Source organism: Phoenix dactylifera, unplaced genomic scaffold (assembly GCF_009389715.1).
Source record: "Phoenix dactylifera cultivar Barhee BC4 unplaced genomic scaffold, palm_55x_up_171113_PBpolish2nd_filt_p 000577F, whole genome shotgun sequence".
Classification (NCBI taxonomy): Eukaryota; Viridiplantae; Streptophyta; class Magnoliopsida; order Arecales; family Arecaceae; genus Phoenix; species Phoenix dactylifera.
The window spans coordinates 114,368-185,258 of NW_024067979.1; the positions used below are offsets into that span (position 1 = coordinate 114,368).

At 42.3% G+C, this 70,891-nt stretch overlaps 6 protein-coding genes and 1 long non-coding RNA gene across 8 annotated transcripts; 5 read left to right on the forward strand and 2 right to left on the reverse strand.

The window, feature by feature from the left end:
* The first annotated feature begins 20,846 nt into the window (after positions 1-20,846).
* On the forward strand, positions 20,847-23,890 carry LOC103698191 (flavonol 3-sulfotransferase-like). Of its 2 annotated transcripts, none has more exons than XM_039119573.1 (2): positions 20,847-21,348; positions 22,573-23,890. In XM_039119573.1, exon 2 carries the CDS (start codon positions 22,658-22,660, stop codon positions 23,708-23,710), a length of 1,053 nt encoding a protein of 350 aa, XP_038975501.1. In that variant the 5' UTR covers positions 20,847-21,348; positions 22,573-22,657; the 3' UTR covers positions 23,711-23,890. The 2 variants fall into 2 exon arrangements, with proteins under 2 accessions (XP_038975501.1, XP_038975500.1); XM_039119572.1 differs by lacking the exon at positions 20,847-21,348 and adding an exon at positions 22,318-22,498.
* A 6,782-nt stretch (positions 23,891-30,672) lies between these two features.
* Positions 30,673-32,048, reverse strand: LOC103698192 (flavonol sulfotransferase-like). The gene has a single exon (XM_008780178.4). It carries the CDS (start codon positions 31,961-31,963, stop codon positions 30,896-30,898), a length of 1,068 nt encoding a protein of 355 aa, XP_008778400.2. The 5' UTR covers positions 31,964-32,048; the 3' UTR covers positions 30,673-30,895.
* Positions 32,049-36,469: 4,421 nt separating this feature from the next.
* Positions 36,470-37,813, reverse strand: LOC120106600 (cytosolic sulfotransferase 12-like). Its single transcript, XM_039119574.1, has one exon. It carries the CDS (start codon positions 37,767-37,769, stop codon positions 36,654-36,656), a length of 1,116 nt encoding a protein of 371 aa, XP_038975502.1. The 5' UTR covers positions 37,770-37,813; the 3' UTR covers positions 36,470-36,653.
* Positions 37,814-44,901: 7,088 nt separating this feature from the next.
* On the forward strand, positions 44,902-46,047 carry LOC120106591 (stress response protein NST1-like). The gene is made up of 4 exons (XM_039119560.1): positions 44,902-44,922; positions 45,152-45,256; positions 45,350-45,771; positions 45,969-46,047. The coding sequence occupies exons 1-4, from the start codon at positions 44,911-44,913 to the stop codon at positions 46,045-46,047; spliced, it is 618 nt and encodes a 205-aa protein (XP_038975488.1). The 5' UTR covers positions 44,902-44,910.
* A 3,185-nt stretch (positions 46,048-49,232) lies between these two features.
* LOC120106592 (flavonol 3-sulfotransferase-like) lies at positions 49,233-50,285 on the forward strand. Its single transcript, XM_039119561.1, has one exon. The coding sequence runs from the start codon at positions 49,233-49,235 to the stop codon at positions 50,283-50,285; it is 1,053 nt and encodes a 350-aa protein (XP_038975489.1).
* A 10,913-nt stretch (positions 50,286-61,198) lies between these two features.
* On the forward strand, positions 61,199-62,421 carry LOC103722313 (flavonol 3-sulfotransferase-like). The gene has a single exon (XM_008812823.4). It carries the CDS (start codon positions 61,210-61,212, stop codon positions 62,233-62,235), a length of 1,026 nt encoding a protein of 341 aa, XP_008811045.2. The 5' UTR covers positions 61,199-61,209; the 3' UTR covers positions 62,236-62,421.
* Positions 62,422-68,064: 5,643 nt separating this feature from the next.
* Positions 68,065-68,438, forward strand: LOC120106601. The gene is made up of 2 exons (XR_005508708.1): positions 68,065-68,160; positions 68,380-68,438. It is a non-coding gene; the product is annotated as an uncharacterized LOC120106601 (long non-coding RNA).
* Positions 68,439-70,891: the final 2,453 nt, after the last annotated feature.

The following is a 70,891-nucleotide window of genomic DNA, read 5'->3' on the forward strand; positions in this document are numbered from 1 at the left end:
CCACTAGCCTCCCCATTGGCACCATCCCTATGATGAGCAATATAGAAAGGTTAAACTATTTACTTTAAACTCTCCCTCTATTTAAGTGTAATTCATTACGGATTTTATCCTTCCAAAAGAATGCTCACACAAGTGCTGAATATATTATGCTTGTTTTGCTTTTTCTTAAGATTGGAGTATTTGCCTTTACTTAGATTTTACTTCTTTTGAATAATATCCATTATCTTTTCTTTATCTCTCTTTCTCTTTGTTATTCTCAAGTAATTTACTTGAAAGAGCAGAATAAAGAAATAATCAAATGTATCATATAGAGGTATATCATGCAAACAACATTTTCATTATGCTCAAGAATTCATAGCTTCTCACAAGTCATTTTAAATCAAAAATTTTAAGCATAAACTTGTGTAGTTCATGGTTATGACATAGGCAAAGATATATTTTAGTTTGGGCAAACCATGAAACAATTTCTAAAAGCATAAGTCAATCAATACATATATATAGACATGATATCAAGGAATTAATAATTAAAGATTTTAACCATGCCATACTAAGATTTAAGTTATTGACTTTGCTCAATTAATTTATGAGAGAGGTATCTAGAATTACCAATCCATTCTGCATTCTTCAGTCAAATACCTACTAGATTTCTTATGTATGAACTTTTGGCTGAAGAAGGTCCTCTCTCTTGTTTGCATGAGAATGTTTATTGTATCTTACGTGGAGATATCCTTCAAGTTGAAATCTCTCATTTTCTTGCTCAAGGATCCTGCATTATTAACAAAATTCTTTTCTTTCTTGAAAGAAAGTCATTAGTTTCTTCAAGATACAAAACATTCATATAGCATATTTCTTAACTAGGTAACTCAACCTAAGATATGATAATCATTGAATGTTGAGTCACTTTACTCAAGAGATTGCCTAAATATAAGCAAACATATGTCACTTGAACTAAAGAGATAGTTTCATTAACCAAGACTGTTCAAGGACAAGCATGTGAAGCAATAGGAAGATTCATCAAGGTCAAATTAATTTCTTATTTTCAACATCAATTTAGCTTAGATTCTATTTGCTTAAGATAATTATCAATAAGGCATGCTAGCTAAGTTTTGATCAAATTGCCTTAAACAATTGTTTCTATCAAAATTCAGATTATGATTCATTTGTTATCAATAAATTATGATTCATTAGAGTTAGATTGAAGTCTTGCACAAGGGCACATAATGATCACATAGTCTGGTCTATTAAATAATTATTCTATCATGCTTTTGATGCTTGTTCCAAATCACAAATTGCTTTATCATATTTGTAATGAGTGTTTTCAAATAAGGTGGTTATTTTACATAGATCCCTTTTTAATGAAATAACCACATAGGAGTGTATTCTACACATTCATTTGACAGAATATAAAGCTCATAAAGCAAGCAGATGATAATGGTGATCTTTACTTCTAATCATGCAAGAATTTCATCAAGATCTATTTCATCTTTTCTTGATTTAGTCTTTTAGTAGTTATCAATTTTTCTTTATTGAGTGCATTTCTGAAAAACTCAATTTGGTTCTAATTATTAACAAGTTTTCAGATTGTTATATGTAAAAGATTAACCATATACATATATAATCTAATTTTAGTATCTTGATAATAAATCATTAGTCTCATAGAGAATAAAATGAATTCATATTTCTACAACTAGAATCTTTTCATGAATGTTCTATATGCATTGCTTGATGAATGATATCCAAGGATAGAAATATCTTTATCAGATTTGGCATTATTTTCAAAAGACCATATCAAGCATAAGCTACTGAAAAATATGAAAGATATGCAATGGTTCATTTTCCATTTTTCAGAAGATCAAAAGGAGTTTTCATCAAAAATAGATCTAATAGAAATCATATGTATGACAAGCAGTGATGATAGCTTTTAAAAATCATTTAAGTAGATGACTATCATACACAATTGTCTTTTTCATTTCTTCAAGAATTCTATTAACCCTATTTTACTTAAGGTGTCCTTGGTGCTGAAATAATTGCATTCAATATTATTTTCTGTGCACAACTTAATACAAAATTGGTTTTCAACACTATGCCATGATTCATAGTTCGCAAACCTTTTTCATTTGATTCCTTTTTGTGAGTTTGTGCCAATGCAGAAAATATTTCAATTTAAGTGCCAAGAACAAAACCAATGTAAGCTTTTGAAAACTTAGTGTTGGAAACAACATTTTTAGATTTAAAAATTGATTTTTGTTTGTTTTCTTAGTTAACATGCATAGTAACCTTTGACCTTTCAGAAGATACTCTAAGTAAGCCAATGGCAAGGTCTTTTGAGATTAAGTACATACTAGCATGAGTTGATTTTATATCCCAAAGATGGTTTCTTTAATCTTGGTATTCATAGTGCATATATTCAAAGGCATACCAAGTGCACATTTTTATATCTATGATCGATAAACAATAATGCCATGGATAAAAACTCTCAATCAAGCATATAGAGAATTCATAGAGTTATTCTTAGAAGAATTGATTTACCAAATTATCCATCTATAAGTAAAGCATAATCTAGAAAGATGGAGTGATTTGAATATATTTTCTTTTCATATCAAAAATATCACTTATATCACAAGAAAAGAATAATTAATACTTGCAAGTTATGTTTTAATCAATTAATAAAACAATTTCAGTATGAGAGGATGCAAGAATTACTAATTTCATTATTTCTTCCATTTTAGTCACTTTTCTTAAGTATATTTTAAGTTTCATTCTTTAATATATGTCTAGAGCACCCAATGTCCAATTTAACATCTTTTGTTGGAGCCTTGAGTGCTAGACACATTTGCTGAGAAATAATCATATTTTCAACTTAGAAACCCAAGCTCTTTTGGGTCCTTGTAGGTTAGCTATAATTGTTCCTCTTCGAACCCATATTTTCTTAATAGCTATTTTGTCCATGAGTTTACAGATTTTAGGATTACAAGGGATGTATTTCTGTATCCTCTTGTTGAATTTAACACACATAGATCTAACATGAGTAGTAGATAAACTTTCAGTTTTCTGTTTTTGCCTTTTAGGTTCATCAAATTTGTAATGTATAGATTTAGGAACAATAGGAGAGATTTTACTTAGCTTTTGTTCCTGTTTATTAGTATTATAAGAATCTGTTTTAGAATAATTAAAAACTGTTTTAACCAACATATTCTTGAAAGATTTTTGGGTGTACCAAGGTTGATATCCTAATTCGACTTTATCAAATTCAGCTCTTTGATTATTTATCATTAGGTTTAATTTTTCAGAGCTGAAGGTAAATCTTTCAACAACAGGTTTTAATTCGTCAACTTTCTTAGTTAATCTTCTGTTATCTTCTGAAAGTAATTCATTGTTTTTCTTAAGTTTATCATGACTTTCAGTGAGAAATTGATTTCTTTGATTTAGTTGTTGATTTTCTTTAATTAAGATTTCAGTTTTACTAGTTAGTTTCAGTTTTTCATCTATTAGAGTTTGATTTTCTTTTGAAATTTTCAGATTTAGTTTCTTAAGATTTTTATTCTTCACAGCTAATTTTCTACATTCACCATACAAATCATGAAAAGCATTTAATAATTCATCATAAGAGAATTCTTCTTGAAAATCATTTGATGTAAGAGTAGATTCAGATTTTACCTTGTCTTCTTGTGCCATAAAGCACAAGTTAGTTACCTCTTGTAGTTCCTTGGAGCTAATATCATCATTGTTGCTCCTAACTTTTAATTTCTTGCTTGACTCTTTCTTGGTCAAGGCTTTCTTTCTTTTTATCTCTTTCTTTCTTTCTTCTACCTTCCTCTTCTTCTTTGTCTTTAGGAAGCTTTTGAATCTTTCTTCCTGATTTAGAGTGTTTCCTGCATGCTCAATGTTAGTCTTGCAATTATCCTCAAGTAAACTAACATGGGGTTCTTCGGAAATATCATAAGTTGCTTCAAGAGTATCCCATATTTGTTTGGCAGATGAACATATACAAATTTGGTTGAAAATATTTTTATTAAATGCACAGTAGAGAAGGTTCATAGCCTTAGCATTTAGTTCAGCCAAATTTTTATCGAACATACTTTCAATTAATTTCGTGGGTGTGTGTAGGCCATTTGTTATGACATTCCATAACTCATAGTTTTGTGATTGAGTAAAGATTTTCATTCTAGCTTTCCATTGAATATAGTTAGATCCATCAAACAGTGGAGGTCTGTTTGTGGAAAGTTCCTCAGCAAGTAATACGTTATGTGGGGTTGTCATGATCTTTGGCTCTTGATCATGAGATCAATAATTAATCTTAGAGCACCCGCTCTGATACCACTTGTTGCCCAGTAGATACAACCCAAGAGGGGGGGTGAATTGGGTCTTTTAAAACTTTTAAGCTACTTCTAACACTTTTCAATTAATTATGCTAAGTTGTATAGTTGCACAGTGGAATTTAAACTTAGCAATAGGTTGATTTATCGAATGAGACTTGATTAAGTAAATTGAATATGCTTGCAACTAAAGGATGCGCGGATAAGAGTTAAGCAAGCAATTTATCTAGGTAAGTAAGTGAGCAAGATAGACAATGACAAAAAGTATCACAAACACAACAAACATATAGTGGTTCGGTGCACCCCAGCACCTACATCCACTCCCCAAGACCTCTTGAGAATTTCACTATAATCCTACAGATTACAGCCGGTTGTTTTACAAGCTCACAACCCAACTTGTTGTTTTGCGAGATCACAACGAACTCGGTCGGTTTTCACAGGCTCACCGACTAGAACCTACCGATTGTTTTCACGGGCTCACAATCCAACCCAGTTGGTTTTCCCAAAGGCTCACCAACCACAACCTTACAACGTTGGTTTTCCCTTTGGCTCACCAACAAACCTTAACACCGTTGGTTTTCCTTTGGCTCACCAACAAACCTTAACCTCTTGATTCAATCCCTTGATTGAATCAAGTTACAAGATATTAGACTAAGAATTTAAAGCAAGTACAAGCTTCTTAACTAAGCAAATATATCCAATATAAACAAATGGAGTAAAGAGAAGCTCTCAAACGAATTTTGAAGATGAAGGAACTCGGCTTCTTCTTTACTTGACCCTCTTCTGATTTGGCACGAAGTAAAGGATCACCGAGGCAGCACACGGATGGAGAGGAAGCTTTGGGATTCACTTGGATGCTCTTCTTCTCTCTGTTTCGCTTTGGATGGCCCTTTTGTGCTTATGGAGGATTTTCCTTGTAATCTCTTTGAGATCTCTTCTCTAAATGTTCTCTCCCACTTTCATAACTTCTTCCCTAGCTCTCCTCTTGTTTTTATAGCTTTAGATGGCGTGAAAACAAGAATCTAGCCGTTAGAGACAAAAATAGAGCCGTTGGACACAGTCTGTACCTCCTGACAATATTTTCGTTGGGATCGGAGTCGACTCGCGCGATCTGGAGTCGACTCGGCTGTAGCAGGAGTCGACTCATGCTTTTCTGGAGTCGGCTCGGCAACTGTTCCAGATTTGAATTAAAATGGTCTTCTCGACTGGGAGTCGACTCGACTTAACCCGGAGTTGACTCGCCAAAATCTGGAGCTGACCTTGCACTTTTGGAGTCGGCTCATCCCAAGGAATCCATAGATGTACTCTTCAACTTGGCTCACTCGAGTCGACTCGTGAATTCTGGGAGTCGACTCGGCGCTCAGAGGCCGAACTCCCGATCTTCTGTCTTTTGACTTGTTCAGTCTTGGAGTCGACTCGAACTGTTCCGGAGTCGACTCGGCTCTCAGTATCCGAAAAACAGTCTTCTGTCTTTTTGGAGTAGCGCTGCCTTGGAGTCGACTCGAACTGTCTTGGAGTCGACTCGAGTCTCAGAGACAAAAACACTGTCTTCTGTCTTTTGGTGTAGCGCTGTCTCGGAGTCGACTCGGGCTTTGCGGGAGTCGACTCGGCACTCAGTGTCTGAAATTGGCTCTCTGACTTTTTGCCTTGTATTTCTCTGGGAGTCGAATCTTGCTTCCTTAGGAGTCGACCTGCCAACCATTGGAGTCGACTCGAGTTCCTCAGGAGTCGACTCGGCTCTCAGGGTCCAAAATAGCTTCTCTGTGTTTCTGCCTTGTTTCTCCCTGGAGTCGACTCGTACTATCCAGAAGTCGACTCGAGGACTATTCTTTTGGATTTTCCTTTGAATTTGCTCTTCCAACTTGAGTCCTTTGAACTTGAAACTTGGGCCAATGAAGTGTAACTTTCTTCCAACTTTTCTTGAGAGCTTTGGAGGCCTTCTTGTGTTCTTCCAGCTTGCTATGTTCCTTGCAAAATAAATATCTTTCTCCTTGCAACACAAACATTAGTATTTATACTTCCAGGTTTTTGTGATCATCAAAATCAATCTTTGGGTCATCAAAAGGCATTTCAAATCGATTATTTTTTTATTTGTTTCTGTTTCAATATGCAATTCTAATAGGATTCCAAAATAATTTTTGTATCTGATTGTTGCTGAAAATTGGACCCGAAGGTGACCACTGGGTGAGAAAGGAGGAGCTCCATCGTCTGGCAGTGGGTGGCGATTCATCAGCAGGCGGGCGTCCTCCAGGAGACCTGCAAAAAAGCCGGTAGCCGGAGTTTCCGGCGCCGGCCTTCTGATGCCTAAGTCAGAGGGGGGAAAGATATATGGAAGAAAATATGTTCAAAGTTTCAGCCTCCAGCCTCCCTCCAGGTAGAAGGATTCTCCTTTTATAGAGGGGCGCTGGGTTACCTGTGATGTGATGGGGCGAGGTTGCCGTACAACCGAGCACTTCGCATGAATTGATACACGATCATGCGAATTAATGTCCTGCCGTAGAGGATGAGGTCGGAATCAGGGAGTTGTCACGGCTGACTGGACGCGGCCGAGCTGATTTGCCGTGGAGGACTGGAGATCCGTAGATAACAGGTGCCACGCGCATTAATTATTTGAGTAAGCCGGAGACACGCATTAATTGTGGAGTAAGCCGGGGATACGCATTAATTGTGGAGTAAGCCGGAGATCTGCAGAGGCCACGCGCATTAAATAGTAGGGGCTGTGGCAGGGTATGGTCTCTGATCGGGCTGCAGGAGAATGTGACCGCGGTAGGTGAGTGGCGAGGTCGGACTCCCGAGGTGGCGAGCTCCGAGGTCGGGGGCGCGGTCGAGCACCAGGTTGGAAGCTCGGAGGTCGGGCGCATCCGAGGTCAAGAGTTCCAAAATCGGGTGCCCCTAATCACATGTCTTGTGATGTGTTCACGTGCTTTGGGGCGGTCTATATTATCCCAACACTATCCCCGACTTCCGAGTTCGGGCCGCTTGCGTGCTCGGACGTGGGAAGTAGTTGTCTTTATTGCTGTGGTGGGTGCCAGGGGGCTTTAAATTATTCCGGCGCTCCGCGCGCTTCGGGGCATTTTTAATGAGAGGAGATGGGGCGACGTCTTTTCGTCCTCCGAGGCTGTTTCGTGAGGCGGGCTCATGATGGGGCCCCGAAATTCAATGGGGCACTGCCTCGATTGTGTATTCGAGGCGCCAATCTAAAATAAATATACCGTTTCAGTTTTCGGGGCCGACACGTGGCGCAATCCAAACGGGAGGCGGGATCCAGCCCTGCCGATCCGGGCCGTCGGAAAGGTCTATATAAACCCCTCGACCTGGCCCTAAAAAGGTCTTGCTTGGCTGCTTCTCTTTCTTCCTCTGTTTCTAACTTCCGTTCGTCTTTCTCAGTCGTAACCGGGCCTTCTGGCGGCGCCTCGAGGCGATTTCCCCCCCTAGGTCACCTCCCTTCTTTAGTTAGGAGTGTTCTTCCTCGTTTTCTTTGTTTCCCTTTGTCCTCCGCTTTTTCTTCACTTTGTCCTGAAGATGGGTTCTGGTCCGAATGAAGTCGGATCTAGTCTATCGGAGGAGGAACTGGAGCTGGTTCATTCCCGGTTCTTTTTCTGGCCCAGGTTTCATCTTGAACCTGCGGGGCCGGAGGATCGGGTAACGCGACCGCCTCCAGGTCGGATCGAGGTGCATGTCGAAACACTCTGGGCTGGCCTGCAGTTCACCCTCCACGAGTTTGTGAATGGCTTGCTGGTGGAGTGTCAACTCGTCCCAGCACAGCTCGCTCCGAACTCGTGGAGGATCATAGTCAGATTTTTGTCCTTTTGCCTTGCGCATGGGATCCCGGCTTCGATAGGTCTTTTCCACCGATGTTTTTTACTGAAAACGAACCCGGCGGATGAAAAGTGGTTATACTTTGCCTTCCGAGGTGCTATATCCCTCTTCCGAGGTGCCCCTTCCTCTCATGAGTGGAAGGGGAGATTTTTCTTTCTTGCGTCCGAGGTGTCGTGGGATTTGACCCGAGGTGGGGACATTCCCGACTGAAGGCCCTCAACAGGCTCTCCGAGCTCATGTCGGATGAGCCGAGGGTTTTCAACGCCTTGCGGGGGCTCGGAAAGGATATCAACTTGGCCAACCTCCTAAGCGAGGAGGCTTTGGTGAACGTCGGCCTGACCTCGGCGCGCCCCGCGGGTAAGAGTGGTCATATTACTTCGTTTTTGTTTTATTTGTTTCTTTCTCCTTTTACTTAGAGTTTTTCTCCTTTTCTTGTTTCAGATATCCCACACATGCCGACCAGCAACGCGTCTCTTTTCTCTCGGTTGAAGAGGAGGTCAGTTGAGGTCGGCGGGGCTCTCCTCGAGCCCCGAAAGAAAGCGAAGACGGCCTCCATTTCCGCCCTTGTCGAGACGAGGGGTTCTGGGGTTGGAACATCGTCGGCCCCCTGGGAGAAGGCCCCAGCGGCCGAGCGCGCGAGCTCGGCTTCTGAAGAGGTGTCCGAGTCGGCACCTCCGGCCTGCCCGGCTCCCGTTGCTCAACGGGCAGGCCGGAATGTTGTCCGTTTACGGCAGTCGGGGACCGAGCCGAGCAGGGGTCCCGGGGTTCCGAGTGCACCTCGGCCTACCACTGTGAGCTCGGCCGGACCGAGCTCGTCGGGGCCCGGGGGACGTCCTGGGAAAGGACCTGTCGACCCAGAATCCCCTGTTCGCGAGGGCAGCTCGGCCCTCGAAGATGCTGATGTTGCGCGCGCGGTTTTCCGCCGCGCGATGCCCCTAGCCGACCGGGCCAAGTTCGAGGCCCTCAGGTTCGAGGAGATCATCGATCAAACATACTGTAATGCCGTTTGGGTAAGTTATTCTTCCATTTTGCTTTCAGCCATCCGCATTTCCTTTATCCTTTCTTACTGTCGCTTTCCTTGCAGCATGTTCAGGAAATCGACACTCTGGTGTTCATCGCCTCGAGATACCAGAATGAATCGCGGCGATTCCAGAAACAGCTGGAATCGGCCGAGAAGAGGCTCGCGGAGTCGGAGGCCGCGTTGGCCGAGGCCCTCGCGCGGAGGGAGGCCACCGAGGCCGGGCAGCTCGCGATCGTTAGCGAGCTCAAGGAAGAGAGGGCCGCCCACTCCTTAACAAGGTCCAAGCTGCGCGCCGCCGAGGCGCGACTAACGGAGTCTTGCTCCGAAGCCACGGGATTCATATATAAAGGCGGGGTTCTCCGCCTGAAGGTCGAGCAGCTCGAGGCTCGAGAGAAGAGGGTGCTCGAGCAGCTCTTCAAAGAGTCGGAGGAGTTCCGCGATATGTTGGGGGAGGAGACCGTGGACGGGTTCCTCTGGGGCTTTGAAAACTTCCGGTGGTAGATGACGCGGTTCTACCCTCAGCTCGACCTTTCAGAAATTCGGCCGAGATCGGGGCTTGGCAATGGAAGGGAGTCCGATCTGCCCTCGTCGCTGGAGGAGGAGGAGGCTGAGATCGAAGCCGCCGACGCAGGGGTCGGGGGAGGAGCCACCGAGGCCGAGCAAGTGGTTCGGGCGACTCTTGCAAAGGGGACTTCCGAGGTCGCCAACGGAGCTGCACATGCTCCTACAGAGGAGGGTCCCGAGCTAATCCCTACCAAGGTCCCCCATGTGATCATCGCGGATGATCCCGATGCTGGCGAGGCCGGAGCTCCCTAGGAGTTGTTTTTCTCTCCTCCTTTTGTAAGTGAGTTCGGCCTTTGAATACGGCCGAACCTTAATTTTGTACTCGGCCTTTAAGCCTCTATTAAAGAAAAAGTTCTTCTCTATATTTATGCTTGTCTCTTTTTGCATAGTAGGTAAATTTTTACCTTGGCTGCTTAAATCAAATTCCTCTTCCGCAAATTTCTCTAAGTGTTCAATCTCGGCTAGGTCCATAGACCTAGATTCTGGTGGCGTTTGCTAGATTGTTGGACCTAGCTCTGATAGGGATCGCGCTAAGGCTCCGTGCTTAGATTTTAAGAAAATCCGCCAAGCCTTCGAGCTCGGGCTCCGAAGATGTCCTGCTGATCCTTTAGGCTTAGACTCTAGAAATTTAGCCAAGTCCTTGGGCTCGGTTTCTAGGGTAAGCTTATTAAAGCTTAAGGTCGGATTCCGAAGGGATCCTGCCAGACCTTCGGATTTGTCTTCTGAAAAATTTTGCCGAATCTTTGGGCTCGGCTTCCAGAGTAGGCTTTAAGGTCGGACTCTGAAGAGGTCCTGGACCGAGGTTAGGCCATTGTCGGGGCCTTCGCGCCCATTAATCTCGAACTCGGTTGGAGTGTCGACAGGTAGAATCCAAACTTACGGTGAGCGCTTTGGCGCCTCCGGGCTTAGCCATGGTATCCTTGGGCGGAGCTCGAAGTAGTCGCCACAAGCCATCTCGGCTTGGATCAGCGTTTGAAGTCGGCCAAGCCCTCACTCGGAGGGGTCCGAAATAAACGAGGATCGAGCTGTAGATCGGTGAATGGGGTCGAGAAGACCTCGGCTCATAGTTGGTTCAGAAGGGCATCCCGATCTTGGTCGGGGGAGGCCCTCGTTTCGGTCGGGATTTTGTCGATCGTTATAGTATATAACGAGTAGATGTAATAGGGCAGGCGCTAGATCGAAAGTACTTTTCGCCCCATTGGAGCCGAGCACGTTACATCGAGGTAGGCAGTTCCGCTCTGCGGTAGGTTCTTCGAGGCATTCTTCGGTTCATAGTTCGCTTCCGTAGGCGATGCCATCTGCCGTGGAAGTCTGCTTTAGGTGCGTCTACATGCTGGGGGGTCCGTGCAGGAGCCACTCCGTCGTTGAAGGCCACGGGGGTCCGCGAGGGTCCTACCCCGCTCTTGTCTTCCCGAGGTCGAGGGAGTTTGGGACTCAACGGTCGACACACGGAGCATCCCGACCTTGGTCGAGGTATTGAGCATGAGATCGAGGGAGCTGGGGCTCACAATCGACCTGGTGACACTTTCTGAGGTCGAGGAAGTTTGGAACTCTACGGTCGACGCACGGGGCATCCCGACCTTGGTCGAAGTATCGAGCCAAGCTTGGGCTCGCTGTCGACCTGGTGACACTTCCCGAGGTCGAGGGAGTTTGGGACTCTACGGTCGACACACGGGGCATCCCGACCTTAGTCTAGGTATCGAGCATAAGGTCGAGGGAGCTTGGGCTCGCTGTCGACCTGGTGACGTTTTTCGCGGTCGAGGGAGTTTGGGACTCTACAGTTGACACACGGGGCATCCCGACCTTAGTCGAGGTATCGAGCATGAGGTCGAGGGAGCTTGGGCTCGTTGTCGACCTGGTGACGCTTTCCGAGGTCGAGGGAGTTTGGAACTCTACGGTCGACACACGGGGCATCCTGACCTTAGTCGAGGAATCGAGCACGAGGTCGAGGGAGCTTGGGCTCGCTGTCGACCTGGAGACGCTTTTCGAGGTCGAGAGAGTTTGGGACTCTACGGTCGACACACGGGGCATCCCGACCTTAGTCGAGGGATCGTGTGCAAAGTCGAGGGATCGTGTGCAAAGTCGAGGGGTCTGGGAACGTACTGTCGACCTGCGACACTTTCCGACGTCGAGAGAGTTTGAGACTCTACGGTCGACACACGGGGCATCCCGACCTTAGTCGAGGGATCGAGCACGAGGTCGAGGGAGCTTAGGCTCGCTGTCGACCTAGTGACGCTTCCCAAGGTCGAGGGAGTTTGGGACTCTACGGTCGATACACGGGACATTCCGACCTTAGTCGAGGGATCATGCGCAAGGTCGAGGGGTCTGGGAACGCACTGTTGACCTGCGACGCTTCTCGAGGTCGAAGGAGTTTGGGACTCTATGGTCGACACATGGGGCATCCCGACCTTAGTCGAGGTATCAAGCACGAGGTCGAGCGAGCTTGGGCTCGCTGTCGACCTGGTGACGCTTTTCGAGATCGAGAAAGTTTGGAACTCTACGGTCGACACACGGGGCATCCCGACCTTAGTCGAGGAATCGTGCGAAAGGTCGAGGGGTCTGGGAACACACTGTCGACCTGCGACGCTTTTCGAGGTCGAGGGAGTTTGGGACTCTACGGTCGACACACGGGGCATCCCGATCTTAGTCGAGATTTTTGAGGGAGATCGAGACTGAACTCGATATCGACGCGGTGGAGCGTTCCAGGCTCTGCTGGGGCACTCGAGCTTGGTCGGGCATCCGAGCTTGGTCGGGTTTCCTGAGATTCATGAACATCCCGTTATCAAAAAGAGTATGAAATAATTAATGGAGAACCGTAAGCGAATTATCACAAGTGGAGGGTGAGAGTTGTGTTTCCATTTGTCGACGACCCTCGAGGGGTTTATTGGTAGTACATCCGAAGATTCTCGGAGTTCCAGCTTCGAGGGATGAAAGTTCCCTCAAGTGGCTCCAATTTGTACGCTCCGGGCCGCTAGACTCGCGCGACCCGGTAAGGTCCTTCCCACTTTAGGGCTAGCTTTCCTTGCTCGGTTGGCTGAGAGGCTTCAGTTCTTCTGAGGACGAGATCTCCCACTTTGAAAAGCTTGGGTTTGACTTTGGAGTTGTAGTACTGGGTCGTTTTCTGCCGGTATCTCGCCATGCGGACTCGGGCGGCTTCCCTTGTCTCTTCGATGAGGTCCAAGTTGTTCCTGAGCCGAGAGAAGTTGGAGTCGGCGTCATAATGCTCCACTCTCGAGGAGGGGAGACCGATTTTCAATGGGATGACAGCCTCCGTACCGTATGCCAGGTTGAAAGGGGTTTCTCCTATGGGTAGTTCTCGACCCACTGTCCTTTGGACCAGTCGAGCCTGGCCTTGAGCCCCTGCAAAATAGTGCGATTTGTTACCTCGGTTTCTCTATTTGTTTGGGGATAGACGACCGAGGTGAAGCGGTGGTCGATGCCGAGTTTGGAGCAAAATTCTCTAAAACGAATGTTGTCGAAATGGCGGCCGTTGTCGGATATGAGGATGCGAGGAAGTCCGAATCTGCAGATGATCGACTTCCACACAAAATTCCGCATTTTCTGCTCGGTGATCCGGGCCACTAGTTCAGCTTCGAACTACTTGGTGAAGTAGTCGATGGAGACAACCAGAAATTTTCTCTATCCGGTTGCCAGGAAAAATGGCCCCAGGATGTCGATTCTCCACTGGGCGAATGGCCAGGGGGCACTGATCGAGGTTAGCGGGGCCGACAGTCGGCGCTGGATATTGGCGTTTCGCTCGCATCGGTCGCATTTTCGGACGAAGTTCGTTGCGTCCTTTTGGAGTGTGGGCCAAAAGTATCCTTGGCGCAAAATTTTATGAGCCAATGCTCGGCCTCCCAAATGGTTCCCACATATTCCTTCATGGACCTCCCGCATAGCATAGTCCGCCTCTGACGGGCGGAGGCATCTAAGAAGAGGAGAGGTGAAGGATTTTCGGTAGAGCTTGCCTTCATAAAATATGAATCGCGAGGCTAGACGCCTGATTTAGTGGGCCTCGAGCTCGTCATCGGGGAGGATTTCACTTTGTAGATAGTTGACGAGCTCGTCCATCCAGCTCGGTTCGACGTCGATGCACATGGTCGGCTCAGGTTATTCTGTGCTGGGTGTTTGGAGATATTCGAGTACCGTTGTCTTCGGGAGCTCGCTCATGCGGAAGGTCGCCAACTTCGACAGTTGATCGGCCCTAAGGTTCTCCGTTCTGGGGATATGGTGAATATTAAAGGAGCCTAGGGCGGATGTGAGGTCTCGCACCTTTTGGAGATATTTCTGCATTGACGGCTTCTTTGCTTCAAAATCTTCTAGAACCTGGCTCACGACCAGTTGGGAGTCACTGAAGACCTTCAGGTGTTCTGCCTTCAGCTCCTTTGCCAACTCGAGCGCGGCAATGAGCGCCTCGTACTCTGCTTCATTGTTCGAGGCTGGAAACTCGAGGCGTAGGGTCTGCTCAGCCACTACCCCATCCGGGCTGGTGAGGATGAGACCTGCTCCACTACCCCCCGAGGTCGAGGAGCCGTCCACATACAGGACCCATGGGGGCCTCGGGGTCCCCTCCATTAGCATGAGTGGGAGCTCGGGATCATCCGGTAAAGTGCACTCCACGATGAAATCGGCGAGCGTTTGGGCTTTGATAGCCGGCCTTGGTCGGTATTCGAGATTGAACTCTCCGAGCTCGACTGCCCATTTGGCAATCCTCCCGGCGCGGTCCGACAACTGCAAGATTTGCTTCATAGGCTGGTCAGTCAGTATGGCCACAGTGTGGGCCCGAAAGTAGGGCCGGAGTCTCCGAGCTGAAGTGATCAGAGCGAAAATTATTTTCTCCAATTTAGAATATCGGGTCTCACATCCCTGAGGACCCGGCTGGTATAGTAGACAGCCCTCTGGAGCTTGTCCTCTTTCCGGACCAGGACTGAGCTTACTGCAATCGGAGAGACGGCCATGTACAAATAAAGGACTTCGCCTTGCTGAGGCTTGGTGAGTAGCGGAGGGGAGGCAAGAAGGCACCTAAGCTCTTCAAAGGCTTGCTGGCACTCCTCCGACCATAGGAAGTTCTTTGATCGTTTAAGGATTTTAAAGAATGGAAGGCAGCGCTCGACCGACCTGGAGACAAACCTCCCTAGGGCCGCGACCCGCCCGGTAAGCCTCTGCACCTCTTTGATCGTCCTTGGAGGTACCATCTCTTGCAGTGCTCGAATCTTCTCGGGGTTAGCTTCGACTCCGTGCTGGATTACTATGAAGCCCAGAAATTTATCCGAGGTGACTCCGAACGCGCATTTTGCAGGATTGAGCTTCATTTGGTACTTTCTAAGCTTGGAGAATGTTTCATTGAGGTCAGCCACATGGTGCTCTGCTGTTTGGCTTTTCACCAGCATGTCATCCACGTAGACCTCTATCTTTCGGTCTATCTGGTCTTTGAAGATTTGGCTGACCACTCTTTGGTATGTAGCTCCTACATTTTTCAATCCGAACGGCATCACCTTGTAACAATAAGTGCCCTTGTCGGTGATGAAAGCCGTCTTCTCCTCATCTTCAGGTGCCATTCGGATTTGATTGTATCCCGAAAAGGCGTCCATAAAGGTCAGCAGCTGATGTCCCGAGGTAGAGTCGACGAGCTGGTCGATACTGGGAGGGAAAAACTATTTTTTGGGCAGGCCTTGTTCAGGTCGGTGTAGTCCATGCACATACGCCATTTCCCATTGGTTTTCTTCATGAGGACCACGTTGGCGAGCCAGTCCGGATAGGAGACCTTCCGGATGAAGCCGGCCTCGAGGAGTCTGTCTAGTTCCTCGGCCGCCGCTCGCTGTCGTTCCAGGGTGGAGCCCCGCTTCTTTTGCCTCACGGGTCTGCAGGTCGGTTTCACCTGGAGTCGGTGAACTATGACCTCGGGGTCGATTTCCGGCATGTCGGCGGGCGACCAGGCGAAGACATCCATGTTGGCCCGGAGGAATTCGATCAGGCGCTCCCTTTCGCCGGAGCTTAAGCCGGAGCCGACCTGCACGGTTAGCTCGGAGCAACTTTCCTGTAAAGAGATTTGGGTAAGAAGCTCACCAGGCTCTACCCGTTTCTTCCAGAGGTCGTTCCGCACATCTAAGGTTTCAATGGGCAGTATGCGATCCATTGCTTAAGTTGGCGCCTCGGTCGGTAGCTCCTGTTGGCTTGATGCTTCAGCCGGTGGTTTTGCTTTGTAGGTCGCCATGTAGCACCGCTTGGCCACCATCTGGTCTCCACGAGCTTCGCCTATCCCATGATCGGTGGGGAATCGCACGAGCAAGTGGTAAATTGAGACCATAGCCTGGAGGGCATTCAGTCCCGGTCTTCCCAAAATGGCATTGTAGGCTGAAGGCAGGCGGACTATAAGGAAGTCCATCCTCACGGTGCTTTCTCGAGGGGCGAGCCTAACTGTGACAAAAAAACCGATCTCGCCCGCAACCGGGACTGAGTCCCCGGTAAATCCGACTAGTGGAGCGTTCATTCTTCGAAGCTAGTTTTCTGTCAACCCTATTTTTTGATAGGCATGGTAGTACAAAATATTTGCCGAGCTTCCATTATCAACCAAGACGCGCTTTACATCAAATTTATTTACAATCATAGAGATGACCACAGCGTCATCGTGAGGGGTTTCAACCCCTTCCAAGTCCTCGTTCGAGAACGAGATGGCTTCAGAAGTGCGCGGATGCTTTGGGGGAACCCCTTCTTCGGCTGGCCCTTCAGCTGAGCTTCCTCCTCCAATGACATTGATGGCGCCAGCGATGGGCCTGTTGTCATTTGGATTTTCGGACGGCATGACGTTTTCCACTGGCCTCCTTTCCTCACGTCGGTTCCTCACAAACCGATTGAGCACCCCGCGGCGGATAAGCGCCTCGATCTTATCTCGGAGCTGGAAACAATCCTTCGTGTCGTGGCCGTGGTTCCGGTGGAAGCGGCAATACTTCCTAGGGTTGCGCGGGATTCCTACATCCCGCATCGGGGGTGGGGGCCGAAAAAAGTCCCGACCCTCGATCTCCATTAGGATCTCGGCCCGGGGCGCGTTGATGGAAGTGTAATTCTCGTACCTCTCCGAGTGCATTCGAGGCCGTGGCGGGGACCTTGGTCGAAGCCGTCCCTGCTGCCGAGGCGGGCTCTTCAGCCGAGGCAGGTTCCTATCCCGGCGGAGAGAACAGCTTCTCGGGCGGCCAAACGCTCCTCGCGGCGCTTCCTTTGCTTCTTTGAGACCGGCTCGGTCGCGCCCCGCCTAGAGGCGATAGCCTCCTCGGCCTTCGCATATTTCCAAACTCGGGCCAGCATTTCGGTGAAGTCGGCGAGGAAGCTTTTCTCAATGGAGAAGAGGAATCTGTAGAAGCGAGCTCCGGTCTTCAGTGCCGACATGGCTATTGACTGGTCGAGCTCACGGATCTCCCAGGTTGCAGCGGTAAAGCGGTCGAGGTATTCTCTAAGGGACTCCCCCTCCTTTTGCTTGACGTCCAAGAGGGAATCTGATGTTCGCCGCTGGTGCCGATTGGCAGCGAAGTTGGTGGCGAACTGCCGGCCCGAGCTGTTCGAATGAAGATATTGAGCTTGGCTTCAGTCCAGAGAACCAAAGCCGAGCAATTCTCCGAAGGGTAGCTGGGAAGGCCTTGCAGAGCACAGCCTCCGAGGACCCTTGCAATGCCATGAGGGCTCGGTAGCTCTACAGGTGGTCGAGGGGGTCGGCAGTCCCGTTGTAGGGCTCCACTTGGGGCATTTTGAACCTCGGTGGGACTGGCTCACCCTCGATTTGGCAGGAAAAAGGGAGACTTGGTGGTAAACTCAAAGTCACCCTCGCGCCTTGCCTTCCTGTTATGAAGCGCTTCAATCTGGCACTCCACGTTTTCGACTTTCCTGTCGAGCTCTCCAACTTGGGGGATTGTCACAGTAGCCTACTCCGGTTCGTGGCGGTCCGGAGCTGACTCAGCCTCCGAAGGCTGCGGCCTTCTGTCCAGGCTTCTCCCCGGCAGTTTTCTCCGGGGAGACGCTCGTTCTTCATTATTAGCCCTGGAGGAGCCATGAAGATTTTGGCCCTGGGGGATCGGTCCATTTGGAGGAAGCACCGGTTGGGCCAGGGCCTGTGGAGGTAGCATAGGTGAGGCTTCCTCATGCCGCAGGCCTTGGACGGCGGCGGCCAAAGCCTGGACCTGCTGCACCAGGATGTTGAACTGTTCCGGCTGGACTTGGGGAACCGGGTTAGCCGGAGACGGCGAGTTCTGGACGGAGTGTCCAGGACTTGGTGGAAGACGCCGGAAAGCATTGGAGGCTCCTTTACTTCTCAACTTCATGGCCACAACTCGGGCCCTTTCTCTAGCGCCAACTGTTGCTGGAAATTGGACCCGGGGGTGACCACTGGGTGAGAAGGGAGGAGCTCCGTCGTCTGGCAGTGGGGTGGCGATCCGTCAGTGGGCGGCGTCCTCTAGGAGACCTGCAAAAAAGTCGGTGGCCGAGGTTTCCGGTGCCGGCCCTCCGATGCCTAAGTCAGAGGGGGGAAAGATATATGGGAGAAAATATGTTCGAATAAAGATACAGCGGTCGGTCGGCTTTCTAAGATTTTCTTTTAATATTTTATTTCACCGTTTCAACGACGCCTAGATTTTCATATTTTCTTCGTACACTAGCTATGCTGCATGTGCCCGTATATTAAAACATTTTATTTCACGAATTAGAAATGTTATATAAGGGGAAACATGAAAACAACTATTCTAGATAATCATCCGCTAGCAATGCCAAAGCCAATTGACTTTGCATTCAAATCCAAATCAAATGCAACTCCAATATTTTTCTGCAAAGAATAATTTGCATGGGATCTAACAAAAAAAAATTTAATAAATAAAAAATTTAATTAAAAAGATAAATTAAAAATTTTTATTGCGGTAGAATTTTTTAAAAATATATTTTTCTGCAATAGGAGGAGGGTCGAAGAATCTAATTAGCTTGAATTTTTTGTGCTAGCGTGCACGAATTCTCTATGATTTTTTAAGCATTTCGATGTTGAAAATCATAGAGCTTTCTTTTTCCTAGTTGGCTAATAGATAAAGAGATTTCTATAATCAAGATTTTTAATACTTTTACAATTTATAATTGTCACGCCCCGAGCCCGGAGCGCGGCAGACGCCGCACACCCGCACGACGGGCCGCACAGGCATGCAAGGTAGCAGATCATATCAGAGCAAATACAGATATTTAAAGATGACATAATTATTTAAGTTGGTTAAAAGCAGTCTTACAAAATTTCAAAATAGCACATGCCAACATAATTCAAATGTCCAAGCTAATCTAACTAAAATGCTGATAACTGAAGAAATCATCAAAAAATTTAACGCACTCTCCGATCCCGTGCGATCAAGCCTCTGGATCTGAAAAATAGAGAAAATAAAATAATGAGCTACACTAGCCCAGTAAGCAACAAAATACCCCAAAGTAGGGTCAGAGCATATTCGATCAAAATAAAGGATAATGTCTGGAATAAATCATAAATAACATCGTTTTACTATTTTCAAAACTTATTTTCATTTTTTCAAAAACTCTGATACCAGAATCTCAACATAATAGGCTACGGCCACGTAACCCAGCGGCATGGGTTGCACAAAGTATCAAATCCACTATTTTTATCCACCGATGGCAGCCGGTGTTGCACAAAGTGCCAAATCCATTATATTTACCCACCGATGGCAGCTGGTGTCCAAATCCACTATTTCAATCACTGGTGGCACGGTGTCGAAACCGGTTTCTCACAGATTATAAGTTGACATGTCCAACGTTTAATCCTCATTGGCGGGGCCAGAACAGAACATAACAGATCATAGCCATGCTGAGAATGCATATATATAAAAATAGATTTCATAAATTGTCCAGTCATATTCACGGATTTCAGATCATATAACATGATTTTTAAATAAAATTTAACATGCGTGACCCATTTTACTGAATACAAAATATATTTCGAAATTTAATTCACTAATAATTATTTTACCAAATAATTTCAAAAATGTACTTTGAAGTATTAAGTTACTTACTTCTTCTCGCTTAACTTCTACTTCAGGTAGGCGGATCAGGTTCACCTGTTTAAATTTAATTAATTTCTTTGTTAATTTTAGAGCTAAGCAAAAATCAAAAATAATACTATTGGGTTTCGGGTTCGGATTTCGGTTTCGTGTTCCAGATTTCGGGTTCCGGGTTCGGATCTGAACTGGGCCCAGGTAGGGCCCACAAGGGTACTGCCCAACTGGGCCCAAGTTGGGCCTGCAGTGGACTGGGCCCAAGTTAGGTTTTAAATACTCATATAAGATCAAAAAAATTTAAATAATACTTTTTAACGAGCCATTTTTTTGATGAATTTTTAGATTGTGACAAATAATATCAGAGCAAACCCAGATCATGGCTCATATGGGTTAGGAGACACTGCAGCATGGGTCTATTTGAGCTGACCATGAGGAGATCATGATGTTTGTGCTTGGATTTGTGGTTTTTGTAAATAAATTTGAAATATTTGTTTAGTGAGGATGCAAGGACTTAAAAATCGAAAAAGTATGTGAGGATCATATGAGTATATATTTAGTCTCATATCGACTATATATTGCATAGATTTTGGATACTTATAAAGAGCCATAGAATCTATATATTATCATCTAGCTAGCCTTTTTGGGTGTGGTCCTAGGTTGTTATATATTCTCTCTTAATTTTGTACCCCTAAGCTAAAAACATTTTCAACAGGTGGTGAAACGATAAAGTATTTAAGCAAGATATATAGGACACATTTGGTTTGCAACCGTAATCAAAATTAAAATCAAAATCTGAATGAATTGGAATGAGAATAAGAATGGTTATATCCCTCGAAACTTTTGGTTCATGATCGGAATCGGAGTCAGAATGAAATTTGAATACTAGAGGAGAGGGTAGGGATTGGATTTTAAGGGATTGAGACATTTTTTATTCTCATCTAAAATCGGAATAGGAATGGGACTCTCCCCAACTAAACAGTTAGAAGCCATGCCTTTCCCTAGGTTCCTTCAAACCCACTTGCGTTACCAAGTTGCCAAATTGTGTGCCTCTGTCGGGATCCAAAGGACATGCTAGCTCCGGGTGGCACTTCAACAACAAGATGATATTGGCGATGGCGAACCCGGTTCCATTTGCAAAGGCCTTTGAGTTGTTCTGCAAAGGTGCTTTTCTGTTTGGAGAGGTATGCGACCACGCTCTCGAGTACTAGGAGGAGAGCTTGAGGAGGCTCGAGAAGGTGTTGTTCTTGAAGTAGGAGGATATGATGGAAAAGCCAGCGGCGAACGTGAAGAGGTTGGCGGAGTTCTTGGGGTGTCCCTTTTCCCCTGAGGAAGAGAATGAAGGGGTGGTGGAGGAAATTATAAGGTTGTGTAGCTTTCAGAAGCTGAGCAAACTGGAGGCGACGAAGGCTAAATTAGGCTAGAATCACCTTACTGTGACCCCTCAAACATTTGCAGCATTCTTCAGGAAAGGAGAGGTGGGGGATTGAAGGAATCATATGATCAGTTTGGAGATGGCTTGAAAGTTGGACCATCTCATAGAGCAAAAGCTAAAGGGATCCGGTTTGACCCATGGACGTGGGACTGATGGCTGCTGCCACCACTGGTCGTATACCTTGCTCATAACATACAATTGCAATCTGTGATGCATCTCAAGCGATTCATCTTTGGGAACTGTTTGTATGCTTAATTAATCTTATATACATTATATTTCATATATTGCAGTTTTATGATTCTTTGTTGCTTGATATTGAGGTTTCCTGCTTTTTCACTGTTGATGTATTTGGATGTACTCTGAAAAATAAAAATCATGGCATTGTATAATATTGTCTTGTATTCTTTGAAATTACAAAGTATTTTGGATTAGTTGGTTTCCGATAGTAATAGAAGATTCTACAAAATCTTTCATATGGTGGAATTAGAAAATCTCACTTAAAGTTAAAATTTATATCTCTTATTTTCTCTTGCAATTTTTTTTTGAGCTTCCTCCTTCTAGCGACAAAAAAGAAAAATCAAGTTTTTTATAATATTCTAAAACTTTTGAATTAAGGAGTAGACAAAATAATAATTTTAGAATTCGTAATGTTTAAAGATTATCTAAAATTTTTGAGTTTTTTTTGGCTGCTCGTCCTTCCGCTCATGACTTGTGGGGTGCAATTACTTGCGTGATACATGGAGATAAGCAAAAGAATGATATACTTTTCCAGTTTATTAGGCTTTTTCCATTAAACATCTTTTTCAGAAGGGTAGAATATTATTGCAGCAAGTAGGCTTCACCTAACTCCTCCCTGCAATGTTTCTCTTCCTCCAATCCAATTTTTTTTAGTCTTTTATCGAAATAACGTGTGATTTAGGAACTTTGTATATGATTCATTTTAGAATGATTGATGGCACTCAAATATATATATATATTATATATATATATAATAAAATAATAATATAATAATAATAATAATAATAATAATAATAATAAGCACTAGTTGATTCGTGCACGAAGTAAGTTCACAAGGACATGCCACCTTTCAAAAAAGAAAACAAAAAATGTTACATATAATGATGATGGATGACAACTGGTAGTTCCATTATATAATGGTTGTCTTCCCCGCCTTCTTGTTTCGTTTTCCACTTTTTTTTAATCCTTAAGTCTAGCATGTTTCTTCTGCTCTCGTCAAGAAGAGGTCGAATCCATCATCTGAATGAATTCAGCATGCATGGACTCGTTCAACTGGTTCCGATATGACCCTCGGAAATAGAAGGCATTTCGTATTGGATATTTTTTTAATTGTTTCTGTTTCAATATGCGATCCTAATAGAATTCCAAAATAACCAGGCATAGGCTCGGCTCTACAAGTCCAGGAGGAGACCCGCTTCCCGCGGTTACCTGCAAAAAGCCTCCATTTCGCGTGATCTCGGTCATGGCCACGCCTTCTTCCGTAATTCCCAATAGCGGACGTGCCTTAGCGCCCGAGGAAGCAAAGCGAGAGGATGCTCCAAAACCTCGGAAAGAGTTCGATGATCTCATCTCAACCCTGCCTCTAAATCAAGACTGGATACCCATCCGCCTCCGAAAATACCAAGACTTCTGGATCCCCGAGCACTCTCTTCCAGAAGTCATGGCCATGCAGCAAAACTTCCAGGCTCGCCTCGACGACCTCTTTGTGCTGAGCTACCCCAAGTCCGGCACCACCTGGCTCAAAGCGCTAGCCTTTGCCATCATGACCCGAACCCGCTACTCCATGGCCGACCACCCTCTCCTCCGCTCCACCCCCCACGACTTCGTGGTCTGCATCGATAGATTCTTCTCCGGCGGCAGGCCGTCCAAATTAGAGGCCATGCCTTCCCCTAGGATGCTCAGCAGCCACTTGCCATACCCTCTGCTACCGGATTCCATGAAAGGAGCCGGCGGCCGATTCTTGTACGTTTGCCGGGAACCCAAGGACGTGTTCGTCTCCCGGTGGCACTTCAACGACAAGATGAGGCCCGACTCCGTGGAGCCGATTCCATTCGGCAAAGCTTTCGACTTGTATTGCGATGGCGTCAGCCCCTACGGATCGATATGGGAGCACGCTCGCGGTTACTGGGGGGAGAGCTTGAGGAGGCCTGAGAAGGTGTTTTTCCTCAAGTACGAGGAGATGCTGGAGGAGCCGGCGGGGAGTGCGAAGAAGCTGGCGGACTTCATGGGGTGCCCGTTCTCGCCGGAGGAAGAGAAGGAAGGGGTGGTCGAGGAGATTACAAGGCTTTGTAGTTTTGATAGTCTGAGCAAACTGGCCGGGAGCATGCCGCGCAAGCTCAACACGAAGCTGCCGCTGCAGACTACTTCATTCTTTAGGAAAGGAGAGGCAGGGGACTGGAGGAACCACATGAGCGAGGAGATGGCTCGGAGGATGGACGCGGTAACCTCGCAGAAGCTGGAGGGATCTGGTCTGACCTTCGGGATTAGCGCGGGCGTGGAAGCTAATGGAATGTGATTTGCATTTTGATGTGTTTTACCTCTTCCAATCTTGGTTGGAATTGTTCCCCCAGTAATCACTTCATCTTGGGGTGCTTGGGTTAAATAATTTCTGGCTTAATCCCTATGTATTGCTGCCTTTTGCAATACTTAAATATAATACTATGATCTGCTATCAAGTGCTTGGTGTGATACTCAAGATGTGGGTTGAAAAGTTAGATATGTCCTCCTCCATTCTCCCAGGGTCTTCTATTTTTTTTCTTAATTTTTTATTTATTTCTATTTTTTGGTTCAAAATAATTTTGTGAGTATTTGTAAGTATGTGTATTTTATTCTACATCGGCTATGCATTGAATAGATTTTAGATACTTATACAATATCAAATAATCCAAATAATATCTTTTCGATGAGTTTTCAAATTATAACAATGATATCAGAGCAAACTCGGACCATGGCTCAAATGGGCTAGGAGACACTGCAGCATAGGGTCTACTAAAGCTGACCATAAGCAGATTGTAGTGTTTGTGCTTAGATTTGTGGTTTTTGTAAATGAATTTAAACCCTTTGCTTAGTAAGGATGTCAAGACATAAACAAAAAAAAGTATGTGAGGATCATGTAAGTGTATATTTAATCTCATATCGGCTATATATTGGGTAGATCTCGGATACTTGTAAAGAGCCAAAGAATCTACATATTACCATCTAGCTAGCCTTTTTGGCAAGGCCCTAGGTAAGCTAAAGACATTTTCAACATGTGGTAAAAAGATAAAGTATTTAAGCAAGATATATAAAGCACATTTAGTTTACAACTGGAATTAGAATTGGAATTAAAATCAGAATAGATTGAAATGGGAATTAGAATGGCCACATCCCTCGAAGCTTTTGATTCGTGACCTGAATCGACCTGAATCGGAATCGAAATGAGATTTAAATAATTGGAAAGGATAGGGATCGGATTTCAAGGGATTGAGATATTTCCATTTTCCTTTGAAACCGAATAGGAATGGGACGCTCCTAACCAAACAGCTGGAATGGGAGTAGCTCTTTTTTATTTCTATCTCATAGTTCAACTTCTTCTAACTAAATATATTCTTAAGTCAATATGCTGCTTTTATTTTTTATTTTTCAGTAATCTGTGCCGTAACACAATGGCCATACTCTTCTACTCATGAACAGGAGGTCATGACATGCATCCTCTAAATTCTCAGAAAAAGATGATTACTCTTGCGTTAGCGTTCTGGTCAATGTAGCCTTGTTAGTAAAACTACATGGGTTGGCACACCTTCGCAAATAGCTTGTACAAGTTTCAGAGTTTAAATTCTGAATATTGTTGAAAAACTACATCGGTTCGGAATTGGGTTTCTGATTGGTGTTCTGGTCTTCTTTCCTTCTTTTAATGAAGCCAACGCCTGTAGTAATCTTGGAAAACTGATTCACTAAATCTTACCTTCACGAAGCATCTAGCGAGTGATATTTAATATGAGAATTTCCAAGACACTAATTAAGGAGGACAACCATGGACCACCTGAGATATTATATTTATTTTCTAAAGCGATTAGTACAGCATCCAAGTATTATATGAGCGAATGGGACGACAGCCAAATCCCTCAAGCAGTCCACAAAAGATTCTATAGGACTTGGTGGTGGACCTCTATGTGGGCGCCGTTGGCTCTGATTGAAACCTACCACAAGGAACTCATAATTGCCTTTCATTCCCTTCCACCTACCCCCAATAATGGAGATCCATTCTTGGGCCTGGATCCCCTCCGATGCCAGATATTTGAGTTATGATGCTAGAGGGAGTCACGAGCGAGTGGAACAACGATAGAATATATCATTCCAATTTTCTAAAAAAAGACTAAATTATATTTTGTTAATTAAATTTAGCAGTTTTGAAAAAAATAATTATTAAAAGCTATTAGTTCCGTAGTTGGCACCAAATGCGACATGGTACGATTGGATACTACGTTGTTGACATTAGAAATAACACCTCTCAAGATGCATGATAATTTCCTCACAAAACACGATACATTCAACATATAAGGGCCCGTTTGGTTTGCATGAAAAGGAGGGAAGAAAGTGTGGTCAACGGGAAAGTAATGAAATGCCTCTTGTTTGATTAGAGTTTTCAAAGGAGAGAGATGAAAAAGTTGTATTCCCATGGGAATATGATTCCCACATTTCATGGGAAAGTCTTTCCCATGAGAAACATGGAAAAGTTACTTTCCCATGAGGTGGGAATCACTCCTTTTTTATTTTTTTTCCAAAAAGACCCTTCAGCATTAAAGAAGCATTAAAGAGGCATTAAAGACCTAATTTTTATTAAGGGCATAATAGGAATTATACATAACTTTTCTAGGAAAGTGGATGGTCAACCAAACATAAGCACTTTGGAAATTTGTCACTTTCCCATGGTTAACCAAACATGCCAAAAGTACTTTCCTAGGTATCCTCTTCCTAGGAATCGGATTCCTGGAAATCAGATTCCTAGGAGGGAAAATACTTCCGCGAACCAAACGAGCCCTAAGAGATTGAGTGGACTCGCCCAATATAGGGTTCTCAAAACCCTTCTAGAGTGCTGATTTGGGGATGGCGAACAACCACAAACTAGGATTTGAGGATGGACCTTCTCAGTTCCAGATCATACCAGCCTTTTTTTTTTTAAAAAAAAACCTTTGTCTTCAAAAATGTCACCACCTAAAGCAATGGGGCGTTAAGGATTTCCTTCTCCAAGGTCTCTCCTACGAGAAGCAGCTTTCTTCTAAGAGAAAAAGGTTTCTTTTCCAGAGCTCCCAATCTCAACCGGCCCAACTCTTTTCTTTCCATAAGAAAGACGCCAAAAAATGAAGCTAGCTTTACTTCGCGGCCTTCTCCATACCATGTAACCAGCCCAAAGTATGAATGACCTCTTCGTTTCATCAGGAGGGACACCCCAACGACATCCATCTCCAACTTCTAGCTGGGAGATAAATACTACTGTATGGGCGCATTTTATTTTACTTTATGGTACAAACTTAATCTTAGAATTTGTCTTTGAGACAGTACTGGGTAGGCGGTAGAATCATGGAATAAGGCCTTTATTCCGCTGTTATACGATCAAACACAATTCTTTAGCTGGAAAACTAGTCTTTTATATTGAATTGGGATAAGTAAGGGGGATATAATTCTATTTCATGAAGCAAGTCCTATCCTCTCCACCTCTCTGGATAATGACGCAAGCTTCATCCATGTGCTGGCTGTTGAGAGAGAACAAGCGCCTGGAATAAGAAGAAGAGAAGTGGAAGAGAACTCCATGAAAGTTATATTGATCAAGCAAAACAATCCATTGCAAACTAAACCCTGAGCTGTCTTATGCAGACGAGCCTTACAAATTCGATTGAGAATGAGAAACTCGATTTGAAAATAAAATAAAATATACTAAGATTGTTCGACTACAAAATCTGAAAATATGATGAAAAACTAATATTGTCTCTAATGATTTTTTTTTTTAAAAAAAATGATCAAATATAATGGATCAATCGATTATGGCATCGTTGGGGCCTTCTGCTGCAAATCCGTTGGCTCCTAAAAGATTTGGCATGGTCCATAGCCAAAGAATAACTAGAAGCGGAACTTAAAACACCGTAGCGTAAGATAAATGCAGCCCTTTAAGCCCACGAACGGAACTTAAAGCTTACTAGTGGTCACAGCAAATATGTCAATGTGCCCGTAGGCGTGACTTTGGGTTAGGTCATGTGCTTTTAGCTTGATAGAATGGGTCAAGATTATAGACCTAAATCTCTTTCAAGCTAGGTTCATGCCAAATCCGGCTAGATTCTATCTCAATTCTATTTGATATATATATTAAATAAATTTGCATATTTTAGTTAATATCTCATACTAACAAACAATATCTTAAAAACTACTGGTAAATTCGGAATTGTCCACTAATTCCTTGTTTTAAGAGATATTATCATTGGTTGTTGATTTATTTGCTAAGTGTTGAGTCAACCACCTAAATATGCTATTTGATTACTGGAGAAGTGTGAAACAGTGGTCACTGCAGATTAGATAAACTAGCAGATGGAGGCCCCAATCTAGTCCTATTAAATAAGTCATGGGCAAGGTCTCTTGTGTGGTGTCGGACGGCTATTTCACATTTTTATTTTTAAGAGAAAAAACACATCCATTCTAGTCCCCTATCAACAACATCAACTACTGCCTGCTATTAATTTTGCAGGAAGTAATGGTACGGAACCCATGTGCGTGGTGAAGGGGAAAATCCTTTTTAATTAGTAGCATCTCACATGGTGTGTTTCTGGGCACCAAAAAAAAAAAAGACATGTTTTGGAGAGATCAATTTTCTTGATTTTCTTATTGTATTTTGTTTTACAATTCCAATAATATTGAGAATTTTATTTTTTAAAAAAAATAAAAAAATCATACAATAGTTCTTTAATTAAAATAATACAACGATATCTCTTTAATTTTTTACCATTTGCACTTAAACACTAAGGCCCTGTTTGGGGGAGCTTTTGGAGGGCCAGAAAGTGAAAGCACTTTCTGGCCCTCCAAAAGTACTTTTAGATGAAAAACTGTGTTTGGTAAATTTTTCAAAAAGCTGTTTCAGCTTTTGCAGGAAGCTGAAAACAACTTTTGGGAAGAAGCTCCAATTTGGAGCTTTTGGGAGGAAGCTGTTTCAGCTTTTTCGGAAAGTTGTATTTTTGACAAAAATGCCCATATTAAAATATAATAATTACATAGCTTGTCCCTTTATAAACCTAAAAATTTGCTGGAGCCAAGAACCCTAGCCGTCAGACTCCCTTCCGTAAGAAAAGGTATTTTTCTTTTCAATTTTTGTATACATCTCTTGAACCACATTTTAGAAGAAAAAATTTTTAATCCTTCTCCGTACCTTCCAAAATCAATTATTATTATTTTTTTTTTAATCATCAACCTCGCGGCCCATGCTGAGGTCCTCCTCGAGCGTGGACCACGAAGAAGAGCCCCTGGACCGCGAAAAATATTAATATATTATTTTAAATAATTTAATATTATGTTATATTATAAAAAATAATTTATACTAATAATTATAATATTTTATACCTTTATTATTGTATTATACTATAAATATTATATTATATTACATTACATTATAATACATTAATATGTTATTTTAAATAATTTAATATTATGTTATATTATGAGAAATTAATTTATATTAATAATTATAATATTTTATACTTTTATTATTGTATTATACTATAAATATAATATATATTACATTATATCATAATACATTAATATGTTATGTTAAATAATTTAATATTATGTTATATTACCAAATATTAATTTACTCTAATAATTATATTACTATTATGCTATATTAACATAATATTAATTTATATTACAATAATATTATACTATATCGTATATTTATATATTAATTTATGTTATATTTTATTATGTTCTGTTGTATAATACTATGCAATGTCCTTTATGATAATTTTATCATAAAAAAGTGCTTTCTCAGTTTTGTTTACCAAACATAAAACAAAGTACCATAGCACTTTACGAATGTAGTTACCAAACAGTAAACAGCTTTTTATAACAGCTCTACTTCAGACAGCTCTACTTTCAACAGCTCTACTTCCAACAGCTCTACTGCCAACAGCTCCCCCAAACAGGGCCTAAAAATACTATTTTTTCAATTAAATCCTAAAATTTTGATTTTGATTGCAATATGATCCAGCTGCTTATCTCTATGGTAATAGATAAAAAATTTCACCGATACCCTTGATAGCTGGGATTATAAGAGAAGTTGTATTTTAGCGGAAATAAAAACTCAAGTGTATATTAGTAATTTCACAATTGCGTTAGAGCTCGGATGGAAGTTGGGCATATTGCAACCAATTTGAATTCGTTGGATCTAATTGAAAAATTAGAATATTTGAGGTGTAAATATAAATCACGAAAAGTGGAAGAGGTACCTGTATAATTTTTTCTAAAATAAAACACCTTCCATCCTATCTACTGAGTAAGATACTTACATTTTCTATAAATAAAATCTCATATAAAAATCCCTAGAAAATTTCTCCCATAAAGAGAAATAAATCCCGAATGTAGATGAAGAGGTCGACTTCCTAAGGTTTCTTTATAATATTTCATTTCACCATTCCAATGATGTCTAGATTTTCAGATTTTCTTTGTCCACTAGCTACACTGCATATGCCCGTGTATTAAAACATTATATTTCACGAATTAGAAATGCTAAATAAGAGGAAACATGGAAACAACTACTTTAGATAATCATTTGCTAGTAAAACCATGGAAACAACTACTTTAGATAATCATTTGCTAGTAAAACCAAAGCCGGTTGACTGTATAAGTAAGCATTCAAACCCAAATCAACTGCAACTCCAATATTTTTCTGCAAAGAATAATTTGCAGGGGATCCAACAAAAAAAGTTTTGAGTAAATGAAGCTTTTAATTAGAAAAGATAAATTAGAAATTTTAATTGCGGTAGAATTCTTAAGAGAGATCTTTTTCTATAAGAGAAGTAGGGTAGAAGAATCTAGTTAGCTTGAAATTTATTTGGTAGCGTGCGCGAATTCTCTATTATTTTTCAAGCGTTCCTTCTGGATGTTGGAAATCAATAGAGTTTCCTCTTTCCTATCCGGTTAATAGATAAAGAGATTCCTACAGTAATAAAGATTTTTAATGCTTTTGCAATTCATAGTGGTAACAGAAATGCTGGACAAACAATAGTTGGGCTTCCTATCCAAGGCCAGAAACTTCATCATTATTTAGGGAAGAGGGCCATATTGGAAAGAGGGTATCATGGGCAGCAAAATTTCCATAATTTATTTAAATAATTATTTTTTTCACTATTTCAAATACATAGGCGAATCAGAGTAGGCTCGAAAGGGATTTGGTCCATTTAAGCCCCTATTCTAGCCCATTCACTGCAATACGACTCACTGTTATTTATATTTTAGCAATTATTCTAAAGAAAACAAATAAATGTAGCATCAATAGCGTGAGACAGAAACATCACAAAGACACCTCGATGGTACAAGTAACAGACGGCTCTGGGGTCAACAAAGGTTGACAGCAAGAGCAGAGACAGAGACGCTATACGGGGGTTACAGGATTGCAGCAACTTCTTATGTAATCTCACACTAAACATCGAAAAAATAAAAAGAAGATCACAAACAACTTCGACTAGGCTTGCGCTTGGACATCACAATTGGTGGCCGCGGCTTCCACATCCACACCATTGAGGGTAAGACCGGACCCCTCAAGCTTTTGCTCGGTGATGCGGTCCAACTTCCGCGCCATCTCCGGACTCATATGATTCCTCCAATCCCCTGCCCCTCCTTTCCTGAAGAGAGAATCATTGGTTTGGACGAAGTCGGGATGCAGTTTACCCGTCTTGTTGACCTCCAAGCTCTTCAGGTTGTCAAAGCTGCACAGCTGTATGACCTCCTCCACCACCCCTTCCTTCTCTTCCTCTGGAGAGAAGGGACACCCCATGAACTCGGCCAACCGCTTCACAATCCGCAGCGGATCCTCTAAGATCTCCTCGTACTTCAAGAACAGCACCTTCTCTGGCCTCCTCTGGCTCTCCTCCCAGTACTCGAGAACATGCTCCCATATCGGCCCATAGGGGCAATTGCCCTCACAGAACATCTCGAAGGCCTTGGTAAATGGAATTGGCTCCATGGGTTGCGGCCTCATCCCATTATTGAAGTACCACCGGGAGACCAACACATCCTTGGGGTCCCGGCACACATATATGACCTTACAGTCTAAGCTCTTGATGGTGTGTGGTAGGAGAGAGTATGGCAAGTGGGTGTTGAGGATACGAGGGGATGGCATGGCTTCTATTTCTGAGGGTTGGCCTAAGGAGTAGGTTCTGTCCAGGAAAGGGACGCACTCGTGAGGATTTCGGCGAAGGAGAGGGTGGTGATCGAAAGGGTATTGGGCTCGTGTCATGGTGGCGTAGGTGAGGGCTTTGAGCCAGGTGGTGCCGGACTTTGGGTAGCTAAGCACCCAGAGGTCGTCGGGGCGAGCCTTGAAGTTTTGCTGCATGTCCATGATGCCGGGGAGAGCACGTTGGGGGATCCAAAAGCCTTGGTATTTTCGGGTGCAGATGGGTGCCCAGCCTTCCTCCAAGGGGAGGGTTGAGATGAGGTCGGTGTAGTTGGATGGAGGTCTTGGATCCGCACCTTTTTTCCCTTGAGACTCCATTGGAGGGGGGCTGTTGCAAAGAGATGGTTGAGCAGCCATTGAAAAACGGATGCTATGCTATGCTCTCTAGCGGGTGTTTGTTTGCAGGGACTAGGGTTCAACTTCTCCCGGAGTGGCCTAGTTATCCCCTAAATAGAATAGATATATGATAGTCCCTAGACTCTATCACAAGTGCGTGGATCGTGACAAATAAAATAGGACAAAAAAAAAGTATCATTTCCACAACGAGGCGATTCAAGTATCAATTTATAAATTTTCTATATTATATAGATAACCCCAAATTGATGTGACTAAGTACAATTTCTTAACCAAAAAATCAAATATGAAAGGTTCCTAGGGTTTGGATTTCATCAATTAAATTTCTTCAATGAATTTAAATCTGATTGTTAATATTCTGTTAATTACAATGACCAAATCCCTTTTTTTTTAATGTGATATTCTCTTTTAAGGCATAACACCTATACCTATATTAGTCCTATATCTACTTTCGTGATCATATAGATTAATATAAATTTATTATGATCCGTGAAATTCTTGAATGTAGGTCACAAGGGTATGCATTTATTTCTAAACTACACTGCCAATGTTTGATAAATTCATCAACTAATATTGAACTTTAACTTTCGTTATTTCAGTCAACATCTTAAGCATGCAATTCATGGCTAGTAAAATGCAAGAATGAAAACCGAAATTATCAAATTGTAATTAACAAAGGATATTGAATACAACCATACTCAATTTATATCAAAAATTCAATAACTACGTCCTAGCCCTAGGATAAGAAAACTAGCAAATCATAACTAATAAATCAATCCAATTATTTCTCAAACATAAATTTCGCATTCAACATCCTTAATAACAATTCAGCAAATAAAAAAAATATCATAGAAAGGAAAAGAACTCTGTATTTGCAAAAACCCTCCGTTCCGTTCTTGCTCCCGGAATTCCAGCTTTTTTTCTTCTTCTAGAATTCCTGGCTTTTCCTCCTCTCAGAATTCGAGATTCTCTGAGTTTTCTTCTTCCTTATCTCCTTGCCACCCCCCTAGTATCTGCTGGCTCTCAGCTTCTCCCAACCGATTCTTCTTTTTTTTTTTTTGAATTTTAAAATAGATTTCCCCCATATCTACTGGCTGAAATGCGGAATTCTAGGCTGATTTTATTACTCGACTCCCAGCTAGATTTAGAGCACCAAAACGATACACTTTGGAGTTGGACCCTTCACGAAAGTTTTAGATCTTGTTCTCAGCTTTCCAACGCACCTAGGCTTGCATTATTCTGACGTCTAGAACTCCATGTACAAGCTGAAAGCCGAAACAGGGTCTGGGCTGCAGTAAACTTTTGGACAGATTCGGGCTTCTCCGTTTCGGCTAAGTTTTGAACTTCAAAATGGCAGAACTGGGTTTTGTGCTCTTATAAAAGTTTTAAGCCTACGTCTTATCTTTCCAACAAGCCAAACAATACCTAAAACCGAGGTCTGTAGCTCCAGTTAGAACCCAAAAGTCGAACAGTATTCTGGTTTGACTAGACCAGCCCAACTAGGACTTGCTCTCTAGGCCTAGCCCAAATTTTACCTTTTCACATCAGCCTAATTTTAACCTAATTCAATAATTAAACACCTGCAAAATATCAAAAATTTTTAAAAATTAAATAAATATAAAAAGCACTTAAATTCTAGATAAATGAGCTAAAAACATATCAAACATCCTAAAACAAAACAAGGAGGGCTAAAAAATGTGTGAAATAAATTTTCACATCAATGTACTAAGAGAGTGACATGTTCAAATTAAAAGGTACGGCACGAGGGGCCGGACCACGACATATTTAATAGGTTAACTTGTGAACTCGGCTGTGGCCTGTGGCGCATTAAATTATTGTGCCTATGGAGGTATCTCTTGGAGTGATAAGACGGAGTCACGAGCGAGTGAAACGACTAGGATCTTCATTTCGTAAAATAGATATGATTAGAATTGAGTCTCGAAAGTTGGACCATCTCGTAGAGCAAAAGCTAAAGAGATCCGGTTTGTCCCCACTGGTCGTATACCCTGCTCATAACATTCAATTGTAATCTGTGTTGCATCTCAAGCGATTCATCTTTGGGAACTGTTTGCATGCTTAATCTTACATACATTATATTTTAGATATTGCAATTTTATGATTCTTTGTTGCTTGATATTGAAGTTTTACTCTTTTTTACTGTGGATGTATTTGGATGTACTCTAGAAAATTAAAATTACAGTATTGTATAATGTCTCATATTTTTTGAAATTACAAAATAGCATTTTGGGTTAGTTGGTTTCCGATAGTAATAGGAGATTCTACAAAATCTTTTATATGGTGAAATTAGAAAATCTTACTTAAAGTAAAAATTTCTATTTCTTATTTTTTCTTGAAATTTATTTTTGAGCTTCCTCTTTCTAGTGATAAAAAGGAAAAGTCTCAATTTTTTTTAAAATTCTAAAACTTTTGAATTAAGGAGTAGACAAAATAATAATTTAAAATTTATAATGTTTAGATATTATCTAAATTTTTTGGATTTTTTTGGATGCTCGCCCTTCCGCTCATGACTTGTGAAGATAAGCAAAAAAATGATTTATTTTTTTCAATTTATTAGGCTTTTCTCATTAAACATCTTTTTCGGGAGGACAGAATATTATTGTAACAAGTTGGTTTCACCTAATCCGGCTCTGCAATGCTTTTTTTTCTCCAATCCGAATTTTTTAGTCGTCTATCGAAATAACGTGTGATATAGGAACTTTGTATATTATTTATTTTGGAATGGTTGATGGCACTCTATCATTGTTCTGTCAAAAAAATAAAATAAAGAGAAAATATATAACAATAAGCACCAGTTGATTCATGCACATAGTAAGCTCAACAAGGACATGCCACCTTTCAAAAAAAAAAATTAAAAAACAAAAAATGTTATAATGATGGATGGCAACTGGAGCAGTTCCATTATATAAAGGAAGGACAAGACAGCAATAGCAGGAAAAATGGTTGCTTAGCCTACCTTTTCTTTTTTTTTTTTTGTTTTCTGGCCTTTTTTAATTCTTCGGTCTAGCCTCTCTCTTCTGCTGACGTTAGGAAGAGGTCAAATCCATCATTTTAATGAATTCAGCATGCATGGACTCGTTCAACTGGTTCCGATACGACCCTCGAAAATAAAAGACATTTCAAATCGGATATTTTTTTAATTGTTTCTGTTTCAATAATCAATATGCAATTCTAATGAAATTCCAAAATAATTTTTGTATCGGATCATTAGATGCAGTTTAGCGGAGATCGATCTGATGCGATCAAAAACAATTTTTTTTTCTAAGGATCAAAGAAATATAAGCCAAATCTGGGGAGGAAAAGCACGGTTTTGCCGGTCAGCAGTTGGAAAAGGTTGGTGGGAAGCAGTTGTGACGCTCGCTTGTAACTTATTCTGCACCAAAAAAAAAAAAAACGCCTGTTTCATCACATACATGAAAATTTCCACTTCGAATTTTCTCAAGATCAACTTCGACGAATCGGTCCTAGATGAAGGTGTGCGAGGTGGTGCGGATTTTATGATACGGAGCCCGCACTCCAGAGTGGTGGCAGCAGGAGGCTGTCAGTTGTTCGGCACATCAGTTTCCGGGGCAGAGCTACAAGCTGCCTGGGCAGGTCTTCGATGTGCGAGGCAGGTACTGCAGGCTGGCTCGATTGTCTTGGAGGACGACTCGGCTACAGTTATCAGTTGGATCCAGGGAGGGCTGAGGGGTGAGGGCTCAGACCACCCCTTGGTTCGGGATATTGGGATGATGTGTGGGGTTGGGGTAGCCATTCAGGCCAAACATGTATTCAGAGAAGCTAATGGGGCAGCCGACTGGATGGCTGCCTTCGCGGCTCATCATTCAGGGTACACTTTTTGGATGGGGAAGGGAGAGCTGCCACTGACTCTCCGTGAGTTAGTGTTTTTTGACTTTATTGGGTGTATTCGTACACGCACGGTATGAGAACCCGTTTTCAGCAAAAAAAGAAAAAAAAATGTCGGTCACATCATGAACGTGGTGACGGAATTATTTTGAACCGCTCCTCTAAGCAGTGTCAGTACTTTCCATCCTATGTCACAAAATAGTTAGCTTGAAATTTTTGAGGTAGCGATGCACGAATTCCCTATGATTTTTCAAGCATTTCGATGTTGAGAATCATAGAGCTTCCTTTTTCCTAGCTGGCTAATAGATAAAAGAGATTTCTATAATCAAGATTTTTAATACTTTTACGATTCATAATAGTAACAAAAATGCTGGGGCAAATAAATAAAGGACCAGTAATGTTGGACAAACAATAGTTGGGCTCCATATCCAAGACTTGAAACTTTTTGATTATTTAGTGAAATTTTTATGATTTATTTAAATGATTATTTTTTACACTCTTTCAAATACATAGGCGAATCAGAGTCGGCTGGAATGGGATTTGGCCCATTCCAGTCCATCCACTGGCACCGCAATATGACTCACTGTTATTTATATTTTAGCAATTATTCTAAATAAAACAAATAAATGTAGCATTAATAGCATGTGACGAAAACATCACGAAGGCACGTCGATGACAGAAGTAGCAGACGTCTTTCGCAGTTACACCTTATTGACGCTCTCTCGGGCCAACGAAGGTTGACTGCAAGAGCCGAGGCAGAGACGCTACAGCCAAGACTAGCTTGCAACAAGCGGGGGTTACAGGATTGCAGCAAACTTCTTACGTAATTTCATTCTAAACATCCGAAAAATAAAAAGAAGATCACAAACAACTTCGACAAGACTTGTGCTTGGACATCACCATTGGTGGCCGCCGCTTCCACATCCACACCATGGAGGGTTAGACCGGACCCCTCAAGCTTTTGCTCGGGGATGCGGTCCAACTTCCGCGCCATCTCCGGACTCATATGATTCCTCCAATCTCCTGCCTCTCCTTTCCTGAAGAAAGAATCCTTGGTTAGGACGAATTCGGGATGCAGTTTACCCGTCTTGTTGACCTCCAAGCTCTTCAGGTTGTCAAAGCTGCACAGCTTTATGACCTCCTCCACCACCCCTTCCTTCTCTTCCTCTGGAGAGAAGGGACACCCCATGAACTCGGCCAACCGCCTCACAATCCGCAGCGGATCCTCTAACATCTCCTCATACTTCAAGAACAGCACCTTCTCTGGCCTCCTCTGGCTCTCCTCCCAGTACTCGAGAACATGCTCACATATCGGCCCATAGGGGCAATTGTCCTCACAGAACATCTCGAAGGCCTTTGTAAATGGAATTGGCTCCACAGGTTGCGGCCTCATCCCATTATTGAAGTACCACCGGGAGACCAACACATCCTTGGGGTCCCGGCACACATATATGACCTTACAGTCTAAGCTCTTGATGGTGTGTGGTAGGAGAGAGTATGGCAAGTGAGTGTTGAGGATACGAGGGGAGGGCATGGCTTCTATTTCTGAGGCTTGGCCTCTGGAGTAGGTTCTGTCCACGAAAGGGACGCACTCGTGGGGATTTCGGCGAAGGAGAGGGTGGTGATCGAAAGGGTATTGGGCTCGTGTCATGATGGCGTAGGTGAGGGCTTTGAGCCAGGTGGTGCCGGACTTGGGGTAGCTCAGCACCCAGAGGTCGTCGGGGCGAGCCTTGAAGTTTTGTTGCATGTCCATGATACCGGGGAGAACACGTTGTGGGATCCAAAAGCCTTGGTATTTTCGGGTGCAGATGGGTGCCCAGCCTTCCTCCAAGGGGAGGGTTGAGATGAGGTCGGTGTAGTTGGAAGGAGGTCTTGGATCCGCACTTTTTTTTCCTTGAGACTCCATTGGAGGGGGGCTGTTGCAAAGAGATGGTTGAGCGGCCATTGAAGAAAGGATGCTATGCTATATGCTCTCTAGCGGGTGTTTGTTTGCAGGGACTATGGTTCTAGTTCTCCCGGAGTGGCCTAGTTATCCCCTAAATAGAATAGATATACTAAGAGAGTGACATGTTCAAATTAAAAGGTACAGCACGAGGGGCCGGACCACGATGTGCCAATGGGGAGGGAGTCCCGAGCGAGTGGAACAACTAGGAACTTCATTTCGTAAAATAGATATGATTAGAATTGATTTTAAGGTCTTTTAGCATTTTCTTCAGCTTTCTCGGGTGCTCCTTGCGAACTTCTAGGATGTTGTTCGGGTTATCTATCTTGCCTTGGGCTTTCTATTTTTTTACTTTTTTATTTATATCTATTTTTTTGTTCTAAATTATATTGTGAGTATTCGTAAAATGTGTGTTTTATTCTTCATTGGCTATATATTGGATAGGTCTTAAATACTCATATAAGATCAAAAAAATTTAAATAATACTTTTTGACGAGCCATTTTTTTGATGAATTTTTAGATTGTGACAAATAATATCAGAGCAAACCCAGACCATGGCTCATATGGGTTAGGAGACACTGCGACATGGGTCTATTTGAGCTGACCATGAGCAGATCATGATGTTTGAGCTTGGATTTGTGGTTTTTGTAAATAAATTTGAAATATTTGTCTAGTGAGGATGCAAGGACTTAAAAATCGAAAAAGCATGTGAGGATCATATGAGTATATATTTAGTCTCATATCGGCTATATATTGGATAGATTTTGGATACTTATAAAGAGCCATAGAATCTATATATTATCATCTAGCTAGCCTTTTTGGGTGAGGTCCTAGGTTGTTATATATTTTCTCTCTTAATTTTGTACCCCTAAGCTAAAGACATTTTCAACGGGTGGTGAAACGACAAAGTATTTAAGCAAGATATATAGCACACATTTGGTTTGCAACCGTAATCAGAATTAAAATTAAAATCTGAATGAATTAGAATGAGAATCAGAATGGTTATATCCCTCGAAGCTTTTGGTTCGTGACGGAAATCGGAATCAGAATGAAATTTGAATACTAGGAGAGGGTAGGGATTGGATTTTAAAAGACTGAGACATTTCTATTCTTATCTAAAATCGGAATAGGAATGGGACTCTCCCCAACTAAACAGTTAGAAGCCATGCCTTCCCCAAGGTTCCTCCAAACCCACTTGTGTTACACCATGCAACCAGGCTCGGTCCACGGCTCAAGTTGCCAAATTGTGTGCCTATGTCGGGATCCAAAGGACGTGCTAGCTCCTGGTGGCACTTCAACAGCAAGATGATATTGGCGATGGTGAACCCAGTTCCATTTGCAAAGTCCTTTGAGTTGTTCTGCAATGGTGCTTTTCCGTTTGGAGTAGTATGCGACCACTCTCTCGAGTACTGGGAGGAGATACTATCAGAAAACATGCGTATAGTAACACTACAAGAAAATACACTTTCAGCGACCACTTTCGGCGACTAAATGAATAGTGGACGCTGCAAATAAGGCTATTTGTGACCAACATCCTTGTTTGTTACTGAATGATTGTCCTACACCGACTAAATGCATATTTGGTCGTAGAAAATCAAAACCAAGTTGGCAGGGTGGAGGTAAAACGTTTGGCCACTAAAGTTTGGTCGCTGAAAATAAGGCTATTTGCGACCAACATTCTTGTTAGTTACTGAATAATTATCCTACACCAACTAAATGCATATTTGGTCACGGAAAAGCAATACCAAGTTGGCACGAGTCCAATATTTCGCACGGGCGGGGGTAAAACTTTTGGCGACTAAATTTTAATCCTTAAAGGTTCACCTCCAGCGACTAAAAAAAAATTTAGTCCAGAAAAACTTTTACGAATGGCGCCTTTTTTCCATGACCAAACTTTTAACAGTGGAAGGTTTCCGTAAAACCGAACGATGTTGTACTAGCCCCTGTAAGATGCTAATTTCTAAGTTCAAAAAAAAAACTGCTTATTTTCAAATAGTGCCGTTTAACACCTTAATTCACTTAGGCATATCCTCATCTCTTCGGCTGAATCTCGATCCCACAACTTTTCTTCATACTTAAATTCTTTTTTATTTGTATTATTTTAATATAATTTTAAAAGCTCGAGCTCGGTGCTTGACTCCTTGTCAAATAAATATACGAATCGACAGGATACACGGCATGCGGACATGGGAATGGAAATCCGCTTAGAAATATATAGAATTCTTGGACATCCTACGGGCAAAATCTTTTTTTCATTAGCCCACCCGCACGATGGATCGAAAATCCGTTTAGAAATAATTTTGCATACATCCTTGTTAGTTACTGAATGATTGTCCTACACCAACTAAATGCATATTTGATCGCGAAAAATCAAAACCAAATTAGCACAAGTCCAATATTTCGCGCAGGCTGGAGGTAAAATTTTTGGCGACTAATTTTTGGTCCCTAAAGGTTCACCTCCAGTGACTAAAAAAAATTTAGTCCAGAAAAGTATGCATGTAGAGGACGTCATGTGAGAAACCAAACAAACCTTAATTTTCTATTTCTCTATTCGGCTTTAACTCCTTGCCTTCGCCTGTTCGCCGTTCCCCTATCTAGAATCCCAAATCCCTCCCACTCGGTGCTAGCCAAGCCTTCTTCGCTTCCGAGTTCCTGCCCTATATCTGGAGAAGAGGAAGACCCTGTTCGGCTGCGGCGGAGGAACCTCTGGAGAAGACCCTGTTCGGCTGTCTGCGCGCCCACGAGTCTCTTCGGCGTCCCAAGGTATGTCTCCTCCGGAATTTGTTTTAGCATAGGCCGGGAGGGCTTTTGTAAGAGGGTAACGAGGCCGGGCTTGAGGGAGAGGGAGAGGGAGAGGGAGAGGGAGAGGTGGGGGTCGTCGGGGGTTGTCGGAAGATTTGGAGGCGAGGCGGGAGAAGAAGAAACCCAGGAGGGCTTCTCCTCCTTCGCCGCCGCCGCAGCCACCGCGGAGGGCTTCTCCTCCTTCGCCAGGTTCATTTCGGTCAGCGCGGCAGGGAGAGGAGCGAGGAGGCGAAGGGGATTTGGGGCGAGGGCCTTTTCTTGGGCCGGCAGGGAGAGAGAGCGAGGAGGGATTTGGGGACAGTAGTTTTGTTTTGGGTGGAGAGAAAGAGAGGGGAGGGATTTGGTTGGCTTAATACACGTCTGAAGCCACTCTTATCTTTCATCCCTTCACTTTTTTGGTTTTGGTCTTGGTTTACCTTCCCTCACGTTACTTCTGATCCAGCTGGGCCATCGGGAAGAAAGATAGGGGGATTGGAGATGGACTTCTTAGAGGGTGGAGATTCTTTTAATTTTATCCTCTTTGTTTCTTCTCCTTTCTGTTTGGGTTGAATGGTTGTCGTGCTGTGATATAGCTTGGGTATCGAAGGAGAGATGGGAGATGGTGGGATGGGACTTCTTTTAAACTAATTATTTTTTCATGCTTTTATTCAAGGATTATATTAAACTGAAGAGGCTTCTTGTCTATCTTTGTTAGATTCATGCATCTTTGTTGAAATAGTATACTTGACAGCTATCTATTTTCATATCATTTTTTTAACTATTTTATACTTATTAAAATTTATTATTATTATTATAATTAAAAAAAGAAAAGGTCTCATTCACTGAATTTGTCTTAGGCCCCCAAATGTATTGGGTCGCCGGTGATTTTTTGCTGCAACTTTTTTTTGCAGGATACAAAAATAAATTTATAAACTAATCAATCTAACTTGATGAAGTAATTTGTAGGTCAGTCAAAATGGACAAGAATTAGATGACAATAAAAAATAGAATGAAGAGTAAAGAGTATGGAGAAGGGGTGAAAGGAAATGATAAAAAATTTAGGCTCAGCAAATGATATTTGGTGTCCTTGTGTCGAGTGCATAAATGACAAAAAATAAAGCATTCAAGTTGTCAAGATTCATTTGATGTTGAAAAAAGTCTCGCCTTCTTACAAGACTTGGGTGCAACATGGAGAATCTGTTCACGTGCATCAATCTTGTGTTTCAAATGATGCTAACTGTGACAATGGTGGAGGTGTTGAGGATAGAATGGCTGGGGATGGCACCGATGATAGGGATGAATTGTCTAATATGCTGGAAGCTGTTTACATGGGCACTTTCATGAATGACGATATTGACGAATTGCCTAATAACTTGGGGAGGGAGGATGTACAGAAATTTGATAAGTTGTTCGATGATGCTCGACGACCCATTATCCTAGTTGCAAAATTTTTACAGTATTATCATTTGTTATTAAGATGCTTCATATTAAGGTGTACAACCAGTGGAGTAACTCCTCTTTTGACATGAACATGAAGGTATACAAGGAAATTCTACTGGAGTGTGATAAATCTGCTCCATGGACCCTTTATGAAGTCAAGAAATTTTTACGAGATTTAGGTTTGAGATATGTGCTAATTCAAGCATGCAAATATGATTGCGCTCTTTTTTGGAAGGAGAATGCGAACCTGGAGAAATGCCCTATATGTGATGAGCCTAGATATAAACTGAATGATAGTAATGGTAAGAAGATTCCTCATAAAATTTTATGGTACTTTTTCCTGACACCGAGATTGAAGCGCTTATTTTTGTCCCCAAAAATAGCTGTTGATATGAGATGGCACAAGGAGAAGCGAGTGGATGACAAAACATCAAGACATCCGGCTGATGGGGAGGAATGGAGGAACTTTGATCGGCAACATCCTGAGTTTTTCAAGGATCCGCGGAATGTGAGGTTAGGGCTAGCCACCAATGGTTTCAATCCTTTTGAAAATATGAGCACATTGTACGGTATGTGGCCCGTTATCGTGATGCCTTATAATCTCCCACCTTGGAAGTGTATGAAAGAGCAATTTTGTATGCTGTCATTGCTTATTCCCGAAAAATGGCTCCCGATAAAGAAATAGATGTTTACTTGAGGCTATTAATTGATGAGTTGAAAGAGCCTTGGAAGGATGGCGTGCAAACTTATGATGCCTCTAGTAGAAGTACCTTTAGAATGCGTGCTGCTCTCATGTGGACCATTAATGACTTTCCTGCATATGGTAACATGTCTGGATGGCCAACAAAAGGTTACTTGGCTTGTCCCATTTGTAACGAAGATGCTACATCAAAATGTTTGAGGAGTAAGATTGGCTATATGGGTGCGAGGCGTTTCTTGCCTGAGAACCACATATGGCAAAAGAACAAGCTCTTTAATGGTAAAAGTGAGGACATGTCAAGGCCACGAGAGTTCACAGGAGAAGAGATCTTGGAGCAAATTAATTCAGGGACATACAAGCTGTTGGGCAAGCATCCAAGCATTAATAAGAAAAGAAAAAGGGGAGAAGATGATGACACGATTTGGGCCAAGAAAAGTATTTTGTTTGATCTCCCTTATTGGAAAATACTCAAGCTGCGTCACAACTTGGATGTCATGTACATAGAAAAGAAACATTGCAGAAAATATTGTTGGGACAACTCGAGAGTATGTTTTTTTAAATTGCTTATTAAGGTTCAGCTATTGTATATTTAGTTGTTTTAGTCTTATATGTTACTTATACGTTACGGAATGTCGAATAGGGAAAACAAGAACTACATACAAGGTGAGAGTGAAGTTGACATCACAAGCAGACAACGTAAAGAATTTTCCAAGTGGTTCAAAGATTACGTAAGCAAAATTAATTAACATGTAGGCACCTTGAGTTATCCTTGTATTTGAAAGTGAAGTAACATATTATGTCACTTTTTTGTTATAGATGACTCAACTTCGAAACCAGCGATCACCGGAAGCTACTGATGAATTATGGTCATTGGCCAATGATCCTTCTCCGATAGTCAACATATATTCAGGGTGCTTTTGTAACGGTGTCCGATTCCATACCATCGAACGTGACAACCGCCGTAAAAGCCAGAATAGTGGGTTAGTTGTTGAAGGGGACCACGAAGGGCAACCGATTGACTTCTACGATTACTTGTGCAAAGTTTGGGAATTAACATATATGTTCGGACAACAAGTCGTTTTGTTTCATTGCGAATGGTTCGATACTAGAAGTAAAAAAACTTTCTGCATTGATGCACATTGCACTAGCATTGATACAAGAAGTGAACTTGTGCCGAGGCACCCTTTAGCAAATGCCGAGGCACCCCTTAGCAGATGCTGAACTTGTGCCCGTGATGGCTGCCCAACCTACTCTGCTCCCCACCTTTTCTACCGAGCAAATCCACGAGCTTACAAGTCCACCTATTATTGCTAACAGCGTGGGTGAGAAAACTCATCTTTCTGAATTTTGTTATTGCTAAGATACTCTTGGTAAAATGATGGCATTTCAGTGGTTTTGTGTTTTTTTTTGCATTCTCTTTGTCTATCACTAGCAGGTTTGTCTTATGGCCTAAAGTATTTAAGTATTTTAGCAGGTTCATTATCAAAGCGCATGCGGGGTAAGACAGTTGGGAAAGAAATTGATAAGCTCATTGCCCAGAATGGCGGAGAAAAGCTTTCTGTTCTAGTACTTGATGAGTGGAATGCTTTATGTGGTATTAATGCCCCAAAGGTAGCCAATCTGTTAGGGGTGTTCTGTTAGGGGTGTATATTAGGAGAATGTGTCCAATTAAGGGCATACCGACGTGGCGGCATGTAGACGAGGCTACTCAATCTGCTATCATACAATCTGTCCTTGTAATTATTTATTGCACAATATTTTTTTAGGTACTTGTACTAGTTGCATTGATCATACTACATAATGATTTTACTTATGTTTTTAGGACAAGTTCAAAATCTCGGATGATTATCATGGCAATCTAGTAGCTCAGCAATCTATACACAGAAAATGCTACAATATTCACAGAAATTAGAGGCACAATATAAAATTGCATTACAAGCATCTTAAGAACGTCTTACATGTGAACCCTTATAGTCATCCATACGAACATGTGACTCAAGAGGATTGTGGCACCACTTAATTGACGATGTGTGGAAAAGCAAAGAACACAAGGTAACTTACATATTTAGTGCTTCAGAGTTTATAAGTAAAATATTTGATCATAATGTTTTCTTTAGATTTTTAATTTTTATTTTTTTGAAGGTGAGATCAAAAGATGGCAAAAAGAATAGGAAAAAGCTTGAGTACAATCGTTGTTCAGGATCTCGATCATTTGTTGCAACAATGACTATACCGGTAATATATTTTTGAGTATGTACCGGCTATATTTTTAGTGAACTGCCTGTGAAACAGTCTATGGGATAATTTTGGCTATTGTAAAATAGACAATTTGCTGCAAGTAGATTTTTTATTCTAGTTTGCTGCAAGTATATTTTTAGAATCCTTTTATGCAAGTAGATCTGACAGTTATTCTAGTTTTCTTATTATGTAGTGGCTATATGCTAATCTAAATTACACTTTGCAGCCGGAGTTTAATGGTTGTGAAAATCTTGAATTTTCAGAATTCTATAAGAAAACTCATACCAAGAAGAACAAAGAGTGGATTGATCCTATTTGCGCCGTGAAACATGTAGGTATCTAAAATCTCAATAATCATTTAAATCAGTTTCTGCTTTTGCAAGATTATATACATTTAATTCTGTTGTTACCTTTGTATTGACAATCAAAGATGTTGAGCTTGCGAGAAGAATCTTCCCAATCCAGTGTGCAATTAACATCAGAGGAGATGTCTAGGCAGGCACTTGGAAAAAGGAAGAGATACATTCTTGGATTTGGGGTTGGGCCGAAGCCCTCTTCATCTTCTTCCACACCTAGTCGTGTGTCACAAGTCCATGTTAGGGAGTTGCAGAAACTTAAAGCTAAGATAGAGGAGATGAAGATGGAGCATAAGGAGCTGCGGAGGCAATTGGAGCAAGAGAGGAGAGAGCGTGAGGAGGAAAGAAAAGAGCGAGAGGAAGAACAAAAGCAAATTGCACATCTTACAATTTTGGTGACAGAGTTCTTAAAGAAAAAGACTCAAACGCACAAGTTATCTATCCATCATGATGGGGCCATATATTCAACTGGTAGTACAAATACTCGTTGGTATATATTCTCATTTATATTACGTAGGTTATTTAGAGATTTTGACCAAATTAAGCGAAATATCATTGTGAACTTATACTTGAATTTTAGTTTATTATTTTTCACATGTGGTTATTGATTGTGTATTCTTTTTTGCTTTCTCAAATACATGGTGGAGTTATGAGCATGTGAAATCTAGTTTTTTGGTACATGAATAGCTTTTGTTCAGATGATCATGGTGGAGTTGTCTACAAGCAGAATTCAGTTTTTGGTATAAGAATATTTTTGTCTACATGATGGTTGTTTGGATGAATAGCAAGATCAGATATTTTGGGATTTTTAATTTACATTTTGATGTATTTGGTGATGATTATCACCTTAACATATGGTATGGATGAAACATTGTGATGTATGGTTAATAGGTATACTTGACTTTAGACTTATAGATGATGATATTTATAATGAATGATTATAGATTCTCCAATATTGCGTATACTTCTATTTGGATGAGCAAATGTATTGTGTAATATGGATATTGGATAGGCTGTGTTGGTTGTACAGGATTTGGAACGAACCCAAAAATAAATATTAAGCTTATAATTTGAATTGTTAATTAAATACAGGTTAATACTTTCTGCCACCAAAAAATGTTTGTTGCCAATGCATTCTAATACATTCTGCGACAATACTATTGGTGGAGAAAGATAGACATTCAGTGACCATTTTTTGGTAGCGGAAGACACATTCCACGACCAACTATTTGGTCGACGTTTAAATTAGTGATAACAGATTTGGTCGCTGAAAATTTTCTTCGGCAACCAAACGTTGGTCGTTGTTGGTGTACCTTAGGTGACCACACAATATTGGTCGCCAAAACCTTTCAGTGACTAAGGTTCAGCGACGAAGAGTATGCTAGTCGTGAAAAGGTTTCGGCGACCAAATATGGTTATTCGGTGACTAGAATCTTAGTCGCTGAATATGTATTTTCTTGTAGTATGACAGACCGTTATCAGTCACTATTTGTGACGGATTAGTGATAGACAAAAATTTGATTACCATGGTGTGAACTTAGTGACAGATTAATGACAGACCGGTCACAGAATATACGGGTAAGATGGGCGCCAAAACTTCGCGACCACCGTAGTGACGGGGTATCTGTTACAAAACTGGTAACCGAAATTGCAACGAGACAGTGACAAATTCAGTCGTTACAAATATCATAACCTAAGTGTTTATAAATTTTTAAATATTATTTTTGGCAGTGACGGGTTATTGACAGAAATTTCCGTCACCAAATTTAATTTTTAATTTCAAAAATATTAAAAATATTATTTTTGAGTAATTATAAATTTTAAAAAAAAGAGGAAAATTCAAAATGAAACTAAGTGTGCCCGCCGTCCTGCCCAAATCCCTTCGATAGCCCAAATCCCAATCGCTCTCCAAAAAATCCAAATCCCTTCTTCTCATTCCCAAACCCACTTGCGTTACACCATGCTACCAGGCTCGGTACTCCACGGCTCAAGTTGCCAAATTGTGTGCCTCTATCGGGATCCAAAGGACGTGCTAGCTCCTGCTGGCACTTCAACAACAAGTTCATATTGGCGATGGCGAACCCGGTTCCATTTGCAAAGGTCTTTGAGTTGTTCTGCAAAGGTGCTTTTCTGTTTGGAGCGGTATGCGACCACGCTCTCGAGTACTAGGAGGAGAGCTTGAGGAGGCCTGAGAAGGTGTTGTTCTTGAAGTATGAGGATATGATGGAAAAGCCAGCGGCGAACGTGAAGAGGTTGGTGGAGTTCTTAATTGGGGTGTCCCTTCTCCCCCGAGGAAGAGAATGAAGGGGTGGTGGAGGAAATTATAAGGTCCTGTAGCTGAGCAAACAGGAGGCGACGAAGGCTGAATTAGGCTAGAATCACCTTACTGTGACCCCTCAAACATTTGCAACATTCTTCAGAAAAGAAGAGGTGGGAGTTTGAAGGAATCATATGATCAGTTTGGAGATGGCTCGAAAGTTGGACCATCTCATAGAGCAAAAGCTAAAGGGATCCGGTTTGACCCTTGGACGTGGGACTGATGGCTGCTGCCACCACCGGTCGTATACCCTGCTCATAACATACAATTGCAATCTGTGATGTATCTCAAGCGATTCATCTTTGGGAACTGTTTGCATGCTTAATCTTATATACATTATGTTTCATAATTGCAGTTTTATAATTCTTTGTTGTTTGATATTGAGGTTTCCTGCTTTTTCACTGTGGATGTATTTGGATGTACTCTGACACGGCATTGTATAATGTCTTGTATTCTTTGAAATTACAAAGTAACATTTTGGATTAGTTGGTTTCCGATAGTAATAGAAGATTTTACAAAATCTTTCATATGGTGGAATTAGAAAATCTCACTTAAAGTTAAAATTTATATCTCTTATTTTCTCTTGCAATTTTTTTTTTGAGCTTCCTCCTTCTAGCAATAAAAAAAAAATCAATTCTTTTATAATATTTTAAAACTTTTGAATTAAGGAGTAGACAAAATAATAATTATAAAATTTGTAATGTTTAAATATTATCTAAATCTTTTGGGTTTTTTTTGGCTGCTCGTCCTGCGGCTCATCATGACTTGTGAAGATAAGCAAAAGAATGTTTTACTTTTCTAGTTTATTAGGCTTTTCCCATTAAATATATTTTCGGAAGGGTAAAATATTATTGTAACAGGTAGGCTTTACCAAACCCAACTTGCAATATTTTTTTTTCTCCAATCCAAATTTTTTTAGTCGTCTATCGAAATAACGTGTGATATTGGAACTTTGCATTTCATTCATTTTAGAAGGATTGATGGCACTCTATCGCTGTTCTGTCATCTCTGATCTCTCTCTCTCTATATATATAATAACCACCAGTTGATTCGTGCGCGAAGTTCAACAAGGACATGCCACCTTTCGAAAAAACAAACAAAAAATGTTACATATAATGATGATGGATGACAACTAAAGTAGTACCATTATATATTTCGTTTTCCGCCTTCTTTTTTTTATCCTTAAGTCTGACATGTTTCTTCTGCTCTCGTTACAAAGAGGTCAAATCCATTATCTGAATGAATTCAGCATGTATGGACCCGTTCAACTGGTTCCGATATGACCCTCGGAAATAGAAGGCATTTCGAATTGGATATTTTTTTAATTATTTCTGTTTCAATATGCAATTCTAGTAGAATTCCAAAATAATTTTTGTATCTGTTCAAATGTAGATATGAAGCTACAAAATTTTGCGGAATATGGATCCAATATCCACATTAGACTTACGCGTGGTATATGGTTTATCAGTCTTGGTATCATATTTATTAATCCGTGAAGCGGGTCACCACCAATAATAACCAGGCATAGGGCTCGGCTCTACAAGTCCAGGAGGAGCCCCGCTTCCCGCGGTTACCTGCGACAGTATAGAGTACCTTCCAGGGCTACCAAGCCTCCATTTCCCGTGAGCTCGGTCATGGCCACGCCTTCTTCCGTAACTCCCAATAGCGGATTTGCCTTAGCGCCCGAGGAAGCAAAGCGAGAGGATGCTCCAAAACCTCCGAAAGAGTTCGATGATCTCATCTCAACCCTGCCTCTAAACCAAGACTGGATACCCATCCGCCTCCGGAAATACCAAGACTTCTGGATCCCCGAGCACTCTCTTCCAGACGTCATGGCCATGCAACAAAACTTCCAGGCTCGCCCCGACGACCTCTTCGTGCTGAGCTACCCCAAGTCCGGCACTACCTGGCTCAAAGCGCTAGCCTTTGCCATCATGACCCGAACCCGCTACTCCATGGCTGACCACCCTCTCCTCCGCTCCACCCCCCACGACTGCGTGGTCTTCATCGAGAGATTCTTCTCCGGCGGCAGGCCGTCCAAATTAGAGGCCATGCCTTCCCCAAGGATGCTTAGCAGCCACTTGCCATACCCTCTGCTACCGGATTCCATGAAAGGAGCCGGCGGCCGATTCTTGTACGTTTGCCGGGAACCCAAGGACGTGTTCGTCTCCCGGTGGCACTTCAACGACAAGATGAGGCCCGACTCCGTGGAGCCGATTCCATTCGGCAAAGCTTTCAACTTGTATTGCGATGGCGTCAGCCCCTACGGATCGATATGGGAGCACGCTCGCGGTTACTGGGAGGAGAGCTTGAGGAGGCCTGAGAAGGTGCTTTTCCTCAAGTACGAGGAGATGCTGGAGGAGCCGGCGGGGAGTGCGAAGAAGCTGGCGGAGTTCATGGGGTGCCCTTTCTCGCCGGAGGAAGAGAAGGAAGGGGTGGTCGAGGAGATTACAAGGCTCTGTAGTTTTGATAGTCTGAGCAAACTGGCCCGGTGCATGCCGCACAAGTTCAACACGAAGCTGCCGCTGCAGACTACTTCATTCTTTAGGAAAGGAGAGGCAGGGGACTGGAGGAACCACATGAGCGAGGAGATGGCTCGGAGGTTGGACGCGGTAACCACGCAGAAGCTAGAGGGATCTGGTCTGTTCTTCGGGATTAGTGCGGGCGTGGAAGCTAATGGAATGTGATTTGCATTTTGATGTGTTTTACCTCTTCTAGTCTTGGTTGGAATTGTCCCCCCCATAATCACTTCATCTTGGAGTGCTTGGGTTAATAATTTTCTGGGTTAATCTCAATGTATTGCTGCCTTTTGCAATACTTAAATTTAATACTATGATCTGCTATCAAGTGCTTGGTGTGATACTCAAGATTTTGGCTGAAAAGTTAGATATGTCCTCCTCCATTCTCCCCGGGTCTTCTATTTTTTTCCTTACTTTTTTTTATTTATTTCGATTTTTTTGTTCTAAATCATTTTGTAAGTATTCGTAAGTATGTGTATTTTATTCTACATTAGCTATGTATTGGATAGATTTTAGATACTTATATAAGAGCAAATAATCCAAATAATATCTTTTGACTGGCCATTTTTGATGAGTTTCAAAATTATGACAAATGATATCAGAGCAAATCTGTACCATGGCCCATATAGGTCTATTTGAGCCGACAATGAATAGATCGTAGTGTCTGTGCTTAGATTTCTGGTTTTCGTAAATGAATTTGAATTCTTTGCCTGACGAAGATCCTAGGACTTAAACAGAAAAGTATTTGAGGATCATATGAATGTGCATTTGGTCTCATATCAGCTATATATTTGGTAGATCTTGGGCACTTATAAAAGGCCATGAAATCTACATATTACTATCTAGCTAGCCTTTTTGGATGAGGTTTAGTTTGTTATATATTTTCTGTCTTAATTTTGTACCCCTAAGCTAAAGACATTTTTAGCATGTGGGGAAAAGAGAGTATTTAAGCAAGATATATAGGACATATTTGGTTTGCAACCGTAATCAGATTAGAAACAAAATCTGAATGGATTGGAATGAGAATCGGAATGGCTATATCTCTCGGAGCTTTTTGTTCGTGACTGGATTCGGAATCGGAATGAGATTTGAATACTAGAAGCGGATAGGGATTGCGTTTTAAGGGATTGAAACATTTCCATTTTTCTCTAAAATCGAAATAGGATGGGACTCTCCCCAACCAAGCAGGTGGAGTGGGGGTGGCTCTTTTTCATTTCTATCTTACAGTTCAACTTCTTTTAAGTAAACATGTTCTTAAGTCAATATGCTGCTTTTATTTTTTATTTTTTGAATAATCTAGGTAGTAACTCAATGGCCATACTCTTCTACTCATGATCAAGATCATGGCATGCATCCTCAAAATTCTCAGCAATAGATGATTACTCTTGCATTAGCTTTCTGGTCAATGTGGCCTTGTTAGTAAAACTACATGGGTTGGCACACCTTCGCTAATAGCTTGTAGAAGTTTCAGAGTTTAAATTGTGAATATTGTTGAAAAAATAATAAAGATAAAGATAAAATTAACCAACGTTATCTTGTTTGTCTTGTTTGAGACGACAAGTTCTAGTTGGTTTTACGTGATGCAAGTTTCGCTGTACATGGACGTTTCGATTACCACAATGATTTCTTCAGATTTGATAGAGAAATCCCTACGGGGATAATATATAATTTCTATGGTGGAAATTTGGACATAAATTTGCTTCTTTGGCTTGCCAGAAAAAAACATTGCCACTAGTTGTCAGGACTATTTGCATAGTCTCGGAAATATATCATTCCAATTTTCAAAAAGACTAAATTATATTTTGTTAATCAAATTTAGCAGTTTTGAAAATATAATTATTAAACAAATTAAGATGGCAAGGACAACAAACAAATTAAGAACGACTCTTTGCGGATCCAATCGGAGCATGATATATACAAAGAAGTGTATACCAGTGCACACAGATATAGGCCAAAACTAGCGCACATATAGCTGGAACCGCCAAGAAACAAGAGACCATTATTTCTATCTAGAAAACTTTAATGCAAAAAAATTCCTTGGGATCGTGTCCACTAGATCAACCTTCAAATACCTTCAGGTAATAAGATTAATAAGTTATTCATGGTAAACCAACATCAAAACATCAAGAAAACATCTTTTTCGGGGTAAAGTTCCCGTTAGGCTATATCTAGAGTTTACCAAATAGGGGTAGTAGATCGGATCAGATATGAATTAGGTCAGATATATAATAAATCAAAAATTTGTCAACTCGAGTTCGATCCATTTATTAAATAGGTTAAAAATTTATATTCGAACTTGATCTTTTTGTTTAATAGGTAATTCAGCCTAATTTATAACAGGTTGAAAAAAACTAAACGGATTGTTTGGTTAATTATTATCGCTTCTACCACCAAATATCAGGAAACAACACCTTCCGAGATGCATGTTAATTTCCTCACAGAACCCGATACATTCAACATATAAGAGATTGAGTGGACTCGCCCATATAGGGTTCTCAAAACCCTTCTAGAGTGCTGATTTGGGGATGTCGAACAACTACAAACTAAAATTTGAGGATGGACCTTCTCAATTCCAGATCATACCGGCTTTTTTTTTAAAAAAAAACCTTTGTCTTCAAAAATGTCACCACCTAAAGCAATGGGGCGTTAAGTGTTTCCTTCTCCAAAGTCTCCCACGAGAAGTAGCTTTCTTGTAAGAGAAAAACGCTTCTTTTCCAGAGCTCCCAATCTCAACCAGCCCAACTCTCGTCTTTCTATAAGAAAGACGCCAAATAATGGAGTAGGCTTTAGTTGGCGGCCTTCTCCATACCATGTAACTAGCCCAAAGTATGAATGGCCTCTTCGTTTCATCAGGAGGGGCACCCCAACAACATCCATCTTCAACTTCAAGCTGGGAGGTAAACACTACTGTACGGACCCATTTTATTTTACTTTTGTGGTACAAACTTGATGTGGGGTCGGAACCCCGACACCAGCCCACACACCGGCCGAGCAGGGAAAGCATCTGCGTCCCTCCCGAGGTATTGTCCGCTCTGGGATTGCCGCTTCGGGTCTGCGGGAGATCGCCCAGGGAGGTCGCCCAGGGTCGGAGCCCAATGACAGTCCCAATGACAGTCCCGAGCCCTGACGGCGCGGGGGGCCGCGGAGGTTACCCCCTACCCTCACGGTTTTGTCCTATAAAAGGCGCCTCGTGAGGAAAGGTTTTAGGCCTCCTCATTATAAGGCACAGACCTTTCCGCTGATTAGCCGATGTGGGACTAAACTGGAAACCCCATCCCACAACAAAACTTAATCTTGGAGTTTGTCCTTGAGGCAGTACTCGGCAGGTGGTAACAACATGGAATAAGGCCTTTATTCCAATGTCATACCATCAAACACGATTCTTTAGCTCGAAAAATAGTCTTACATCTTGAATAGGGATAAGTAAGGGGGGATATAATTCTATTTCATCAAACAAGTCCTATCATCTACACCTCTCTGGATAACGATGCAAGATGACACACAAGCCAAAAATATGACGAATATGTCTAGAGTCCTGCCTTGCCTCGTCAGGCTGGAGGAGATCAATAACCCACAAGCCATCCGTAGTCTCGACATTGACCATGGTCGGCCAAAGCCCCACCAGGAAGGTATCCACCCAAGGGTCCTGCATAACATCGACACTGTGCCTATCTCTAATAAGCCATCTCGTGTTCGCCTGGACAGTGAGAACATATATACCTATAAATCTCCCTCCACATAAAGGGGCATCTTCAACCACTTTGAAAAGCCCTATCGATGGTTCTCTGGGCATACCAGGCTATCATCATTTGACTCCACGGGTATTAAGACTCGAGGACCAGTCTGGCAGCATGCCTGGTGACTAGTGCTTCTCTCCTCGTAGGCACCCAACCCCCATCCTGAATCAGCTGGCAAACGATACCTCGAGCTAGCAGATGCACTGCATATCCGCCACCGTATGAGCCCCACAAAAGGCTATGAAACATCTACTAAATCCTCACCAGCATCGCCTTCTGGACAATCATATTGTACATAAGGTGGACATGCATAGAGCTGAAGACCGACCTCACAAGAGTCAGCCTATCCATCATAGATAGTGACGCTGCTCTCCAACCTTCCGGCTGCTCTTGGATGCGCTCCACCATACCTAAGCACTCCATCGTCCGCTGTCTCCACTCAGTGATGAGGATGCCCAGGTAAACCTAAGGCCCCTCCAGCTCTCTTATGCCCAGAAGCTCTCTGATAGTCTGCTTCATCCGCATCTTGGTCTTCAGACTAAAGCAAATGGTTGACTTGAGGAAGTTCACCTTCTTACACAAAGCCTCGCAATAATCCTCTAGGATGCGTCTGAGAGCCATGCCGTCCCTCATCTTTACCCTATCTAGGAGGAGGCAGTCATCTGCAAAGAGAAGCTAGGAGATCGGTCTAGCCCTCGAGGTTGGCATGTAGGCGTCAATAGCCGATCCCGACATGCAGTCTGCAGAGATTGAGATAAAACATTAGCACAAATGATGAACAGATAAGAGGACAAGAGGCATTTTGCCGCAACCAGATCATCGAGTGGAAGAAAGGCGAAGGTGTCTCATTGATGAAGATAGAATCCATATTTTACGTAGGAAAAAGAATAGCAAGGGCTCCTCTAACCCTACAATCAAAAGCTGCCACGTACCCAAATTGCATGATTTTTCTCAAACATCAACTTCAGAAATCTGCTGCCATGGCATGGTTGGCGAGCATGCTGGTTGTGGCTATATAAGAGACCAAGGTAAGAAACCTCTCTTGCCACTGTCGGGATCCAAAGGACGTGCTGTCTCCTGGTGGAACTTCAATTAACAAGATGATATCGGCGACGGCGAACCCGGTTCCATTTGCAAAGGCCTTTGAGTTGTTCCGCGTCGGTGCTTTTCCGTTTGGAGCAGCATGGGACCACGCCCTCGAGTAATGGGAGGAGACCTTGAGGAGGCCCGAGGAGGTATTGTTCTTGAAGTCTGAGGATATGATGGAGAAGCCAGCAGGGAACGTGAAGAGGTTGGCGGAGTTCTTGGGTTGACCCTTCTCCCCCGAGGAATAGAATGAACTGAAGGGGTGCTGGAGGAAATTATAAGGTTGTTTAGCTGCCATAAGCTGAGCAAACTAGAGGCGACGAAGGCTCAATTATGCTGGAATCACCTTGCTGTGACCCCTCAAACATTTGCAGCATTCTTCAGGAAAGGAGAGGTGGGGGATTGGAGGAATCATATGATCAGTCCGGAGATGGCTCGAAAGTTGGACCACCTCGTAGAGCATAAGCTAAAGGGATCCGATTTGACTCTTCGACGTGGGACTGATGGCTGTTTCCACCACTGGTCGTATTCCCTGCTCATAGCATACAATTGCAATATGTGATTGTGATGCATCTCAAGTGATTCATCTATGGAATATGTTTGCATGCTTAATCTTATATACATTGTATTTGATATATTCGATTTTTATTATTCTTTGTTGCTTGATACCGAGGTTTCCTGTTTTTTCACTGTGGATGTATTTGGATGTACTTTGAAAAATAAAAATCACGGTATTGTATAATGTCTTAAATTCCTTGAAATTACAAAGTAACATTTTGGATTAGTTGGTTTCCGATAGTAATTGAATATTCTACAAAATCTTTCATATGGTGAAATTAGAAAATCCCACTTAAAGTGAAAATTTCTATCTCTTATTTTCTCTCGCACCTTTTTTTTTTTTTGAGCTTCCTCCTTCTAGTGATAAAAAAGAATAATCTTATTTTTTTTAAAATTCTATAACTTTTTGAATTAAGGAGTAGATAAAATAAATTTTAAAATTTGTAATGTTTAAATATTATCTAAACCTTTTGGGTTTTTTGGCTCCTCGTTCTTCCGCTCTTGACTTGTGGGGTGCAATTGCTTGCGCGATGCATGAAGATAAGCAAAAGAATGATTTACTTTTCTAGTTTAATAGGCTTTTCCAATTAAGCACCTTTTTCAGAAGAGTAGAATATTATTGTAACAAGTAGGCTTCACCGAACCCAACCCTGCAATGTTTTTCTTCCTCTAATCCGAATTTTTTAAGTTGTTTATCAAAATAACGTGTGATATAGGAACTTTGTACATCAATCATTTTGGAATGACCGATGGCACTCTATCTCTGTTCTGTCAAAAAAAAAAAAAATGAAAATAAAATGTTAACAATATGCACCAGATGATTCATGCATGTAGTAAGTTCAACAAAGACATGCTGTCACGGCCCAAGCCCGGAGCGCGGCAGATGCCGCACGCCCGCACGGCGGGCCGTATGGACGTGCAAGACAGTAGAACATATCAAAGAAATTACAGATGCTTAAAATTGACATAATTAATTAAAGTTTTCAAAGCAGTTTTATGATCACTACAAAAGAAGGAAGAACTTCCGACGCTTTTTTTTGTCTCTACCGACGTTTATAAGCGTCGGCGAATTCCCAGCCCACGCTTCGCAAAGCGTGGGTCAAACGTCGGGCAGGTGGGCGTGGGTCCGGTTTTTGCCGACGCTTTCTCTTAGCGTCGGCAAAAACAGGACTTTCCCGACGCTAATGAAAGCGTCGGGAAAATACTCAACGCCGACGCTTATAAGCGTCGGCGTTAGCAACCTGTATTTTTTAAAAAAAATTAAAACAGAAAGAGGGGAACCAGGCCATGGCCGCCATGGACAACGGCGAAACCCTTCCTCGTATAGCCCTGGCAAAATCTTCCGCCATGGACGACGGCATGGGCGACATGGGACATCATGGTATGGCGCCCATGGGCGATATGGGACAAGGCATGGGCGACATGGGACACGGGATGGACGACATGCACATGACTTTCTCCTGGGGCAAGAACGCCTAGATCCTCTTCTCTGGTTGGCCGGGCGATAGGGGCGGCATATATGTCCTTGCGCTCATCGTCGTCTTCGTTCTCGCAGTCCTCCTCGAGTGGTTCAACTACAGCCGGGTGATCAGCCCTCGATGGAGCCGTGTGGTGGCTGGGCTGGTTCAGACGGCGATCCGGAGGAGCCCTCGAGTGCCCCTGCTTCGAAGCCCAGGCGGCGGCGGATTAAAAGAAATTAGGGGAGAACGGGTGGGGTCTCCGGTGTGGGATTAAAAGAAGAACGGCGGATGGTGGGGTGGGCGGATGGAGCGGCAGAAAAAGGAGGGATCGGGGGAGCGGCTGGGTGAAGAAGGAGGGACCTCCGACGACGCTTTAAAGCGTCGTCGTCTCTAAGATCGGGGGAGCGGCTGGGTGAAGGAGGGATCGGGGGAGTTGGGCCCCTTTTGGCCTCCGACGACGCTTTAAAGCGTCGTCGTATCTTTTGGCCTGCGACGACGCTTTAAAGCGTCGTCGTATCCAAATTTCACCCGACGCTAAAACAAAGCGTCGTCGAGTTTCGACCCCGCTCGGTTTTCGCCGACGCTTTTTGATAGCGTCGGCGGGGAAGAGTCGGCAAAACCATAATTTTTTGTAGTGGATTCAAAATAACAAATGACAATATATTTCAAATGTCCAAGCTAGTCTATTTAGAATTCCAAGAATTAAGCAAAATTTGTCAAATTTAATGCACTCCCCAATCTCGTGCGATCAAGCCTCTGGATCTGAAAAACAGAGAAAATAAGATAATAAGCTTCACTAGCCCAGTAAGCAACAAAATACTCCAGAGTGGGGTCAAGGCATATCAGATGATTAATCAAAACACAAAATAATGACTGAAAATTAAATCACAAATAAGCATATTTTTTTTTAAAATTTATTATCATCTTTACAAAAACTTTTATACTAAAGTCTCAACATAAATCGGCTAAGGCCACATAACTCAGCAGCATGGGTTGCACAAAGTGCCAAATCCACTATTATTAGTCACCGGTGGCATCGGTATCCAAATCTACTATTATTAATTATTGGTGGCAATGGTGTTCAAATCCACTATTATTAATCAACGGTGGCAACAGTGTCTAAATCCACTATTTTAATCACCAGTGGCGCGGTATCGAAATCGGTTCCTCACATATATAAATCGACAGGGCCAACGAATAATCCCCATTGGTGGGGCCAGAATAGATTATAGCCTTGCTGAGGATATATACATATAAAAATAGATTTCATCAATTGCCCAATCATATTTTACGAATTTCAGAGCATATAACAAAATTTTTAAATGAAGTTTAACATGCGAGACCCATTTTTACTAAGTATAAAATATGTTTCAAAATTAAATCCACCAATAATTACTTTGTTAAGCACTTTGTTAGACACTTGGAAAAATACACTTTGAAGTATTAAGTTACTTACCTCTTCTTGCTTAAATCCTACTTCAAGTAGGCAGATCAGATTCACCTGTTTAATTGTCATCAATTAAATATAACTATTTTTTTAAAAAAATTTAGAGCTAAGCAAAACCTAATTTACTATTGGGCACTGCCCAATAAGGCCTAAAGTCGGCCCATAAAGAGCATGGACTAATAGGGTCCAAAATGACCAAAGTGGGCCCACAATGGGTACGACCCTAATAGGGCTCAACACGGTTGAAGTGAGTCCAAGTTAGGCGCACAATGGGTACGGCCCAAATAAGGCCCAACAAGGCTGAACTGGGTCCAAGTTGGGCCCACAAATGGTACAGGCCAACTGGGCCCATCATGGCTAAAGTGGGCCCAAGTTTGGGCTCACAATGGGTACGGTCCATCTGGGCCCATCACGACTAGTGGGCCCAAGTTGGGCCCACAGTGAACAAGGCCCAAGCTTGGCCCACGATGGGCCTTCTTCTTCCCAAACTCCCATGGACAGGGAAGAAGAAAACCAAGAGAAGAAGGAAGGGGGCAGGCTGGGTGGCCGGGGTGGCCGGGGGCTGTCGCCCGGTTGACGGCCAGCCGGCTGCAGCGGCGGGCGGCGGCCGCTGCGGCGACGGGCATAGAGAAGAGACCGTGAATGGTCTTGGTTTTTGGGGCCAGTATAGGGGAAGAACTTAAGCTATTTGGCAACGGAACGAATAGCAAAAAGAAAGGGCTTACCGGCGATTGACGGAGGTAGCGGATCCCAGCTGTGGGTGGCTCAGTCCGGCGGTGATCAAGAGGCCGCAGCAGCGGCGCTTTCCAACGGCCAAAATAGATCGAAAAATAGAGGAACAAGGCTCGGGTGGTGGTAGTGCTTGACCGGGGTGGCACGCCGGCCATTGGAAAGCAAGAGTAGAGGAAGAAGAGGGAGGAGAGGAAGAGAGGGCTCAGAGGTGATCTCAGGAGGAGGAGGGATGGGGGTTTTATGTACGGGTGGCAAAATATGACCCGATCCGCCAATCCGACCCGTGTTCGATCCGCCATAAACAGGTTTGGGTTTGGCCTAAACAGGTTTGGGTCGTAAACAGGTCGACCCGTTTAACCTGTTTATTAATTGGGTCGAATACAGGTTTTAGATGTCTGACCCGTTTAAACCGTTTAACCCTTTTAACTGTTGGGCAGGTTAAACAGGTCTAAACAGGTTAAACGGGTTAAACAGGTCTAAACAGGTTAAACGTGTCTCAACAGGTCTAAACAGGTCAGATTGGACAGGTTAAATAGGTTGGGTTGGGCAGGTTAAACAGGTCTAAATAGGTTAAACAGGTTGGATTGGGTAAACAGATTAAACATGTTGGGTCGGATTGGGCAAACTGGTTACCTGTTTATTAAACAGGTTAAACGGGTCAGTTCGGGTTACCTGTTTATTAAACATGACAAGTTGAGGTTGTAATTTCTGACCTATTTAATAAACAGGTCGGATTCAGGTTTATGATTTTCTAATCCGATCTGTATGTGACCCGACCTGTTTATGACCCGACCCGACCCGATTGCCATCCCTAGTTTTATGGTGTGATTCGAATGGCTCACCGCTGCAAAAATCGCGGCGGTTGTGCATAATCAGCAGCCACGAAATGGCTGGAGGGGGAATGCCGCGAAGTAGTGGCCACGGAATCAGCGGCTATGCACTCGAAGAAGTCGGAGAGGATCGTAATCACAGTCCATTGGCTCCTTCCAAAAAGGTTATGGGGCTGAAGTTAGCTGCTCACACGTGCCACCTTTGTAAAAAAAAGAAAAAATGTTACATACAATGATGATGGATGACAAGTTAACAACTAGTAGTTCCATTACATAAAGGAAGGGACCAGTCGGCAAAAGCAAGACACATGCGTCGGCGGTGGTGGGCAAATGGTTGCTTTCCCCACCTTTTTCTTGTTTCGTTTTCTGCCCCTTTTTTTTTGTCTAGCATTTTATGGTTGCTTTCCCCACCTTTTTCTTGTTTCGTTTTCTGCCCCTTTTTTTTTGTCTAGCATTTTTCTTCTGCTCTCGTTAAGAAGAGGTTAAATCCATCATCTGAATGAATCCAGCATGCATGGACTCATTCAACTGGTTCCGATATGACCCTCGGAAATAGAAAGCATTTCGAATCGGATATTTTTTTAATTGTTTCTGTTTCAATATGCAATTCTAATCGGATTCCAAAATAATTTTTTATCTGATCAAACGTAGATATGGATCCAATATCCACATAAAACCTAGATGTTAAAACGTGCCAAAATAATGGTAGAAGATGGAATCATACCCCTGCCTTAGTTGACAACTTTAACAGTAAAGGCAATATTGATTAGTGTATCAGAATGGCGGTTTATTATGCTTAATAAAATCTTTTCTTATTGGTGTAATTTAAAATATGTTGCTAAGCTTCAGTAATTATTTTTTTGATATAAAAATAATTCTTTTTCCCTATGATAGCAAATAGACAAAAAAAAACTTTATTTATTTTCTAAACTTTGGAATTTCTAATAGAAAAAGATATCAATGAACTCTAAATATCTTACATTGTGTATAACTTAAAGTTATTTATTTTTTTAACAAAAATAGATGATTTGTAATTATTTTTAATTAAGCTATAATTAAGTTGCCGTGACGCTCGCTTGCAACTTATTCTGCACCAAACAAACAAAACGTCGGGCAAGCGGGCACATGATGAACGTGGCGACCGAATTATTTTGAGCCGCTCCTCTAATCGTTGTCATTACGTATCAAAAGTTATTGCTTATAAGAGCTGAAGATCAGCATTGGAGCTTCCTCCATCCCGTCATGGCCACTTATCCCCCTCGCTCTGGTGCCCCCATTCCGTTCAAAGTAATAGAAGAACAGGAGGACCACCCTTCTCAGCCACGTCTTGAGGATTACGATGACTTCATCTCAACTCTCCCATTCGAGAAAGGATCGGTTCCTTCCAGAAAATACCAAGGCTTCTGGTACCCGGAGGGCTTTCTCCCGGGCGCCATGGCCATCCAGCAGCGCTTCAAGGCACGTCCCGACGACCTCTTCCTTGTATCCTTCCCCAAATCCGGTACCACCTGGCTAAAAGCCCTCGTCTTCGCCACCATGACCCGAAAACAGTACCCTCTGGCTCGCCACCCTCTCCTTAGCCTGAACCCTCACGACTGCGTTGCTTATATAGAGGAACGCTTCGCCATCGGCCAAGCCTCCAAAGTTGAAGCCTTGCCTTCACCGAGGATCCTCTCCACCCACATGCCTTACTCCTTGCTCCAGGACTCGGTCGCGGGCTCCGGCTGCAGGATTATCTATATTGCCCGGGACCCCAAGGATGCCTTGGTCTCCTTTTGGCACTTCACCCAGAAGTCTTCTCCGAAGCTGAACAAAATTCCATTTACGGAGGCCTTTGAGGCTTTCTGCGAGGGGAAGTTTCCTTTTGGGCCCATATGGGACCATTTGTTGGGGTGGTGGAGGGAGAGCTTAAAAAGGCCCGAGAAGGTGCTGTTCCTCAAGTATGAGGGATTGTTGGAGGAGCCGGTGGCCAACGTGAAGAGGTTGGCGGAGTTCGTGGGGTGTCCGTTCTCCGAAGAGGAGGAGGAGGGAGGGATGGTGGAGGAGATTGTAAGGTTGTGCAGCATGGAGAGCATGAAGAGCTTGGAGGTGAATAAGGTTAGGAAACACGGGCCGATTTATCAGTTTGCCAATTCCTCGTTCTTCAGGAAAGGAGTCAAGGGCGATTGGAGGAATCATATGAGTCCGGAGATGGCTCGGAGGTTGGACGTCATCATCGAGGAAAAGCTTCAGGGATCTGGTTTGACCGGTTGGAGTTCCCAAGCTTAGGGGGATTAGAAGCTACAGCGGGCGATTCCACAGCTCGCGGGGTGTGATTTTTCTTTCAAATGCGTCCTTGTAAACTTTGTTAATCTTTTCTTAGAAAAGATTAAAAGCAAAGTGTGCCCCCATCATATTTTATGATCTTAATAAAAGTTCCATGGAACTTACCAATCTTTTCTTTTTTCTGATAAATTTACCAATCTTCTTCTGGAAACCTCCTCCTCTTGTTTTTCTATTGAAAAGAAAAAAAAACTAACTTCATGCCGCTGCCTAAATGAGCAGAGGCGGTGCAGGGAAGGAAGATGAAGATAAAAAGAACTTTCACTTAATCTTTCCTTGAATGGAATTCTTCAAAAGGATGTAAAGGATTTGCATATAGCGGCCTCTAGCGGTGGCAACGATGATGGCCCTGAGCAACGAGCTGCGGCAGGCAGTGGTTGACAAAAAGAAAGGGAGAAGTAGAAAGCAAGGGAGACTTTGTTCATGCCCATCTGGCAGCTCGCCAGCCCAAATCAAGTACTATAACACCGGAAAAAGAAAAGAAGAAGAGGAGCTTGGGCCTTTATCTAAGTCCAGCAATCTTCTCCGGCGGTAATCCAAGGAAAAACTTGGCAAAAGGCTTGGTAATTGATAATGATTCCCCGCAGTTTTGGTGGTGGAGTCCATAGAAGGAAGAGGACATTCTTTTTATAGATTAGAACCTAGGGTTTTAGTCGTGTTCAACTTGCCCTCGAACTTCTGGAGTCTGCCGGCGTTGGGAGGGAAGAAGGCTTACAATCGGAATCTTCTTCTCAACCATCACGTGCAAAGCATGCATGGTCAATGGGCCCAAACCTCTCTGACTGGCCCACTGACCTAAATATATTATCACAATATGAGACATATTTATTGGGGATGTTAAAAAAAATTAGCCTTTGGATTGTAGCATACCAAATACAGTGCCCTTAGATCACTGTAGATTAGATAAACCAGCAGATAGATACCACAATCTAATCCTATTAAATAAGTCATGGGCGAGGCCTCTTGTGTGGTACCAGACAACCGTTTCACATACTTCCTTTTATTTATTTTTTTTGTTGTCGTCATTCTTTGTTGGCTTTATAAGAGAAAAAAATACCACATCTCTGATAGTTCCCCATCAACAACCTCAACTATTGCCAGCTATTAATTTTGTAGGAAGTAATGGCATGGAGCACATGCTTCTTAATTTGGCGCCTAATTGGTGTCCTTCGGATTAGCAGCACCTCACATGACGTGTTTCTAGAGCCCAAAAAAAGGCATGCTTTAGGAAGATCGGTTTTCTAGATTTTCTTATTATATTTTGTTTTATGATTCCAATAATGTTGAGAATTTTAAACTATTTTAAAATAATTTTTTTTATCATAGTTATTTAATTAAAATAATACATCAATATATCTTCAACTTTTTATCATTTGCACCTAAACCCTAAAACTTCTATTTTTTCAATTAAATCTTAAAATTCTGATTTTGATTGCAATATGATCCCCCCGTTTATCTTCATGGTAATAAATAAAAAATTCCTCCAATACCCTTATTAGTTGGATTAGAAGAGAAGTTGTATTTTAGCGGAAAGAAAAACCCAAAAGTACTTTGGTAATTTCACACTTGCGTTGGAGCTGGAATGGAAGTATGGGCCATATTGCAACTAATTCGAATTCGTTGGATCTAATTGAAAAATTTAGAATATTCGAGGTGTAAATATAAATCACGAAAGGTGAGAGAGGTATCTATGTATTTTTTTTCTAAAATAAAATACCTTCCATCCTATCTCCTTGATGTAAGATACTTACATTTTCTAGAAATAAAATCTCATATAAATTAAAGTCCCTGGAAGATTTCTCCTATGAAGAAAAATAAATCTCGAATTTAGATGAAGAGGTGAACTTTCTAAGGTTTCCTCATGATATTTCACTCCACAATTCCAATGATGCCTACATTTTCAGATTTTCTTTGTATACTAGCTACACTGCATGATGCTCGTGTATTAAAACATGTTATTTCACGAACTAGAAATGCTAAATAAGAGGAAAAATGGAAACAACTATTGAAAAGAGATGAGGTCGGTGAAGTTTGAAGGAGGTCTTGGATCCGCACTCATTTTGCCTTGAGACTCCATTGGAGGGGGGCTGTTGCAAAGAGATGGTTGAGCACCCATTGAAAAAAGGATGCTAGGCTATGCTCTCAAGGGGGTCACTACAGTAAAAGTGTGAAAAGCCGACGCTTAAATGCCGACGCTAAGGGAAAGCGTCGGCATTTCCTGCTCCCGCGCCAAGCTTTCCCGACGCTCTTGGTGAGCGTGGGAAATTTGAAGCAGTGGACGCTCTTGGTGAGATATTCTTTTGTTGTTGGGTTGGGAGAGTAGCAGCATGTAAATTATATCATATTATGCATCAGACATGGGGAAAGAAACATGGTTAAGGGCTAAAGATCTGAGTCATCTGACAGACACAGGAAGTATGCACAAGGTCTTCCTTCTCCCATGCCCTTCTTCTGCTGACTGAAACCTTTTCAATTTTTTTCTTGGGAAAAAAAGGTTCTTCTCCCATGTCGTATCCAATTTAAGTCATTCTTTTCAAGTCTAACAACAAAAGTTGATGTCATTCTTTTCAAGTCTTACAACCATGCAGTAATATGTTTACGACCATGAAAGCATTAAAATTTCTAGCAAGATGATGATGCCTCCATGGCAATGGAACTTTATTTAGTATAAATTTATCATTTAACCAAATATTGATTCTTTTTTGTGCATACCAGGTAACAATATGCTCCGAGGGAGACGATTTAGAGATGTGGAGTTCCAGCATTCTCAGGTGGGATCTACTTCTGATCAGTCCCTACAGTCCCAGCAGCCATGTGAGCATCAGCAGCACGAGTCAGGATCTCAGCGCGAGCCTCCTGCTGATTGCCCGGAGGATGAGCTCCGGATCCAGGATAATTCGATTTAAAGTTCATATTTTATGTTCATATTTGTCTTCAACTTTTTAAGACGTATTTTATTTAATTTTAATAGATGGACAAGGGACGGTGAGGACGAGACGGGGACCCACTCAAGCAAAGGATGTGTGGAAGCTTCCTCCGGGTGAGAAGATCATCATCCGATGCAACGAATTGGGGCAGCCCATCAATAGAGCTGGAAGTCTACTATCAAGCTTTTTAGGATCGGTTGCACGCAAGGGTCAGCTGTGTCCACTCAACAATACAAAGTGGAATGACATGTTTCCTTCGTATAAGGTTGAGCTTCTTAGACTCATACAGGTAATGAATTGAATTTATTCTTTTTAATTCGATACCTCCTGTATATTAATTTGCTTAGTATCATAATTTTATTTTAGATGTTTAATATTATTATAACATTCTGATCTTGTTGTAGGGTAAGTTTGTACTCCCTCCAGAGAGCCATGATTGGGTGCTAAAGTCCCTCAATCGCAAATGGAAAGAATATAAAGCAAAATTAAAGACGGACTTCAAGCGCGAAGGTATGATAGAGGAGGAGGTTGCTTGTGTGACTCCTCCTGATGTATACCCTCAGCAGTGGAGGGAGCTTGTTCATTACTGATTTTCTGAAAGAGGACAGGTCACGTATATTGTTTCAATATCTTCTATTATCTTTATTATTAATATAGAGTGCAAATATATACATTGAATCATATTATACTGTGTGCTTTTATTTTGGCAGACATATTCTAATATTGGTAGAGCTGCACGAGCATCTCAAGCAGTTCCTCATACTTCAGGCTCGAAGAGTTATGCGAGACGTAGAAATGAATTCGTAAGTTCTTTTGAAACTATTTGAAACTCTACTAACATATAGCACGTATCATGATATATAGTTTGCCCATATACTTTCCGTATGTGTAGATAGTAAAGCATGGAAGGGAGCCTGGTGAGGTAGAGTTTTATAAGATGACCCACACTCACCGAGATGGCAGCTTTGTCCGGGACGAGTCGAGAGATATAGTTGTATGTATTCATTTTTTATTTGATCATAATTATTAATTTTACTTCCTTTAAATTATTAATGTGACTGTTTATTTTTTTGAGAGAGATATAGGAAAGAGCTACAAATCTCATTTCAGAGCGCGTCGGGGAGTCATCATCATCCGACGCGGCCAGTCGCGTCGAGGCTCAGGTCTATGTAGAATTGATGGGCCCAGAACGTTATGATCGGGTGAGGGGTTACAGTTTCGGAGTTACCCCCACTCAGCTGTCTGCAGTGAGCCGATATACCCAAGATGCCAGACAAGGTACTAGCACTGCAGAGGTTTGTAGTTTGAAGACAGAGATGGCACAGATAAAGCAGTCATATGAGACAAGGATAGAGGAGATGAGGCAGAGTCATATGACTGATATGGCGGAGTTGAAGCAGAGCCAAGAGTTGAAGATACAATCTTTGCAGGATCAGCTTGACCATATTTCATCTTTTTTGCAGAGATTTGCTCCTCCGGTACATAACTAAATATATTTGAATATTTTATATAATTATAATGTATTCTTGTATGAGCGTGATGACTTTCGTATTTTTAGTTTCTAAAGTATTTTTTTTCTTGTAGGTTGCTGATACTTCATCTACTCGTAGAGATGATGATGCCGTCGACTCTTGATATATCGTAGATTGTGTACTTACGATTTTGAGATGAATGTTTTTAGATTGTTTTAAATTTTTTTTTTTTTGATACTTACCTCAATTTCCAAAGTACGATTATGCCAGAACTTTGATAAGTATAGATCTTGGAAAGGACTTTAATTAGTATGTTCTATGTTGACTTGACAGGAACATGGTTTCCAAAATCTTATGTATAACAATTAGTTTGTAGAGTTTGATCGGTTTAAGATAGATAATGCAGATTCGGTCAACCTCAGCCAAAGGAAGAAACACTATCTAGACACTCCACTCCATTTTAGGTCCTAACGGGCTCTAGGGCCAATAGACCGGTCCCATTACTGGTATAATGGTATAACCCTTGCACTATTGACAAGTCTTCAGTTTTCTAGATGGCCTTTGACATGTGCTCGATGTTTCCTGTGTTCCACCTGGTGTAGGCTCTGAGAGGCCTTTGCTTCCTTTTGACAAGGTAGAGGAGCAGGAAGACAGGAAGAAGGATGAGGCTAAGCCTGTCTCCTATTCATATTCCTTCTTCCACCTCATTTTCTCCCTTGCCAGCATGTACTCGGCTATGCTTCTTACTGGCTGGTCCACGTCCGTTGGTGAAAGTGGTAAGCTTGTTGATGTTGGGTGGCCCTCTGTGTGGGTCAGGATTGTGACTGGGTGGGCCACAGCAGCTCTCTACATCTGGTCTCTAATTGCTCCCATTCTCTTCCCAGATAGGGAGTTCTGACTCCCAAGTATGTAAAAGGATGCAATAATTATTTGGGACCCAAGTCCAGTATCATTGAGTCTGTACATGTCTCTGTACACAGCTCTCGATGCTGCATTTATGGAGGAATCTGTATTATAGATGCAGGCTAAACTTATGTGTGATTCAAGAATGATAGAGATGTTGCTATAATGTTTGGAATTGTAACCATGGTGCTTCATAATTGAACAGTAAGATGGTCATCCTTTCTTGTGCATGATTCACTGGCAACATGCAAATATTTGCTGGGTAAACTTTGATTTCATTCTCTGAAACTTTAGATAATGGGAACAATTTGTATTGGGTAATCCTACTGTTTGCTCGGCCGGAAGGAAGGTATGCTTTCTTCTGCTTTACATGTTGGACTGGGAGCCGCAGTTATTGAAAATATTGGGCAGGCTTTTGGTACTAAAAAAACAGCAGCGGTTGTTGCAGTATGATCGGGTATAGATCTTGGAAAGGACTTTAATTAGTATGTTCTATGTTGACTTGACAGGAACATGGTTTCAGGACAGGCAGTCCGGCTGGACGACTTGACTCCCACGATCTAGATGAGGTAACTGGAATACATCTTCTTCATGAAAGTAAACTGTAGATTTTGCTTTTCTTCCTCTTGTTCTTCTTCGATGGTTAGCAGGGCTACTTGTCATACATGAGAAACCTGATAGATCATTCTTGTGGTTCTATTTTGCTGGCCAGCAATCTTGATCGTTTGCATTTTACTTGATTGTGTGCTTTTGCTAATTTTTGTTCTGTATTCTTTCAATTCTTGCAGTCTTTGGAGCTGTGGAATGTGATAGAGAACCAAACCATGACGGTCCAGGCACACGAAGGTCTTATTGCAGCATTGGCACAGTCACAAGCCACAGGAATGGTGGCCTCTGCTAGCCATGACAAGTCTGTTAAGCTGTGGAAGTAAACATGGGGGTGCTGCAGTGGAAGTAAGCTGTGGAAGTAAGCCACAGGAATTTTTGGAAGCTACTTTGATGGTTTATGTATTCGTAGACTAAATGTTTTGTGTCATCTGTACTGAACTTCTTGTTCTATCTTACTAATCCCAGTGGTGTAGAAATGCATACCTTGTTATAATTAGTGTTGGAAGCAGTGGAACAGAGCTACTGCTGCACTGATTGTTGGTAAATCTTAGTTTTTAAGGTAACACGTGCTTGCTTTTCCATGTCTAGCCTCCATGATGGATGTGCTTCTTGGCAAACTATGTCTCTTCAACCAAATGATACTTTATATAATATATCTTTGAACCATGTAATTTATGTTGATTTGGAGAAATAGTGCGATCTGATGACTAGTGTAATTTATGTAATTTATGTAATTTATGTTGATTCATGTATGAGGTTTAACTATGCTCGTGATGAAGTTGATTTGATTGGTAAGGATGTGGGTGGTGCAGAATTGACTGGGTATGGTAATCGAAGATATTCCTCTGTTCTGAAAGCAGCTAGAGATCGTGGGAGAAGTCACATTAGCTTCAAAGATTCTGACAATGATTCTCATATGATTTCCCCATCAGTCTGGAAATCTGGAGGCCCATATCATGTGGCTCGTAGGGCATACCAGGAAGATTCGGACGAGTGTTATGAGACAGTTTATGCTGCTCGTCTCAGTGACAGGACGAGGCCTATGCTGTTTGATGTGGATTTGACGGTTCAAGCAAGTTATCAAGGTGAGCATGTTCCTCTGGTTTCTCTGATGAGCAGATTGAATGGCAAAGCAATTATAGGACACCCTGTTCAAATTGAAATACTCAAAGATGGTTCCACTGATCCACTTGTTTCTAGAAATCTTTTTGGTCTGGATGAAAATACAGCATGCCCACCTGTCTGGAGGACTGCAAGAAGAACTGCCATGCAACGAGTTCCTCGTTCTAACCCATCAGCCTTGGATGGTGAAGATGCTGGTGGTCTTCAATATAGAGACAGAGAAAGCAAACCTCAAGTTCACAGCTACCAGAAATTCGCAACCCATAGGTTTGATGTTTAACGACGCTTTATTGCGTCGCTCAAGTAGCATAAACCGACGCTTTTAAGCGTCGGCATAGTCCAACACAAAATACGGTGGGAAGCGTGGGTTGAAGTACGCCGACGCTTTTAAGCGTCGGGTTTGTATAAAATGAACGACGCTTAAAAGCGTCGGCATAGTCCAACAGAAATACGGTGGCAAGCGTCGGTTCAAGTACGCCGACACTTTTAAGCGTCGGGTTTGTATAAAATGATCGACGCTTAAAAGCGTCGGCATAGAGCGACGACGCTTTTTTGACGCGTCGGGTTAAACCCGACCCACGCCCACCTGCTCGACGTCTGACCCACGCTTTGTGATGCGTGGGCTGGAAATTCGCCGACGCTTAAGAGCGTTGGGAGAGACCAAAAAAAGCGCTGGGAGATATTTTTTTTTTTTTGTAGTGGGGGTTTGCTTGCAGGGACCATAGTACAAGAGAGAGTGACGTGTTAAAATTAGACTCGATGGTAAGAGAGTGACGTGTTATTCTCTAAATAAAATCGATGATAAGAGAGTGACGTGTTGTCCTCTAAATAAAATCGATGATGAGAGAGTACAGTACAAGGGGCCCAGACCATGGCATGTTTAATAGGCTAAGTTGTGGCCTCGGTTGTCGCACATTAAATTATAAGTATCTCCTGCAGTTGCAAAAGGTGCCGAGAAAAAAATAAACGGAGGCAATTGGTTGGCTCTTGATATTTGGGAATCCAATGGACCCGAACCTACTGGAGGCGAAGAAGGCTGAATTAGACTGGAATCATCTTACTGTGACCCCTCAAACATTTGCAGCATTCTTCAGGAAAGGAGAGGTGGGGGATTGGAGGAATCATATGATCAGTCCGGAGATGGCTCGAAAGTTGGACCACCTTGTAGAGCAGAAGCTAAAGGGATCCGATTTGACTCTTGGATTAGTTGGTTTCCAATGGTAATTGAAGATTCTACAAAATCTTTCATATGGTGAAATTAGAAAATCTCACTTAAAGTGAAAATTCCTATCTCTTATTTTCTCTCGCAGCTTTTTTTTTGAGCTTCCTCCTTCTAGTGATTAAAAAGAATAATCTTATTTTTTAAAAAATTCTAAAACTTTTGAATTAAGAAGTAGACAAAATAATAATTTTAGAATTTGTAATGTTTAAATATTATCTAAACCTTTTGGGTTTTTTTGTGGCTGCTTATCCTTCTGCTGATGATTTGTAAGGTGCAATTGCTTGCGCGATACGGGGAGATAAGCAAAAAAATAATTTACTTTTCTAGCTTATTATCAAACACTTTTT

Excerpts from the sequence above, each read along its gene's own strand:
- LOC103698191 (XM_039119572.1), top strand. The coding sequence starts at position 22,479 with ATGACCCTCGGAAATAGAAG. Across the intron at positions 22,499-22,572 it reads ATGACCCTCGGAAATAGAAG|GCATAGGCTCGGCTCTACAA; the intron begins GCATTTCGTATT and ends CAAAATAACCAG.
- LOC103698192 (XM_008780178.4), bottom strand. The coding sequence starts at position 31,963 with ATGGCTGCTCAACCATCTCTTTGCAACAGCCCCCCTCCAATGGAGTCT.
- LOC120106600 (XM_039119574.1), bottom strand. The coding sequence starts at position 37,769 with ATGGCCGCTCAACCATCTCTTTGCAACAGCCCCCCTCCAATGGAGTCT.
- LOC120106591 (XM_039119560.1), top strand. Across the intron at positions 45,257-45,349 it reads CTATTTGCGCCGTGAAACAT|TCAAAGATGTTGAGCTTGCG; the intron begins GTAGGTATCTAA and ends TTGTATTGACAA. Across the intron at positions 45,772-45,968 it reads GGTAGTACAAATACTCGTTG|CTTTTGTTCAGATGATCATG; the intron begins GTATATATTCTC and ends GTACATGAATAG.
- LOC120106592 (XM_039119561.1), top strand. The coding sequence starts at position 49,233 with ATGGCCACGCCTTCTTCCGTAACTCCCAATAGCGGATTTGCCTTAGCG.
- LOC103722313 (XM_008812823.4), top strand. The coding sequence starts at position 61,210 with ATGGCCACTTATCCCCCTCGCTCTGGTGCCCCCATTCCGTTCAAAGTA.